The 69,264-nt window shown below is 43.1% G+C and overlaps 6 protein-coding genes across 10 annotated transcripts; all 6 read left to right on the top strand.

Annotated features, from left to right (window-relative positions):
• The first annotated feature begins 8,835 nt into the window (after positions 1-8,835).
• LOC306702015 (plastin-3-like) lies at positions 8,836-21,297 on the top strand. 3 transcript variants are annotated; one of them, XM_079167492.1, is made up of 16 exons: positions 8,836-8,922; positions 12,410-12,478; positions 14,130-14,281; positions 14,613-14,742; positions 14,857-14,989; positions 15,169-15,250; positions 15,533-15,698; positions 15,820-15,959; positions 16,480-16,575; positions 17,382-17,568; positions 17,710-17,788; positions 17,885-18,005; positions 18,208-18,341; positions 18,702-18,825; positions 19,109-19,233; positions 19,815-21,297. In XM_079167492.1, the coding sequence occupies exons 2-16, from the start codon at positions 12,418-12,420 to the stop codon at positions 19,945-19,947; spliced, it is 1,863 nt and encodes a 620-aa protein (XP_079023618.1). In that variant the 5' UTR covers positions 8,836-8,922; positions 12,410-12,417; the 3' UTR covers positions 19,948-21,297. The 3 variants fall into 3 exon arrangements, with proteins under 3 accessions (XP_079023618.1, XP_079023619.1, XP_079023620.1); XM_079167493.1 differs by lacking the exon at positions 8,836-8,922 and adding an exon at positions 9,659-9,677; XM_079167494.1 differs by lacking the exons at positions 8,836-8,922; positions 12,410-12,478 and having other exon boundaries at positions 14,159-14,285.
• Positions 21,298-23,894: 2,597 nt separating this feature from the next.
• On the top strand, positions 23,895-29,056 carry LOC306702016 (cyclic nucleotide-gated cation channel-like; the record flags this gene model as incomplete). The annotated part of the gene is made up of 10 exons (XM_079167495.1): positions 23,895-23,983; positions 25,299-25,409; positions 25,524-25,709; positions 25,819-25,929; positions 26,730-26,836; positions 27,114-27,601; positions 27,704-27,982; positions 28,154-28,252; positions 28,410-28,787; positions 28,883-29,056. The coding sequence occupies 10 exons, from the start codon at positions 23,895-23,897 to the stop codon at positions 29,054-29,056; spliced, it is 2,022 nt and encodes a 673-aa protein (XP_079023621.1).
• A 1,295-nt stretch (positions 29,057-30,351) lies between these two features.
• Positions 30,352-33,887, top strand: LOC306701854 (calmegin-like). 2 transcript variants are annotated; one of them, XM_079167277.1, is made up of 6 exons: positions 30,352-30,435; positions 30,814-30,897; positions 31,561-31,680; positions 31,826-31,928; positions 32,447-32,520; positions 33,238-33,887. In XM_079167277.1, exons 2-6 carry the CDS (start codon positions 30,829-30,831, stop codon positions 33,244-33,246), a joined length of 375 nt encoding a protein of 124 aa, XP_079023403.1. In that variant the 5' UTR covers positions 30,352-30,435; positions 30,814-30,828; the 3' UTR covers positions 33,247-33,887. The 2 variants fall into 2 exon arrangements, with proteins under 2 accessions (XP_079023403.1, XP_079023404.1); XM_079167278.1 differs by having other exon boundaries at positions 30,365-30,435; positions 30,827-30,897.
• A 956-nt stretch (positions 33,888-34,843) lies between these two features.
• Positions 34,844-38,252, top strand: LOC306701836 (fibrinogen-like protein 1). Its single transcript, XM_079167256.1, has 7 exons — positions 34,844-35,019; positions 35,872-36,040; positions 36,169-36,328; positions 36,406-36,494; positions 36,988-37,076; positions 37,493-37,680; positions 37,764-38,252. Exons 1-7 carry the CDS (start codon positions 34,960-34,962, stop codon positions 37,960-37,962), a joined length of 954 nt encoding a protein of 317 aa, XP_079023382.1. The 5' UTR covers positions 34,844-34,959; the 3' UTR covers positions 37,963-38,252.
• Positions 38,253-40,917: 2,665 nt separating this feature from the next.
• Positions 40,918-54,190, top strand: snx25 (sorting nexin 25). Its single transcript, XM_079167898.1, has 22 exons — positions 40,918-41,080; positions 41,347-42,097; positions 42,851-42,935; positions 45,237-45,453; positions 46,024-46,196; positions 47,037-47,223; positions 47,715-47,785; positions 48,279-48,469; positions 48,775-48,906; positions 49,031-49,180; positions 49,304-49,432; positions 49,533-49,697; positions 50,033-50,164; positions 50,571-50,711; positions 50,906-51,019; positions 51,559-51,636; positions 51,937-52,020; positions 52,109-52,226; positions 52,356-52,422; positions 52,767-52,948; positions 53,040-53,140; positions 53,251-54,190. Exons 2-22 carry the CDS (start codon positions 41,747-41,749, stop codon positions 53,314-53,316), a joined length of 2,934 nt encoding a protein of 977 aa, XP_079024024.1. The 5' UTR covers positions 40,918-41,080; positions 41,347-41,746; the 3' UTR covers positions 53,317-54,190.
• Positions 54,191-55,557: 1,367 nt separating this feature from the next.
• On the top strand, positions 55,558-68,542 carry LOC306702332 (centrosome and spindle pole-associated protein 1-like). Of its 2 annotated transcripts, none has more exons than XM_079167923.1 (28): positions 55,558-55,664; positions 56,595-56,693; positions 56,877-56,949; positions 57,035-57,138; positions 57,357-57,422; positions 58,223-58,587; positions 58,683-58,768; positions 58,965-59,061; positions 59,170-59,227; positions 59,447-59,718; positions 60,320-60,438; positions 60,575-60,704; positions 61,048-61,159; positions 62,737-62,884; positions 63,006-63,170; positions 63,469-63,581; positions 64,399-64,548; positions 64,668-64,814; positions 65,208-65,321; positions 65,443-65,509; positions 65,756-65,882; positions 66,074-66,213; positions 66,326-66,448; positions 67,116-67,156; positions 67,278-67,338; positions 67,614-67,723; positions 67,821-67,971; positions 68,355-68,542. In XM_079167923.1, exons 1-28 carry the CDS (start codon positions 55,662-55,664, stop codon positions 68,528-68,530), a joined length of 3,417 nt encoding a protein of 1,138 aa, XP_079024049.1. In that variant the 5' UTR covers positions 55,558-55,661; the 3' UTR covers positions 68,531-68,542. The 2 variants fall into 2 exon arrangements, with proteins under 2 accessions (XP_079024049.1, XP_079024048.1); XM_079167922.1 differs by having other exon boundaries at positions 55,590-55,664; positions 56,592-56,693.
• Positions 68,543-69,264: the final 722 nt, after the last annotated feature.

Below are 69,264 nucleotides of genomic sequence, written 5' to 3'. Positions count from 1 at the left end.
TGTTCGTCCATTTAGATCTCCAGTTAGGAGCACGTTTCCCTGGGCTTGGAAATACGCGATTTCTGAATGGAGAGTTTCAAAAATGTCTTCCTCAAAATAAGGAGAATCTACTGGGGGTATGTAAATAGCACAGAGATATAGATCCCGATCAGTTATTCCCAGGGTTTGATCTAACCTTAACCAAATGTGTGATTTACCCTGTTTTACGGTTGAGATCTTTTGGCAAAGGTCTCCTTTATACCACACCAAGATCCCCCCCCGATGTTCTGCCTTTGCGTATGTTTTTAAATTTGATAGAGGGCACCATGACTTCATTATATCCTGGAGGACAGTGAGTGAGCAGATCATTGTGACACCATGTTTCTGTTAACACAATTATATCAACATTTTTGATAGATTTCATGAATTCAGGGTTTCCACTCTTCAGTTCAAAAGTTGAGGAGTGGAGACCCTGAATATTCCAACAGCTTATATGAAATGAACGCATTTAAAAACAATCAAAATGAACCTGTATAGTGAGACAAATATAAAAAACACCTACAACTATCTATATATTTACAATACTGAATAATAATTTTGCTTAGCTGAGCAGAAGTCGGGTGCACAGGGTGCGCAGCATCTCTCTGATGTCTCCCAGCTCAGAGGTAGCAGGGGGAGGGACTGTGGTAGTAGGCTGGGCTACAACTGCAGCATAACTCCTCTGTTTTGGGTGGGGAGGTGGGTAAGGGGCAGGTGCTGCTATATGTCTCTGCTGATGTGGGTGGGGGGGTGGGTAAGGGGCAGGTGCTGTTGCATATCTCTGCTGATGTGGGTGGGGAGGGGGGCCGGGGGCAGCTATTGCTGCATATCTCTGCTGCTGATATTGTAAAAGGTGGGCAGGAGCCGAGGAGAGGGAAGGTAGCCTCCTCTGGTTCTGCTTCATACTTGGGTGGTGGTGGGGGGGAGGAGTTCTGGGAGGTCTGGGATGGTCTCTAAAGCTCGTAGTAACGGAGGGGGTGGAAGGATTGTGTCCCAGGGCCGTGTCTTTGAGGGTCTTTGCAAATATTCCCATCCTTTCCTTGTGTAGATGGAGTCCATCATAGAGGTCCCAGGTGCCGATGGTTGGGTGGAGGGCCAGGTGGACATTAGGTAAGGGGGCACATCCTCTTCTGATCTCCATATTAATGTCATGGATGACATGGGGAGGGGTGTCCGTCCTAGGCAGCAGGGTGGAGATCACAATGCGGGTGTCAGGGAATTCTTTACTGGCCTGCTCTGCCATCTTCCTCACTGCCTCAGCAGTGTTCTTACGGAGGCTGTGCAGGTCATTTGTTCCTGTGTGGATCACCATGTATTCAGGGCTCCTGAAAGTCTCCTTTTTTAACAGCTTCATTGCCTGGCCTGTGGTGCTGCAGCGTTTAGAAAGCACTTTTTTACCAGGAAAAAGCTTGTTTGTGTCCAGGAATTTCCCATTAGAGTCAGTCAACAGGACCACTTGTGGGGCTTGGTCTTCAGGTTGAGTGGAGGAAAGCTGGGATGGGCAGAGCTGGCTGTTGGTAGCTGGCTGTGTGGATGTATCAGGAGGTGCCAGGGTGCTGTTGGGCTGGGTGTAGAGCAGAAGGGGTGGGACAGAGACAGGGCAGGGGTTTGGGACACTGGCAGGGAGAGTTTGTGTCTCTGTACTTCTCATTGTTGGGACGGATGAGAGTTGGTCTGTCAGGCGTTGGACTTGTCTGGTGAAGCTCCTTTCTCTATTCTCAGCATCCTCCTTCACTTTGGCTAACTGAGTACGGAGCACACTGTTCTCCTGTTTGAGTGCCTCTACACTTCCTCTGAGGTCAGATGCCAAGGCCTGGTTGTCTCTCTTGAGCTGCTGGAGCTCCTCTTTAAGCTGTTGTAGAGTGTTGTCTGGGGGGTCAGACAGTCCCCTCAGACTCAGGTCAGACTGTGTCTCTGTCTGTGTATCTGTCTGTGTCTCTGTCTGTCTCTCTGTCTGTGTCTCTGTCTGTGTCTCTGTCTGTGTCTCTGTCTGTGTCTCTGTCTGTGTCTCTGTCTGTGTCTCTGTTTGTGTCTCTCTCTCTGTCTGTGTCTCTGTCTGTCTCTCTGTCTGTGTCTCTGTCTGTGTCTCTGTCTGTCTCTCTGTCTGTGTCTCTGTCTGTGTCTCTGTCTGTCTCTCTGTCTGTGTCTCTGTCTGTGTCTCTGTCTGTGTCTCTGTCTGTGTCTCTGTCTGTGTCTCTCTGTCTGTGTCTCTGTCTGTGTCTCTCTCTCTGTCTGTCTCTATGTGTCTCTCTGTCTGTCTCTCTGTCTGTGTCTCTGTCTGTGTCTCTGTCTGTCTCTCTGTCTGTGTCTCTGTCTGTGTCTCTGTCTGTGTCTCTGTCTGTCTCTCTGTCTGTGTCTCTGTCTGTGTCTCTGTCTCTCTCTCTGTCTGTGTCTCTGTCTGTCTCTCTGTCTGTGTCTCTGTCTGTGTCTCTGTCTGTGTCTCTCTGTCTGTCTCTCTCTCTGTCTGTGTCTCTGTCTGTGTCTCTCTCTCTGTCTGTCTCTCTGTCTGTCTCTCTGTCTGTCTCTCTGTCTGTGTCTCTGTCTGTCTCTCTGTCTGTGTCTCTGTCTGTGTCTCTGTCTCTCTCTCTGTCTGTGTCTCTGTCTGTGTCTCTGTCTGTCTCTCTGTCTGTGTCTCTGTCTGTCTCTGTGTCTCTGTCTGTCTCTCTGTCTGTGTCTCTGTCTGTGTCTCTGTCTGTGTCTCTGTCTGTGTCTCTGTCTGTCTCTCTGTCTGTCTCTCTCTCTGTCTGTGTCTCTGTCTGTGTCTCTGTCTGTCTCTCTGTCTGTCTCTCTCTCTGTCTGTGTCTCTGTCTGTGTCTCTCTGTCTGTCTCTCTCTCTGTCTGTGTCTCTCTCTCTGTCTGTCTCTCTGTCTGTGTCTCTCTGTCTGTCTGTCTCTCTGTCTGTGTCTCTCTGTCTGTGTCTCTGTCTGTCTGTCTCTCTGTCTGTGGCTCTCTGCTATGCAGGTCTGTCTCTCACACATAGCTGAGGGGCAGAGGAGCCGCCAACAAGTGAATTGGCCGACAGTGTTTTTTTGGGCTTGTTGACATACTAGTGTTATCACATGAGCCACTTATCAGCTCCCAGCTCCGGTTAAGCACCGGCAGACCCGATCCAAAGTCCTTCAAATTATCGACTGTGGTCTCTGTGTCAATTTCTCAATTTGTTACATTCCATGAGTCATGTATGTGTTTTTAAACACAGGCCTATAAGTACTGTGAAAGTATTGAATCCATGGAGGAATGCACACAGCCCGTACTGTCTTTTGGTCTCTATTACTGGAGCACTGGTTTCCATTCCTCCTGATGCAGGGAGCAGGAATGCATAACTGTTTCAGTTTTGTTGTCTGTCATCTTTTTCTTGTGTAGAAAATGAGCTCCAAATGCATTTTGTTGACAATAAATAAACCGTGAATCAGAAGCTGAGCCTTTAAACGAGTCGTCAGGATTTCCATACGGACGTGATGTCACAACTATATAATGTATGGACCATTTCAGTTTTGGACCTAAAGCGTTCTAAATGTCTCCCAGTTTACTTCCTGTTGGAGTTCATGTGAATGAGATCAGCTGACAGGAAGTAAACAAGGATCCACTGAAATGAGCTAAAACAGAGATTTTTAGACAGAGGGTGAATACAGGTATATTTAAACGGACAGCTCTCCTCCTTCTCCTCTCTGGGGCAGTTTGGTGGCGTTTGGTCCGGCTGGTCCGGCTGGTTGGTCGGCTGTGGGCGGTGATCTAATCAAAGTCTGCTGCACTTAATCCCATCCCTGCGCTTCCTTTTCAGATGTTGATGATGAATATATTTACTCTTTGTCATTCAGTGACACAAAAAAACCACCACCGTGGGAAAACAGAAAAATCAAGGCCCGATCTGGAAAGATCTTCCTGGGAGTCGGCCTCGGGAATTTACTCTGACAAGCTTCAGCACATCACTCCAGAAGCAGAGAGATGTGAGCGGTGAAGGAAGAGACGAAGGGGGAGGGATAGGAAGGAAAGGTATGAGGAGAGTAGGAATGAAATGAGGAGGAGGAGGAATTCCTGCGTGTACAGACTGGTAGCAGCAGCGGAGCTCTGACACTCCACAAAGTTACACTCACTGATAAAGTAAGTTTGTAAGAATGAGCAATCAGTCATCTGCAGCAGATCACTATTTGAACACAACCTAAGAAACCTTGCCCAGTGGTGATGCATCTTAAATTGACATGATGTGTTCAAGTACTTAGTGCAAAGAAGGGCTAACATGTGCTGGTCATGTAAATATACGACAGTGGCATGTATGATTACACAGCGTGTTACAGGCTCGAGCTGAACATCCTGTGAGTCAAAGATGTGTTCCATTGCTGCTGCTGGGAGTCCTGACAGCTCTTTAGCAGTGTACCAACCTGGAGCTCATGCTTTGAAAGTGATGAAGATGGTAGAAATGCTTGATTTTGTTGTGTAGTCAGAGATAATTATAGTCATCATAGAGTTTTTCCTGCAACAGAAAAATCAAAGAAGTTTGTTTCCCAATTTGGTGGATTGTTGTTGTTAATTCATCAGGGACACGTGTTTATACTTCTTCTGAATATATACTACATTTGATCTTCCTTCCACTATCTTCGCCTAGTCCATCTTTGTCAGCTCGATCTGGGCTGTTTGAATAAATCGAAGGAAGATGATTCGACCCAAACATAAATAATACGAGGAAACAATCTTTTGCTTTCTCGTGAACCATTGTAACAAAACAATGGTTTAGGGCTTGACCGGGGTGTGATTCTTGTTTCAGCATCCAGATTGAGCAACCGTTCTAAGAGGTGTACGAATGCCATCCTGTCTCTGTACATAACGTAGTCATCTTCCTCTGAGTAGAGGTCTATTGCTTCCTCCAAATTTCCGACAGATGGCAAACACTTGTCATTACGTCGTATGTTAATTCTCCATTGAAGAGGTTCCGGCCAAAAAACAGGAATGCCACGACACATCCAAGTCCCCACATGTCGATGGCTTCAGATATGTGAAGGTCAAAGGTCACCTCTGGAGCTCTGTGTGCACAAGGTTGCATAATCATTCTTTCTCTTACTTTGGAGGCTGGAATGGCCAAACCAAAGTCAATTCATTTCACCCTGAAGGGTTGACGAGCCTGACGTTGTCAGGTTTCAGGTCTGTGTGAAGGATGCCGATACCCTTCAGGGCTTCAAATACTACAAGTAGCTGACGTGTTATGGGGCGGATTTCATTAAGGGTCAGTGGTGCCTGTCTCTGCACCACCAAATCCCAAATGTCCAGCATCTCGAAGGTGAGGCAAGACGTGTCTTTGATTGTAAAACTGTCTATGAATCTCACCAAGTGGTTTTTCTCTGGGTCAAGGGTCCTGAGTTGTTCCAGCATTTTCACTTCTGTGATGTGATGTTTAACATCTTTGTGGCCGTAGTCGCGGATGTTTTTAAATTGACACACTGTGGCTACTTTGCCAAAAACATCTTGACTTTGACTTGCTTGACTTTCATCATGTAGTCTGTGTCATCCTCACAGATCTCAATCACTCGCCATGTGTGCAGGCACACAGCAGGCAGCACCTATATGAGCATGAGACAAACTACGATCACCCCATAACAACGACTTCAACTAGCGCAGGTTGCAACAGTTGTAACCGGAACCGTTTATTGCAACCAAGCTTGCAATGGAATACTGCAAATCTGTTGCTCTAAGGGGAACGAGTGAGAGCGTGTAGTAGCATGGAGTGCAGCAGGGATGATGTGTTTTTGTAGGCCAACCTGAAAGTTGGCATCGCACTGGTTCCCTATAGGCAAAAAGTCAAAGGGATTTTTCTATTGGATTATTGCAGAAAATAAGCTCTGTGGTAAACTTTGACGTTTTGTTAAACCAGATAATCTTCCCAAATGAACACCACTGTTGTGATTTTTTATGCGTGAATGCAGTCGTAGTAGAAGTAAAAAATAATAACGTTAAGCTAAAAACAAACTACTACTAGTCAGCCGGATGACGTTTAGTAGTCGCTTCAAAAATCATAAAAGTGTTGTTTATTTGTGAAGATTATCTTGTTAGTCTACAAAAATATGTCATTCCTGCACCGCTCTATTTCCTCCAATTTGGCCCAAACATCCGCTGGCACTCATGGTTGAACTGATTCGAATTTGGTGGTCATAGGTCACTGTGACTTTTGGCAATTCATTTTCATATGCTTATGTCACACAAATAGGATCATATGATGAGCTGATGACATTTTGGACAGACATAGATGTAAACTGCAGCTCGTCAGTTTGGCGGAGGCATACAACCGTCAGGCAGTAATTCTAGCTTTAACTGTTAACCCCTTAAAATGCATTGAATGTTGCTCCACCTCACATGTTTCACTTTCTTATGAAAATACACACACAAAAACAATCTGTGTTTTTCACATGTCTACTTCTCACTTCCACAAATCCCCACACACACAGCACAGGGTGCAGAGAGTTTACACAGTACACATAGCAGACACACACACACACACACACCACCATTTCTAGGGTAATGCGTCACTCTGTCCAACTGGAGGGGGAAATATGACTGTTATTGACTGTACACACACACACACACACACACACACACACTATGAAATAATTTATTGCAGGCAGGCTGGGGAGTCAGATGGTAGTGATCCTGGAGACACAAGGAAACAGGGGAAGCTCAAATAGCGCAGAGAAATAAAGGCCAAGCGCACCAAACTACCATTACGGCTGCAACAACGATCTGGAGAGGAGTGAGCCTAGAGCCGGGGTTCATATACTGCAGGGTGATGCGCTTAATGGAAGGCAGGTGTGGGTAATCACAAGTACAGCCACAGACAGGGGGCAGGGGGAGGGAAAACCCCGAGTCACAGCTGTGACAGGTTCATCCTATTCATGAAAGTGTTTATCACATAAAAAATACATATGGATCAAATAACTAATCTGTTGTCTAAAAATGGTGGCGTGTAGTGAAGAACTTGAGTTATCACCTGACTGTCCCTCTGTGTCTTTCAGCTCTTTGCTTTGGGTGCTGGCTGAGGCTGAGGACGGGGAAGACTAATGTTTGACCAACTATTTGACCAATGATAAGGGCTAATATCTAGTTGGAATGCATGTTACTAAATGGTTAGCGTTTTAGTGTACCCTAATGCAGCAACAGAGGTGGAGGCTATTTCTTTTGGAGGCTAAACGCCAACAAATATGAAGATGATTGAAGAAGAATATTTCAATAGAATCTGTCTTCTTTTCAACACACTTCAGGTGCAAACTGTTATATGGAAGCTATGTGTTATGGAGTCCAGAACAAATTTCCCTACCTGGACATTAGAAGCATATTTACATCTTATCTTATCTAATCTTATCTAATACAATGTGACTTATGGGCTGACTGAGACAGAGAGAGCGATAGAGATGGGGAAGGTGGACCGTACCCAGTGTTCCTGTAATGCTGTGATCGTACTATGAGCAGCACGGTGACAGTCTACAGCTCCTTAGGCTCGTCGGAGTTGAACTGCTTCTCCCCTGGAAAGTGGACGAGATCTGGGGGCAGCAGCAGGGGGCGGGGCCAAAAAGCGGTGGTCAAGTCAGTCCAGCGGCCTTCAAAGAATATATAGAAATTGTCACATCCTGTTAAAATATACCAGGACGTCGTTCTGCATCCGGTCGCATTTTTCAGTATGCAAGACAGCATGCTTTCCTGGCCCACAATCCTTTGCGCAGCAGATACATGAGCAGGGTCAAAGTTCAATGGTGGCATGTTTTGATGATCAGTAAGTCCCAATTGAGTGCATACTGCATGCAACAGTATGTACTTTGTCAGGACAGCTGCAGCACGTATAAGTGAAAAGAAAAAGTAAGCGATTTGGAACTCAGCTCTGGTCTTTGTTTAGTGCTCAAATGACGCAGTGAAGCGTCAACCAATTCATTTTGTGTGGATATCTTTCATCCTGTTCCATTCCATAAAAAAAAAATTGTGATTAGCCAGTTGCCAGTGCTGTTTAACGGCACATCACGTTTAACATTATATCAGAGAGTGCTTGCTGACAGTGTAGCTGGCCACGCTCGGCTGTTGTGTTGTTGCTCGTGAGCTTTCTGCGCCGTTAGCTTGGTGCCATCTTGGCTACGGTGCTACTATCTTAAAGCTCATTGGTTTTTGTGGGGAAACGTAGACAAACCAACAAAAAACACACAGATAAACAAAAATAATACAAAATTCAGATGTTTTGGGGGGTTTATGCTTTAGTGTTTCTTTCCCTCGAAATGTATTAACACACATAATCAAAAACTTATGTTTTCCTAAACACTGTGAGTAGCTAAAGAAAACAAATATTCCTGCTCGCAAGCGGGAGGCTTATTCATATCAGTACACAATGTTATCATTAATAGAAGTGGAAACACATTTGTTGGTTAAACAATGTCATACTCTTTTACTTATAATACTGTATGTGAATATATGTAACTTTTACCTGTAAAGAAACCATGTGTCCACCTTTCTAACCTATTATTATCACATTATTCTACATAGCCATTTGGCTAATCAAGCTAGCGCTTGAGTGTTTCTGCATTAAAATAGGTTAGCATTAGCATAACAATCAGCTATAGAGTGAGCAATTTTAGAAAACTGTTTTTATATATTTTTTCCATTTTAGGAGTATTAATGTTTCAGGTAAAGTGTTGTTCTCCACTATAGCTGTTTAGGTTTTCCTGCTAAGCGGTGGGACATGACTGCTGATGCCAGGAAGGCGGAGGAGGGCTCGGTTAGGGGAGGGGTGAGGCGGCAGGGGCGACGCGGCAGGGGCGGAGCGGTTCTCCTCACCGGGCGGTGTCAGTGGGAGGAAACGGGACAGAGGAGCGGTGAGAGGCCGACGCGGGGATTCATTTACCACGGGTGATTGTACTGGATTGCACGAGCGGACTTCAGGTAAGAGGAAGGAGCTGTTTAGGGCGTTTTCTCACGCTCAGGAGGGGGAAGTCTGGCGTTAGGTTTACTAAGGAGCAGTGAAGTGGATTTATAACTCACTGCAGCACAGCAGATTATATACATTTCACACAGTGTACCTGAGGATATGGGATGAGATGTGAATAAAAAGAATGTATTTGTGAGTCATGTAGCAGAGGACAAAAACTGGGTTGGACACTGGAAAGATCATTTTCTCAGCACACAAAACAATTGTGAATGTAATTTAGTCACGTGTGCAAATGCATGCTTTATTTATTCTTTATTACAATTTTATGAATATATATAAATATTTTATACATATTATGTATAATAAACAGTATGCAGTAGCCGATTTATTGTAGAGCACGTTAGCCAGCAAATGGATTCCAAAATAAAATTGAATTGTATAAAGGCAACGCTTTTCCTGCAGTTTTCTATAATAAAATATAATATTCTTAGTGAATAATACTGGAGTGTGAGTGGCAGCAGCCATGCGCCAGGAGGATTATGGTGATTTGAACTGCACCATCACTTCTTATATACAATCAATGCTCTATACATAGACGTGTGTGTGTGTGTGTGTGTGTGTGTGTGTGTGTGTGTGTGTGTGTGTGTGTGTGTGTGAGAGAGGATTCCTGCAGACACTCCTTCAGTCATGAGCATCGAAATATCATCCAGAGCATCCAGTGCCATGGGCTCATTGTAGAGCCCCCAGCAGTGATTGGCTTTTAGCTACGGTGGTCTATGATGTGTTTTTTATTTATTTTGTATGAGTACATTATGTTGCTGTAAATGTGTTTAAGACTTCATTGTTTTTTTTAACTTTATTAGCTGGGCATTTTCCCACCTGGTAGACACAGAGTTTTGATCAATAGCCCCCCCCCCAAAAAAAACCCAATCACGCTATGTATGATCACGTCATTTTTATTTAATAACAGGATTTTCTGATTAATATCGCCCTACACATGCCTCTCTAATCTACCTCTACTTTAATGAACCTACCCAGAAAACACAGCAAACCTTACAAGCAATGTCGGTTCCTTGTGAAGCAGTGACATCTTGTGGCATTAAGAATGGTTTTCTTTCTTTCTTTCTGTAATCCAACAATTGGGACGAGCTTGAGTTATTTCACTCTGGAAAAGTTATGATGATGATGATGATATATTGCACAAAAAAAAGACCAAGCAATCAAGCAATCTATTTACTGCATTTACTATTCAGCTTTTCAAATGCCCCCACGCTGTAAATCAGAAACATTGTTTTAAGGTCTTCAGTGTCTATTGCCGTGAGGAGGATGCTGTCTGTATTGTGTATACAGGCCTGTTTTTGCATCAAGCAGAATGCATCCCCATTCTTTATTCAAATAACTTTGGCAATAGATAACTGACATAAAGCAGTGTGTCTCCAGACCACAGTCTCTTTGGAGACGTTAGAGGCCCTGTGATTGCCTGCCTGTGCGTGACTATGCATTGATACCACCGTCTTTGCATGTTCGTGCTGAAGCATAGCCCATTTGTTTATTTGCTAATGCTGTAACAAGATTGTGGAGATTTTTTTTAAAGGCATCCAAAGAAGGAGTCTGGATTAAACCGGAACTTGATTTGAACTAAAACAAAAGGTCAAAAGCAACAATGTGAGAGAACCTTTCGAGCCAACGTCTGGCTAATGTCTCTTCAAAGTCACCGGTGGAAGTGGGAGGAAGCGCATCATTCATCTCTTTAAATCGGATCATCAAATCAGATCTTAGATGCCATTTATATCTCAGGCTAACAATGCTTAATTTGTCCTGATTGCTTTGGCTTTCTAGGCTTGCATTGATTGTCAATACATCAAGGAGCCTTATCGTCTCGTCTCAGCTAGTCGGGCTCTGCTCTCTGCAGCAGAAAGCTCTCTCTCATACTAAATCATGTACAGTACAGTCTAATCTCATTATCCCTTATTACTGAGACTCTATATCTAGGCCAATGTTTTTTATAAAATTATCTGATATAGTGTGTAATACATTTACGCTGCATTGCTCCAACAGAGCCTTGCTACTGAAAGCATCATCCTCGCCTAAGATCAGATCAGATTTTTTCTGTCACTGAAGGGATCTGCATCCAAAAAATGGATATAATGACCTACCTCAATTCATTAGACTGTTTGGTGGTATTAAAGGGTCACATCGCCCCAGATTACAAAATCATTTTCTCATACATCACACCGCAAATAACCCCACTACAGATGAGGTGAACGAAGTATGGACAGAGATATATTATGCTTTGGCAGAATCTGTTCACAGTGGTGGTGGGTGGCTCAGGTTCAGTACACATTTGGGTGAACTAATCCATTAACCTCTCAGACAGTAGATGTAAATGTGCTGGCCTACTCTCTGCTGTAATATAGACGCTATAATAAAAACTACACCCTCCATTACAGAATCACATTACACCTAAGGCAATCTACATGAATCTGTTAGATGTCATAAGGGTTTGATGTAGCTGTAATGCTAAATGGCTCTTTGTATAATTGATCAAGCTACTGGGGGAGTTAACAGAGCCGTATGGCTCCAGTCTGACATGTAACAGCAAATGAAACTATTAGAGCCTCATCTAATTTAACAAACCTCTGTCTGTTGTCCTTTAAGATGCCCAAGTCATAAATCAGCAATATGTTGAGCTTCACTATGTTTCGCTACGTGCTGAATCGTCAAGATTCAAGATTCGTACAAAATGAAAACTCCAACTCATAAGCATGTAAAACACTGTTTCACTCACTTCAACAAACTCGGGGGTTTTGTTGTTGAAGTCGCCCTCAGTCCGGTATGACTAGTAGCGCACGGTGGCTAATGTTAGCAAATTCTTGTGCTACCACCACGCTAAGTTTTAGCATTTCTAATAATCTCTCGTGGCCACAGTGGCTGCTGCTCAGCATAAGTTACATATATAGGGGCACTTTAAAGGGGACTTTTTATGGTCATTTCCCATGGTTCATACTTCTACTTCATAGTTCTACTAGAACATGTTTACATTTTTTTCTTTTTTCTTTTAAAATATATAAATTTGTCTCTGCATTTGACCCATCCCTGTATATAGGGAGCAGTGGGCGGCCCATGACAGGGTTCAGTGTCTTGCTCAGGGACACTTCGACACAGGACACGTCCCATCGACCTTACGGTTACCAGCTCTTTAGGGAAATGCTCCTCCGCAACAATATTATATGAATATGAAAAGCACAAACGTAGTCGGCTAAACACCCACATTCCAATCATAATCAATCATCAATACACAGGAACTCATAACATCAAACCATCTCATCCTGATCCAGCTTAAGAGAAAGCCGTCGAAAGATGAGGAATGCCGACTCATTTCTTTGAGAAACACACACTATAACTTTAGCATGTGATCGTTACGCGTTATTATCATCATGTGTATAATGTGGAAAGAGTTCAAATTGTATCACAGTACTTAAACACTGTGTTATTTTATAGGTGTCAACATGTCAGCAAGTCTCAGCGCTGAGGAGATGGAGGAGATCAGGGAGGGCTTCCAGCAAGTGGGTGAGTAGACATGTGTGTGCGGATATTGCAGTAACCCATCAGACAATGACGAATGAGTCAGCCATGTTTGAAGTTGGGTAAGGCAGCTGAACAAATGCATGTCCTTGTCCACTGTGTGTGCGTCATCTGACGGTCAGATGTTTATCTTGGGATAAATGGAAGGAAATGAAACCTTTGATGCACCCACATTAGATGCACCCACATTAGTTAACTTAGCTTAGCATAAAGACTAGAAACAGCTACCCCGGCTCTGTCCAACGGAAAACAAAAATCCACCTCACCGCCTGACATTTGTTCACTTTGGTTTTTGTACATTTTCAACGAGGAGTGTTGATTAGTGAGTTTTAGAGGTGCTAGTTTGTTTCCTTTGACAGAACCAGGCTAGCTGTTATGGGGTCAGATCAGTCTCAATAATTGCAAATGCACACAGAAAGACTCACAAATGCACACAGAAAGACTCACAAATGCAAACAGAAAGATTCACAAATGCACACAGATAGACTCACAAATGCAAACAGAAAGATTCACAAATGCGCACAGAACAATTCACAAATATATTCGATTTACAAATGCACGCAGAACAATTCACAAATACATTCCAATGCACAAATAAATAAATTACGATTTATATAAATGTAAAAAAAAATCACAAATATATTTCTGCATTTGTATGTATTTGTTTGTGGATTTGTATGTATTTGTTTGTGGATTTGTATGTATTTATTTTGTGGATCGCACTGCATTTCTTTGTGGATTGCTACACATTTGTTTGTGGGTATTTTGAGACTGCTCTGCCGCCGCTGGATTCGCAAATGCATTTTTTTCAACGTGAACCTATCTGTAGCCAATCAGATGTCAGCCTCATTTTCAACCAATCACATGAGCGCAGCTCCCCCCTCCCCTCCCCACGAGACTGTCAGCTTTGTTGAATCAGGAAATAAATATTGTAGCTGTCTGTGTTCACCCAGAGCTCTACGATACCTCATATCAGTAGAGACCGGACCGAATAAGCCACCCAAAATCTGTCTGGATAGTACATCCCTCTTTTGTATCTATATACAAAAGAGCTCTGTACACAACATGCTGTAAGTCGAGATACTGTTGTTCTCCTCTAAATGCACTACTCTTGTCAGATTTCCTTGACGGTGCTGCAGAGCTTCATTTGAATCAATGCGTCGCTAAAGGGATACTGCAGCATTTTAGCATTGCGCTTACATGTAAAGTCCGGGAACTTGAGACAGAGTAAACAAAAACAGCAGTGGTAGAGATTTCTTGACCTTTAGTCCCTGGGTCAAATTCAAAAAATCTGCAATGTTTCCCACAATGCAACGTCTTTAAAACTCCGTGCCAACATCGAAGTCTCCAAGCCCAAACTGAGATAATCCTGATGACAACACGTGTCATTTCTTCAGACTCGACAAAGCTCCTCCAGAGCCACAGAGGACGTTATACAGTGTTTTCTTCACATGCTGAGGAGCACTCCTTAATGAACTGCCTGACTTTTGTGTGTAAAATCTGTGTGATTTTAACTAAGAATAGTTATTCCTCTATTGCACAGTCCTGATATTGTCGCATCGATCGGGAGAGATTTAGCAGCATGGGCTCCAACTAAAATATTGCTTGCTACTTTTCCCTCCCTCCCCTCCCCTAGATGTGGATGGTAATGGGTACATCTGTGCCTCGGAACTCGGTGACCTCTTCCAGAAGGTGGGGTGTGCCATGCCCGGGTACCAGGTCAGAGAACTCCTCCAGAAGCTGGACCGAGACAACGACAGCCGCATCAACCTTGAAGAGTTCACGGCTGTAGGTAACACTAACTGCACTAACTAAACCGATTCACAACCATTTCTAACAGTTAACCAACTAACTATCAATGACATGTTGACGAAATAAAAGTCCCAATGCAATGACTGACTGATATTCAGCTGACGAGATGAGTGACTGACTAACTACGTATATCCGCCAGTATCTTAACAGATAAAGCCACAACACAGCAGACATGCCCTTCTAGGGCCCCGTGTGGGGCCACAGCGGGTAGACAATTGTGCCCCGTGTGGGCAGCCCACACACATACTTCCAATAAACTTGATTGACTCTAAGCCTCGGGCGGGCCTTTTTTTGTGTACACATTCAGATTTTCAAGGACATGAAGGACGACCGCATGTCCCAGAGTTTCAGGAAAGCTCTGAACAAGAAAGAAGGGATCTTAGCCATTGGGGGAACCAGCACGATCTCTAGTGAAGGAACTCAGCATTCGATCTCTGGTTAGTAACACTATTACCTATAGAATGGTACCTAAAGGGTCCAAATGTCATCAAGCCAAGACTTATTATATCAGGACAGACGGGCACCTGATATTTGACTCCACTGTATTTCAGAGCAGGAGCGCTTCGCCTTTGCCAACTACATCAACTCTTCTCTGGAGAAGGATCCGGACTGTAAACACGTCCTGCCCATCAACCCCGAAACCGAAGCTCTGTTTAAAGCAGTGGCAGACGGCATCATACTTTGGTAACATACTTTGGAATTATCTGTACTTATCTATCCGTAACTTTCATTTTGACCTTCATCAGTACCCTTTAATGTTACCATCAACCCTCCACAGGTCCTCACCTGTTAACTTTGAACTGTCTAGAGGCCTCGTTTCAGTTCAGTGTGCTCATGTGTTTTTGTTTTCTTCTCACATGCAGTAAACTCATCAACCTCTCCGTCGCTGACACCATTGATGAGAGAACCATCAATAAGAAGAAACTCACACCTTTCACCACACAGGTTAGTTAGTTAGTGTCTGAGCTAGTTAATCAGCTGTATATGTTGTGTTTAGTGATTTAACTTCAACGCATAAATCATTAAAATAAACACATCAAATTAAGTTAGTTATAAAGAGGGGCTTTTGGAAGACACACATACTTGAAAGCCATGTTTTTTAGGTTTGCTTCTGTTCGACGTCGCCTTCATATCTAAAACTGCATCCCTGGTTATACATATGTACATTATGTTGCATGGATCTGACCTCTGTTTTGGCCCTCCGTCACCCAACTTCAACTCCAACAGGAGAATCTGAACTTGGCTCTGAATTCCGCCTCGGCCATCGGCTGCCAAGTCGTCAACATCGGCGCCCAAGATCTGAAGGAGGGCAAACCTCACCTGGTGCTCGGGCTCCTCTGGCAGATCATCAAGATTGGACTGTTCGCCGACATAGAGCTGAGCCGAAACGAAGGTGCGAACGAACGCGCACGCGCTTGTCTGCCCACACGGACAAACTTTAAAACACAGATTGTAAATTGGGGTTGAAAACGTGAAAAGGAAAGAAGTATCAGCTTGTGTCTTCTTGTTTACAGCTATAGCAGCGCTGCTGGAGGAAGGGGAGACTCTGGAGGAGCTGATGAAGCTCAGTCCCGAGGAGCTGCTGCTGCGCTGGGCCAATTTCCACTTGAAGAAAGTCGGCATGTCCATATCAAACTTTTCTGGAGACATTAAGGTGAGGAAATGTCAGTGTGATAGCCAAACTTCTCACTGAAAACCTCAGTTTCAGGGTTTTTACCTGTGTCAGACACCTTAGATCTGCAATTGTTTATTCTACAGTAGTGAGCTGCCACCTGCTTGTATTCAATATGTGTCATAGACAGTTATTTTGCAGAAAGGTGACGGATTGTACAGTAGGGCTGGGCGATGTGGAGAAAATCAAGTATCACAATATTCTTGTCCAAATAGCTCGATATCGATAAGACGATATTGTAGTGTGGACCAGTCACTAAATGTTCACACCATGAGACAAATAATAGCACGGTTTAGGGTGCAGTCTTTAAACTCAGGCCATGTTACGATATCCAAAAAGAAGATATCTAGTCTCATATCAGGATATCGATACAATACCGATACATTGCCCAGCACCGTTTGACTCCAACTTAAAAACCCATCACAATGCTAGTGAAGTCGATCCACACCGAGCATAAATATTTTGTGGTCCGGAGTAACTTTCTGTGTCTGTGTCTGTGCAGGACTCCAAGGCGTACTTCCACCTGCTCGAGCAGATCGCTCCAGACGGCAGCAAGGAGGACGTCCCACGGATCGAGGTGGACATGACTGGTCTTTATGTGAGTCCGTGAGGCAAGAGTGTCATGCAACCTTTTTTTGTCTTAAGACAGCAGAGTGTAATGCTGTATGTGTGTTCTTCACCTTTTATATTCTATTTATTTCGGTGTTATTTGAGTCATTACGGCTGGAATCAGTAATGCGTTTGGGTCTCAAGGGATCGACAGAATCCCCACTGAGAATACACATGACCAAACAAATACACACACACACACACACACACACACACACGTGCTGTGTTATTGAAACTAAGGACCGTTCAGTTAAAACTGGTTTTCATTTGGCTGTAAGGGGCTAAATGAAATCTGACTTCCTGTTGACCTTCCTTCTGCTTCCTGTAGGACTATATTAGGATCTATCATTCTTACTTTTTATTGTAAGCAGGGTTTGAATCTCTTTTTCCCCCTCTGACATGTTTCACATAATGGACAAAAGTGACATGGCTTTGTCTTTACAACACTACAGAATAATCTCTCTGGTTATCAAGTGTCCGTTTCACGAAATGTCTTTATGTTACATGTGAGAACCATCATCTCAATCCCTGCCAAATGTCAGCGTTGTCTATGAGGACATTAAGCCTGTTTATTACAGTACCATCCTTGTGAAACTCAGCCAATCACATGCCAAATATTGTGTTTTCTAATACGACACATATTTGGTTTGTATTTGAATTCCATTGCTGCCGACTGCTGCATGGCAATTGTTGTGCATATGACAATAAACTAACATGGTTTAGTGCGTGTAAAAGATGTTCTGTAACCCCCATGACGGCAAGATGTAAATGTGTGTTTGCATGTGTGTCACCCAGGAGAAGGATCTCATGAAGAGGGCGGAGTGTATGCTCAAACAGGCCGACCGCCTCGGCTGCCGGCAGTTTGTGACCGCCACCGATGTCGTGGGTGGGAACGCGAAGCTCAACTTGGCCTTCGTGGCCACGCTCTTCAACAAACACCCGGCGCTCACCAAACCGGAGAACCAAGACTGGTTTTTGGAGAGTAAGTGTGGATGAATAATCCCTCTCTCACATATACTGTCATCTTGTAAACTAACCTCCTGTGTAGTTCTGCGTCTGTGAGGCTTACCCCCCCCCCTCTCTCTCTCTCTCTCTCTGTCTCTCTCTCTCTCTCTCTCTCAAGGTGAGACCAGAGAGGAGAGGACGTTCAGGAACTGGATGAACTCTCTGGGAGTCAGTCCTTATGTTCACCATATCTACGGGTCAGCATCCCTCCGTCTGAAATAACTTGCTATGCCGACTGTGTATTTCCACACTGATTAAATAAGCCTGTGCGCTGTGCACTTGTGTTGATGCAGCGATCTGCAGGATGCCATGGTGATTCTCCAGCTCTATGAAAGGATCAAGGTGCCAGTGGACTGGGACAGCAGAGTCAACCACCCTCCATTCAAGGGAATAGGAGGAGCGCATTTAAAAAAGGTGAATATACATACTACTTTCCAAACGTTGGGGTTTGAGATAATAAGGGGACATTTATATATATATATATATGCGTCTCAACGGTTGTGGCGCTCTCACAAAAATCTGTCTGCACATGGACAGAAACATCAACACCTGAAAAATATAATTATGTATTAACTTTGTGCGTCTGTGTGTATGTGTGTGTGTGTGTGTGTAACAGATGGAAAACTGTAACTACGCTGTGGAGCTGGGTAAGAAAGAAGCTGGTTTCTCCCTGGTGGGGATCGGCGGACTGGACCTCTACGATGGCAATCAAACACTAACTCTGGCAGTGGTGTGGCAGCTGATGAGGAGGTGATTTACTCTTTATGGTGAAACCTAACGTCATTACCTGGTAATTCTGACAGGTCAAGAAAATAACCCATAAACTAGCAAAAACACCAACGAGAAGTTGCTACACAGCCGGAAACAGGCAGAGGGCGCTGCTCTGTCAGAGCACAGTTTCTGTCAATGTCACACAGTGGAATGAGTGAAGATCTAAAGAGCACGAACAACATTATTATTCATTTTATTCATAGAGAACACAGGCACACAAGGGAAGGAGAGTTGAGAAGAATTACCCCTCTTTGTGACTGAAAACAACGGGGTTCATGGGAAATGTAGTATTGTATAAATGTTGGCATTCTTACATGTGGTCTTACGATCTGTACGCAGGTACACGTTAAATGTTCTTGAGGACCTCGGAGACGGAGAAGTCGCAGGAGATGATTTGATAGTTTCATGGGTCAACAAGACTTTGGCTGACGCCGGCAAGAGTTCCTCTATCAAAAGCTTTAAGGTGAGCTTTACTTTAGTTGTGTTTTTAGTTTAATAGTATGCACATATATATATATATATATATATATATATGTATATATATATATATATATATATGTATGTTATATCATTGTTGTAAGAAAAAAGCATGTATTTCGACCCTCCACTTGAAAAGAAGTTAAGCTCTGGGCTTTGGTTTTACTGTACGTTTCATATAATGTGCATACATGTGTTGTGATATGTCTGTCTGTGTGTGTGTGTGTGTGTGTGTGTGTGTGTGTGTGTGTGTGTCTCCCGCCGTTCAGGACAAGACGATCGGTACCAGTATGCCAGTTCTGGACCTGATCGATGCCATTCAGCCACAGAGTGTGAACTTTGAGCTGGTTCAGACAGGAAGTCTGTCAGACGAAGACAAACTGAACAATGCAAAGTAATTCCCCGCCTGCTGTTCTCTGCGTTTCTTCGTAGCTGCTGGGTTTTAAGCATTATAAAGCATTAGATTTGTGACTCAAAGTCTGAGCGCGCAACAGGACAGAAAAAGATGTTGAGTGTACAGGAATTATATTTCGTAGAGGAATTATTGTCATTCAAAGACAATTGTCATTATTTGAGCCACATACTCTACACGCTCTTAGGTTGACTTTTACATTGTTACAATGTGCCACGATTCCAGCCAGAATTAATGTAGGTCAATTTCTGATTGGCTGTTTTTGTCTCCAATCCGATTCATTCACTAGAGAAGCTCTAGGAGAATGATAGCTGGATATTATGGATGTTGTGCACTGAAGCCCAATTCATACAGTACTCGTATTATCAGGGAATCTCATGGGATTTAGTTGTCGGCCTATATAATACACACAAAGACCTCTTGGTCCGGCATGAGTGGGTCTCCATGCTGCGTAGCAAGATGAACCTCCTGAATGATGATAAAAGAAAGTGTCGAACCGAAATACAATGACAGATCTGATACGTTGCCATAGTGATCCTAGCTGTGACCCTTTCCTGCACCAGGTTTGCCATCTCCATGGCGAGGAAGATTGGGGCCAAAGTCTACGCCCTGCCTGAGGACCTGGTGGAGATCAACCAGAAAATGGTGATGACCATCTTTGCCTGCCTGATGGGGAGAGGCATGAAGAAGGCATAAAGGAGACGCACACACACACACACACACACACACACACACACACACACACACACACACACACACACACACACACACACACACACACACACACACACACACAGTCTAGAGATACAGTATAAAGAGAGTGAACATAGCTCTATTGTCTTCTTTAAATGTAAAGGCGGTGATACACGGGAACATTTAACGATCTTTGCTGAAAGCAACAACATCGAGGTGATAGTTCTTCCTCAGCATTTCAGGGTTTCAACACTTTTGACTGCAGTCTGCTCCTCTTGCTTGCTGCATTGCCTCAAAGTTTCCCATGTGTCACTGCCTCATGATATGTGGACTCAGTTCTGATGCATCTTCCAACGTGCCAGCAGATTCACAGTTTGAGCATTTATTGCACCTAAGCCATAATACGATATTCTGTACTGAACACCTTTTGGCCTTTTTAAGAAAAGATAATATCTCTGACCAAAGCCGTGCTAGACTATCGGCTATTTATGTCACTAGAAACTGTCAAACATTGAAGTCCGTGTACTAACTCATTAAAACAGATGTGAGTAAAGCTGTTTTAAGTGGATAATTGTTAAATAGATTAAGGGATGCAATGTATTTGTATGAGGCATACGTTTAGGTATGATTAATGGATCATCTTTAAGGGGTAAAACCACAAACTGACTAAATAACATGAATGCCATATCTTTATATAAGTCTTAACAAGGGTCTTGATTCTTTAATCATGGTGACAGTTTCATGCTATTTGGTTATTAGTAAACTTGCAGATAATCCATTAAAACCCTATTGATATGTAATACATTAATACATTTATCAATGAATTGAACCAAAATAAATGTATCCAGAAAAAACATAAAAAATCCCATTAATGTGTCGATTATATATTATATTAAATCTGACGGTATTAAAAACCTGAATGCTGCTGCATAAGAATCCCCGAAAATATTTCTGACCCATAACGTTAATCAAACCACAACATTGAAGCTCCCATTTTAGAGAAATACGAGTTCACCAATGCAGCGGTTAAAATGAATAATTATGAATAAACAGCCATGATTGAAATATGACTTCAGTTCTGAGACTGATGTACGTTCCTGAATTAGTCTAAAATATTCACATTTCTTTGTCTAAATGCTGCAGCTGAATACGTGGATGTGTTTAAACATGTTCCAGGTCTGTTGCTGCTGATGTTAACGTTCCACTGTTTTGTTGTTTTCTTTTATCCCGAGTGTGTATCTATATCGGCCCTGAATTTAAGTGGGCAAAATGATTGCTTTACATGATGGCAATACTTCCAAAACTCAAGTGTAAAATCAAATCAATAATGTTCAATAAAAGCATTTTTCCATGCATTGCTTGATTGTTTTTCTAGTTATCTTTGTTCTTTTGTTTCTGTCCCATGTGGAGTAGTTCAAGATGTTGTGAGTATTTAATCAGAATCTGTCAATTGACTGGAATTGAGTTGGGAAATGAATGAATGAATTTGAAAACTATAGCTAATGAAGTCATTAAATCTGCACTTCAATTATGTTTTAAATGTTTTTCTGTCTGTCTTTAAAGTGAACACAGTAAAAAGAGTGCTGCTGCAAACATAGTTACCTATAAACAGCTTGTGTGCATCGGTCGTACCGCCCTGAACACAGTACTTGAGAGGCAGTACTTGGTAAGGAGACCGTCTGGGAATAATATTAAAATCTATTCAGCTTGTGTTAACCACAGACCTTCTTTCAGGCATCAAACCAAAAAAACATTCAATAACACCCATTGAATTTAAGACAAATGTATGTATGTGAACCTTACTGTAAAGCCGGTTAGATATAGTATGTCGGGAAAAAGCATTAAATAGTCATAGCATAGTATGTCAAAAAAACTCATAACATAGATTGTAAAAAAAAGAAATTCATGAAAAATGTCATAGTACATTATGTGGAAAAAGTCACCAAAAGCAATAGTGTAGTACACAATATTCAAATCATTGAACACATAAAAAGGTATGATCTAAAATACCCTGTTGCCCCAAAGCTTAACGAGTGTTTGGCTTGTTGGAAGTGTCAGGCAGTGGATTACTACACATCTGGTGCATTAATATTCGAGTAACTTTGCTGTTTGGTCTACTTATTGTTATCGGAAAAGTTGGGATAAAAAGCCAGCCTTAAATGCTATCCATTTTTAAAAAGGCTTTTGATTTTAGATGATGTACGACAGTGTTTGCCTCTTTTTCCATTTGTTTTATGTTTATCTTTGTCTTAACAGTCTTTTCCAGTCTTTTATATTAATATATAAACATTGTTAAACATTGTTGTTAAACAGCTGACAAATCAATTGCATAAAAAAACCTTAGTTCATTATAATTAAACACTGAATTATTTTTGATGGCACACTCTAGACTCCATAGACCTGCAGATGGATGTCATGGTTTTCAATCTACTAAAACCCTAATGTCAAGGTTAAAGAAATAGTTCAACATTTTGAGAATACTCTCACCTTCTTAATGACATTGTGTACCGAAAACAAACAAACTACAGCGTGTTAAAGAGCTTTAGAGTCGCTGGCACGTGTCATTTTTATGCCTTTGCATCGGCGACAGACCATTATCTTTTCAGGTTGTCCGTCCGTCTGTCTGGTCTATTTTCGTGGAGGAAATTTCTTCAAATTTGGCACAAATGTCCACCTGGACTCTATAAACTGATTAGAAATTTAGTAGACAAAGGACGCTGTGGCCTTACGTCCGTCCCATTCTCGTGAACGCATTATTACAGGAACAGCTCATTTCTTCACATTTGGCTCAAACTTCCACTTGCGTTGATGAACTGTTTAGAGTGATGTGGTCAAAAAAACATGACATGACATGTAATTGTAGTTCACTCTAGTCTAGAGCCAAAATAGATTAGCCTAGATTAGATTAGATGAGCATATTCTGTCATGTTATATAATATCATTTTGTATTTTTATTTTAAATGGTCATTGTTCCCCCGTCTTTTCATCTACGTTTTGGAAGGAAACCAAAGAAGCAGGTTTTCCCAAATATTGAACAAGTCCTTTAGCAGACCATCACTACAAGATTATAATTCTGAGTACATGTTTAAAAACCCAGTCTCTCAAATGTTATACCCGTATAATTGGAATCCTTAAACCTAAATGAACAGATCTTTTAAATGTAAGATCGATATTCCAATTCCAATACCTCAATTCTCGTGTGCAGGTGTGTGCATACATAAAAACACTTCTCTTTCAGTAATCAGGGGGATATACGCACACGAAGACACACTTTCAGCTCAGAGGCCACTTCAAACAAGGCTCTTGAATACAGATGAGCTCGCTGGTGAAAAGGAACACACATGCACACACCATTTGCAATTTAAAATATGCTTTTAGGGTGCCATGTGACCATTCCTTTGATCAATCAGTGGCTGATTTGTTCACTCCATCCACCCATCCATCTCATTTGTCTGCCCTTCGTGATGACTGTCTTGTGAATCCAACTAAACAGATAGAGATAGGATGCCGCTGAACTCAGGACGGGAATTGAACTGACGGATTGATGGGCTGACGTTTGGATATCTGGAAAATCTATCAGGTCAGTTGAGTTTAAACATCTTTCTGTCTCCCCCTCTTCTGATCTGTTGTCATAACTATACAGCTTGTTGCTATGCCACCTGGTATCCGTGGTGATGCCTGATACAGGTGACCTCGTACTGGATGACCTTCCTTTTTTCTGACTGTGGGTACATTGTTGCGTGTGTGTGTGTGTGTGCTGGTTAGTGAGTTGTTGTTACGTTTGTCAGTCTGCGTGAGCCTCTTTTAATGTCAGTGTGTGGCGTAGCTTGCATTTTATAGTGTTGTGTCTGTGTGTTTCTATTAGTGTGTGTATCTTCAGTTGGGTATGTTGGAGATGATGAAAATGAACTGAGTCTTGCTGTGGTGTGTGTTTGTGTGTAGTTTGCAGTATGACCGGTCCAGTGCAGGATTCACATAGGCTGTCTGTGAAAACGTGGACCGAGGATGAGAGTGACCGAGCTGACAGCACACCTAGCAGGTAGGCTACAGACACACACACACACACACACACACACACACACACACACACACACACACACAATCACAATCACACACACACGCACACACACACACACACACACACACACACACACACACAATCACAATCACACACACACACACGCACACACACACACACACACACACACACACACACACACACACACACACACACACACACACACACACACACACACACACACACACACACACACACACACACACACTTTCATGATCGTATGTATGATGCTGGTGTCTGCCACTATAAGAATACAAGTAATTTTGCAATTGTGTAAAATATGAACATCTTTTGAAAATTAAAGATTTATAATACACAAATAAAAAGGAATCATGAACTATTTGACAACATTCACGATGAGTGCTTTGATGACTCGGTCATTCAGTCGCAGTAAAACTTTGAGTGGTATTGGATTGAGGCTGGCAGCAGTTTGATCTTTTTGGTTTTGCATTGCATTCCAGCTTAGGTTTACAGATTTGTGTATTTTATTAACAGCTATATCATTTAATAATATCTACATTTTGCGTTTAAAGCTGCACCAATCAATATTTTTGTATTAAAAAAATGGCTGTGTAATTTGAGAGATGCTACTGACAGTGCCAAACCTATAGAAATGTCACCCAACTCTGCAGTTGCCCTCAGCTCTACAGAACGTTTCAACTTCTTTTAGCTGAGTGGTTTCGCTTAATGGCCTGCAGCTTCGATGTTTTGATCAGTCTCACAGCTCTCCAACCCAGCATCAGCCGGAAGCTGATTTCAGCTAAACAAAAGCTCAAATAAACCCAGGTATGTTACCTGCTCAGCACCAAATGGCAGAATAAGTTAGCCTCCTGCTAATGATCAAAGCATAGCATTTAGCATACAGTCAAAGATAGTTTGACTCAGGAGTTTCGTGGAGACCCAAAAAGAGCTCGAAGGAGAGTGAATATTGGAATTAAATTACCAGGTGGCCTGAAACACGACTTAAAATGAATGCTAATATTGCTCCATGGATATGGAAAACGGTTATGCAACTCTTTGCTAACACGACATTTACTTTATAAAACAATAAATTACACATTTCTTTGTTTTTAACTTCAGAATTGCAGTTGTCTTGATCATTGTCCTACCGTCAGTCTTTGTGACAACTCTGTCAAATCCAAGTTTTACTCCATTTACTCGAACGGAGAATTGTTCTTGCCTTCCTGTGTGAGGGAGAAGGAGATACATACTAGTCACTGAATTATTCCATTTATGTATTTGTGGTGTGTGTGTGTGTTGGGGTACGTGTGTGCAGAGCACAGTCGATGTGTGATGACACTTCCTCAGAGCTTCAGAGGATGGCGGCCATTGACAGAAGAGATATTAATTCCCAGAATTCCTTGCATGGGCGAGGTGCTCTGTCCAGGTATGACAGCTGATAAATAACTAATCTACATGTTGACTGTTAACTCTTTGACTATTCAAAAAGACCTGATTATCGGTGCCCTTTCTTTACATTTGTCTGTCTACCTGTCTTCAGGATAGTTAGTATGGTGATGACTCTGAGAGAATGGGCGCAGAAGAGTTTGGCCGAGGAGACGGAGAGACCGGATTCCTTCTTGGAACGTTTCAGAGGCCCCGCCAACACGGACATACACGCCCCGCCCAGCAGGTTCAGCCACAGCGGCTCTGATACAGAGCATGAAATTAGACGCTCTAGACGCACGTAAGATAAAAAAAATAAATAAAAAAAAAGACAAAATGCGTACACATTAAAACATCAACTGGCTTGCATATGAATCTCTGCCTTTCTGTTTTCTTTCCCTCTTTGTCAGAAAGAGGAAGTGTAATGTCGAGGTCTTATCACCATCTGATGATGCATACTACTACTGGCTGATGGTGATCGGTGCTGCTGTATTTTATAACTGGACCCTGCTAGTTGTCAGGTTGGGAAACATTTTTGGGCCTGTACAGCAATAATAGTGGCAATTATTCTTCTTGTGCTACAGTGAAACGTATGTCTTAGGCACGCCACTGACTAAAGTCCCTTTCACACATCCATTCTATCCCAGAAAGGCTCAGAAACATTTCCCGCTTGGGGTCATAGCTCATGTGTGAACGGGAACAGACATTGATAGTCAGGGAATTCTGTATATTCTGTTGAATATTTAATATTTAATATTAATCAAATAATTTACAGGAACATAGGCACCACTTGCAATGACACAAACAGATAGTCGCCCGCCATGGTCCTGAAAATAAAAAGAGACATCTTCCACCGCACATATACATCTGACCTTAACCCCCCATCTTCTTCTTCTTCTTCTGTTGAGTTTTATGGCAGTTGGCATCCATAAGTGTTGCATTACGGTCATCTGCTGGACTGTCCCTTGCCCCATTCATTACGGTATTTCCATGTCATGTGTGAAAAAGGCGCAAGACAGAAATATTCCCAACTGTAACTATATGTGAAAGAGGCTTAGAACTACGACAATTCCTTCTACAGCTCCATTTGTTTAAGTCGTACCACTCATATCCACCGTACACAACCTGCCCATCACTAAACAGTAGGCAGACAAGGGTAGCAATTAGCAGGAACTAGTCGAGCATTTAGGGGCTAAAGATCCAGACTTTTCCCTCAGGGGTTGGTAGAGACCAAACCCAGAGCTAAAAGAAGAGTGAATATTGTACTTGCTGCTGATGCTTTATTCCATTGGCTAGTGTCCCAGTGTATGTGCTTCTGTAGGGCCTGTTTCGATGAGCTCCAGATGAGGAATGTGTTGGTGTGGCTGGTACTGGACTACATCTGTGATGGAGTCTATATCCTGGATATAGCTGTTCGTCTCCACACAGGTACTGAAAAAACTGCTGGCATAATTACTACTTGAAAATGTTTGATAAAAAACTTTGGTATTAACCATAGACTCCATATAGGAAGAGGACATATTCACTGTGACGTCACTCATTGGTTTGCCCCCTGCTGGCCATTAGAAAGAATGCAAGTTCAAAGCACTTCCATTGGCTTCAAACCCGGAGGTTGCCGCCAGGTTTTAACTAATATGTTTGTAATGTGAGAGACTCCCACATTCATTCATTGATTTATTTATCTATGTTGATCATCTATGTGAAGGTTTCCTCGATCAAGGATTGATGGTGAAAGACATGCGGCGTCTGAGAGAAGCCTACGTTCGAACCTTGCAGTGTAAAAGTGACATCTGCTCCATCCTCCCAACCGACCTCCTGTACCTGGCCGTCGGAATCAGCTACACACCTCTTCTTCGATTCAACCGACTGCTCCGTCTGTCACGCCTGTTTGAGTGGTTTGAACGCACGGAGACACGGACGGGCTACCCCAACGCTTTCCGCATCTGTAAACTGGTTCTGTACATCCTGGTGATCATCCACTGGAACGCCTGTGTATACTACAGCTTCTCCAAGGTCCTCGGACTGGGCTCTGATTCTTGGGTTTATCCCAATGCATCAAATCCTGAGTTTGGCTCCTTGACCAGAAGCTACATATACTGTCTGTACTGGTCCACTCTGACGCTGACCACCATTGGAGAGACGCCTCCTCCTGTTAGAGATGAGGAATACTTGTTCCTGATATTTGACTTTCTGGTAAGTCTATAGCAAAGGTGTACTTACGCTAATATTATCTTACCTTGACTGATACACAGGGTCCCAATCTTTACAATACTAACACTGGTACTTCTGTCATAGGTTGGTGTTCTGATTTTTGCCTCCATCGTGGGCAATGTTGGATCCATGATCTCCAATATGAATGCCACACGAGCAGGCTTTCAGAGCCGCGTAGACACACTGAAACACTACATGCAATTCAGGCATGTGAGCAAGGTGCTAGAGCAGCGCGTCATCCGCTGGTTTGACTACCTCTGGACCAATCAGAAGACGATAGATGAACAGGAAGTGCTAAGGAGCCTGCCCAATAAATTGAGAGCAGAGATTGCTATTAATGTTCACCTGGACACACTGAAGAAGGTAGAGACACATGTAGACCATGTGACCCAAAATCAATTTACATCTCAAGCCTTTTTTCTGCATCACTGGAAAGCATTATGTCATCATCAAAAGGTTGAATTCTGCTAAAACACACACAGGACCTGAACGTTTCATTTGTATCTTTGTCTGTTTGTGTGTGTGGACATATAGGTGCGTATCTTCCAGGACTGCGAGGCAGGCCTCCTTGTAGAATTGGTATTAAAACTTCGACCGCAGGTTTTCAGTCCTGGAGACTACATCTGTAGAAAGGTTAGTATTCATTTTACTGGTACTGTTGGAGGACTTATCATCATAACGTCACAGGGTACTTTTAATTCTTACCAGGTATTTTAATAATTGATTGCAGTACATATACTACTGTGTATAACGCTGATGTATATTCTATGTCTGTTTGTTTTTTTACAAGGGAGATGTGGGTAAGGAGATGTACATAATCAAAGATGGCCAGCTGGCAGTGGTGGGGGAGGACGGAGTCACCCAATTTGCTGTTTTGACTTCGGGAAGCTGCTTTGGAGAAATCAGCATCCTGAACATCAGCGGCAGCAAGATGGGGAACCGGCGCACGGCTAACATTCGCAGTCTGGGATACTCAGACCTGTTCTGCCTTTCCAAACAAGACCTGATGGATGCGCTTCAGGAGTTCCCCCACGCCAGGGCCCAGCTGGAGCAGAGGGGGCGGGACATCCTGCGGAAAGAGGGGCTTCTGGATGAAGGGAATGTGTCCGCAGGGGAGGAGCTCGAGGAGAAGGTGGAGAGGCTGGAAACCAGTCTGGATCGGCTACAGGTCAGTGCTGCTAGTCCACTACTGCAGCTGCTGCTGGTACTGTTGCCATGCCTCCAAACAAGAATGGTAATAACTACTGATCACCTTGTTTGCAGACGTGTTTGGCCCGTCTGCAGAGTGAATTCAACTCCTCCCAGCTTCGACTGAAACAGCGAATCACAACCCTCGAACACAACGTCACCACGGTGGCCACTGGCAGCGGCTTCCTGTCGGACGAGAGTGTTTTTGGTGGTGACGGTGTGCGCAGTGAAATCAACATCCGGCTTTAAACGATGTAAATACACCATAAACCTCTCATCTGTTTAAACAAATGGTTTGTACTTTATTGTAAAGCTGTCTTAATGTCTTTGTTTCTTCACTCCTTCAAACTTTCTGCCTCTTACAATTTTACACACTTTTTAAAGGAGGATGTGAACATATTTGGCGGTCATTAGATTCATTATAATGTGTGCAGCAACTTATGCCCCGATCAGACACTAGAAACGTGCCTGTGGAACGGGCTGTAAGATTGCATTGTAAAATAACATACTGGCTACGACAGAACTAACCAGTACACTACTATGGAACATTAAAAAGTACAGTGTCCACTTGTGTCTTCTGTTATGTCATTGAGCGACTGTGGCTAAGAGTGGGGCCGTCCTTCAATCAGAGGATCGGTGGTTCGATCCCCGGCTCCGCTGGTCACATGTCGATGTGTCCTTGAGCAAGACACTTGACCCAAAAATTGCTCCCGTAGCTGTGTCTACGGTGTGAATGTGATATAATCTGATTTGTAAGTGGCTTTGGATAAAAGTGTCTGCTAAATGACTGTAATGTAATGTAGTGACCAGTAGGTTGAGGTAAATCTCCATAAATGCTTGTGATTACTGTCCGGTTATGACAGCTGAATATGGCACAGATGCATCATCTTAAACTTCATTAACACAAGTCCAGTGGATTGTTGAATTGGTCGAAACGTCTCATTCTCCCTGGATAAAATAAAGTGCTCAAGTAGAACGTATTTCAGTAGAAGGAATGTCAAACTATCCCTCTCAGCACATTTTCTGTTACAGGTGTAGTGTTGTCTATAAAGGTTATTCGTAAGTCGCTTGAAGCCTTTTTTTCACAATTATAATTTGAAAATAAAAATGTATATGATTTTTTTTATGGTGGCCAGAGCAACGACTGATTATTTGTTTTATGTCCTAAATGAATGCATATGAAACAACACAAGCAATTTGATTATATTATGCTTATATTGTTCTTCAATAACGTGAACTTTCCATAAATTAAAATGGAAACATTTTCTTCTTCTTCTGAAAAACCTTCCTTGCTTTTCTGTCTCATAGATGTTTTAAATGCTGTTTACTCTTGTTGAAACCAATCCTTCACTATTTATCAGCAGCTTTAGTATTAATTAAAATACTGTTAAATACTACCCTTACACTGACCATTTATTTTGAGCATGATACATGACATACACTGAACACAGCTACTCATAACCATGAAAGGCCGTTCATGTTAATACTCCTCTAATGTGGCCACTGCACGCTCGGCAGACTTGTCAGCAAGTGACTTGGGATCAAAGTCCAACGTAACATGACTGCAAGATTTCAGGAAGTCCCGTTAAAGGAACTTGTGAACCGTGTGAGAAATCGCTGTTAAAAAGGTAGAAACGTGCTGTTTGGTCCTCTGTAGCTTCCTCTGTGCTTCTCTTCCTTTTACTTTCACCTCTTTCCCTTTTTAATCTTCTGTTTTTCGTCCCTCTCGGCTTGCTCTCGGACTCTTCCCCTTGTGCATATGTCTTTGCTCTATCAGCAGTGTGTGTCTATAATCTTCTTTCTTTCTTTCGTTCTTGCTTGCTTGCTTATCTTTCTGTCTTTGTAGTCCTGGATCGAGATAGTTCTTTACTCCTCATTCAGAGTCTGTGCGTGTGTGTTGGTTTCACGTTGTGTGTGCACATGCAGTGTATTTACCGTTACTGTGTGTACTGTATGTGGACAGGTCTCATACATCTTATATGTGTATGAATGTGTGTTACATGGAGGTGTGTGTTTCAGACATGGAGATGAGCTGTGTGTGCCTGTGTATGCTGGTAGCCAGCGTGACACCTGTGTCTGCTGCAGCACAGGTACGTTTTATCGCAATTCTATCTATTAATCACTATTAGGAAAAAAAGAGAATTATTTTTCTTTGCAAAATATGTATTGATGACAACACACGTACACATACTGTAGACGCACAAATGATATTATAAATATAATTATTTAATATTGTTAATAATTACCATTATAAATCATTAACAAACAATACGAAAATTGTTTATTATTTCGACTATATTTTGGACACTCTTATGAATAATAAATAGTGTCGAAGTCCGCCATCAAAGTGAAAAAACGTGTTAAGATATTACACTGTTACTATGTGCTTCCCAAAGCGGCAACACCTGTCTCAGGTTTTAATCAGATTCATACACCACCTGGTGCTTGGATATATAACTGCATATACATAAGTATGCTACAGTCAGCATATTTCCTGTATGTAGCTTTTATGGTCTCCCTCCTAAATTATGTTCTTTTCCTTTTTAAATCCAAAACATTCTCTCATTCGAATCCTTTCCTAATTTTGTACTTTCACATGATCATTTTGTGGTCATAGTGTTATTATCGAGGTATTGCCGTTTTTGTTTTGTTGCTTGTTAACAATTATGTATGCTGCACCCGTAGGTTGGATATACTGTAGACATTATCAAATAACAGGCGACATATTCTGTAACAGTGGATGTGTATTGCAGCCCGGTATCATAGAGAGCCTCCTAACGGCCACCGTCCAGCGTCCCTGGCTCTGGGGGGTCTACGTCTTCACCGTTGGACTTCCTGCCATTCTCTTCATTAGCTTCATGTGGCCTGACAAGGTAGAATATGCCCGTTTGTGCATGTGGATTTGAGTGTGTTGTTATCCAGCATTAGAACTTTATGCAGCATGATTTGTGTTTGGTCCTCTCGAAAAACAGTTTAGCTATACAAGCAGTCAAAGCATGTGCATGTGTTTCTATGTAGAGATTTGGTCCCCCTGATCAACAGTATTACTACAAGAAGTCTGATGATGCTCTACCGGATGATCCTCAGTTCTCACAGCAGACAGAGGCAGCGCATATCAAAGGTAATGTTTTGTTTTTATTATTGCAAGTACAGGTAGTAGAGGTGGTCTCAGGCTGTCTGAGGGGAAGCATTGTTTTTTGCATGCGTTTCATTCACTGGAAGGTCTCCCTAGAGGGCACTGCATGTTTTCTCACCAGGAAGTGAACTTTATGAGACACTTTATGATGTTTTCTTCACTGGAAGGGCACCCCAGAAGGAACTGCATCATGTTTTCTCAACTCAAAGAGCCCCCTCCAGGGCACTTTATCATGTTTTCTCTACTGGAAGGGCATTCTAAAGAGAATTGCATCACGTTTCACCACAGAAGGGCACCCTAGGGGGCACTGCATCACATTTTCTCTCCTGGAGAGGTACCCTAGAGGCCAATGCATCATGTTTTCTTCACTGGAAGGGCACCCTTGAGGGTGCATCACGTTTTGGGCTTCCAAGGGGGCACTTGTGCACTTTTCTTTCATCATTGGGGCATGTTAGGAGTCCAGATGTTAGTGGTAATGATAGTGTCTTCTCTTCTATGTGTAGGAAAGGCTGACAGAGCTGGAACGAGGAGGAGAGACACTCATGGTAAACAGAGGAAGTGTGACTTAGACCTGAAGGTAAGATTCAACAGACACTATGGAGTTGATAATGACTGATACTGTCATGATACTGTGATAATGTTGATTCTAAAGGTGCAAACGCACAGTTGAAAGCTGACATCCATCCATCAAAGTAGATTTAATTTGTATGATAATACGTGGATCAGCTGGTCTTGTGATCATAAGGTGCTCAATAATACAGAGTATGTATAACTGTGGTGAGCGGGTTTAAAAAAGGGCAGTTCATTTGATGAATAACCCATGACCACAGTTTGGGGAATGTTCTGGCACTGTGCTATCGACAAAAAACAACATCAGAACACAGAGGACAGCTCCAACCCAAATGTCTGGTAAAGAGGTCATACATCATCTTGAAGAATACTGGAATGCTAATAACAATGATTATGCTCTGTTTGGGTAGAGCTTGAGTTTCCTTTTTGGCATTTTAGCTGAAATCCCTGGCAACACCAGTCCTTCAACTATTACCCCTTTAAGTTTCTAGATATTATGTTAGAGGCCATAACAATGTATGTGCATTTTACCTGTTGCTTTGCCAAATTAGCATATTTTTTCTCCTGGAACCACGAAGACCTTTTATCACAGTGATGATTTTATTACCAGAACTCTTTAATGGATTTTGAACATCAAGGATCTATTTAATCTGTAATTTACAGTCTTGTCGCTGACACTGTATAAAGACTAATTGTGTGTGTGTGTGTGTGTGTATTTGTGAAGGATCAATGATCATTAACGCAACGACCCCAGGAGAGGAGAGCACCACCAACACACAAGAGGATGCTGAGCGATCACATCTTTGGCCGTATTGATGAGTGGATAAAACCAGCGCCGTAAATCACAGGTTTCATCGCGATGCATTATATCAATTCTTTAAACAACGATCCAAGATTCACTTTGTTATCACAAAGTCCACCTGATTACAATTTTGATTCGATTCGGCTCAGGGGCCTGCGATCGACACTTCAATTTCAGACAATTTAATTACTGTTAATATTTAATTACTATCAATAGGCAAGTTTCTGAGGTGCACGTGGATGGAAACATTGACAGATGTGCCATGGGAATTTCAAAGTAAAGGTGTAAAGATGATGATATGTATCAATGTTTTCAGTTTTCATCGATGTTATTGAATCTCTGATCATTAAATCAATATATTAATCCAGATCGATGGATCGTTACACCCCTAGAACCACACAGTGTGAATGTGTGAGGACTTACTGACTGTATTATAGTTTTGATTCATTTTCAAATGAATTGATGTAAGAGTAGTAGTTGTAATTATTTATTCATGTGACGTATAAATTGTATTAGTAATGTATTATGATTATTATTGTTGTTGATATTATTGAAATAAATAAAAAAAAATATATATATATTGTTTTATTTTTTATTATGAATATATTACTTTTATTGCACACACAATGGCAAAAATCTATCTGAGAGTATTACATTTGAAGAACTCTTCTTTTTCTCTCGGTGTAGATAGTAAGAAGTTGATTAATACATAACACGGTCTCATCATCTCAGGTCTGTCTTTTGGTTGTGTATGAAACTAGCGCCACTACCTGGTGGCTATTGAAGGCAGATGTCAACATTAACGTCAGCCATTGATGGCAGATAAAAACCTCCCTGTGACACGAACTGGTCTTGTTTTTTCATTAATACAGTTTTCAGGATCTGACAGTGACCTCCACAGCTGCAGCTGTGCACAGCTTCAGCAGGATTCTCTAGATTCCTTTGTGGTTCTCTTAGATGAAATGTCTCCTTCTGGCTCTGCCGCTTCCCGCCTTGTTCACAGCTGACCCTCAGTGGCATTTAGCTGCTCGCAACGTTTATTTGAAATGGCACCATGCTGCTCATCAACAAAATGACTACTCGAGTCTTTCAATGACACTCACAGAGCTGGATAAGTGGCCATGGAGGAGCAGGGAAATCACAGAGCTGGCCGGAGGAGAGCAGAAGAGAGCAATGAAGGAAATGGAGAGGACAGATGGTGGACCACAGACAAAAGGAGAGGGATTTGGGGGATGTTTATGATGCATTTTGGGCCTTGTTTCCTCTGATCAAATGCATATGCTTGTAGAGGAATGTGTTGATATATTTTTTTTCACATTGCCTTCTATTAAATAACAATGGCACACATCTCTTCTCTGCTCTTTTTTTCTATTACATAATAGAACAAAAAGAGATTTTCCCCACATTTATTTTACCTTTGGCAAGTGATCATCTGTTCTCTAGACACTCCCTGCATATTTCTTCTAGTTTATGACTGTAGAGAATCAGGCATTTCGGCAGTTTCTTCTCCTCCTCGCACACAGTTTTGTTTGGCTCCAGATGTGTGGGGAACAATAAAAAAAAAATACTAAACTCTGACAACTAGAAGTCTCCTTTTGTCTTGACTTCTTATCTTTTAGTTTTGCCATCGAGACAAGAAGAGGAATGGGAGGCTCGCGGCTGCTGCTCACAGGACTGATGGTCATCGCAGCTTGCTCTCTATGTGTGAGTACTCTGCCAACAAGCCGTCAGGCTGCAGAAATATTTCAATTCTTAGCCATAGATGTTCTCCCTGACATCATTATGTGTGCTTATGCGAATGTGCTCATATCATATATTTTCATATCTGGATATGTATTATTGTTCATGGTCTTGCTGTATCTACATACAACTTAAAATGTAGTCTTTTCAAGTTGCGGGACTAATCGCAGTGAAAGTGACAAACAGCCTCATGTTACTTTTTCACACTACCACTATCAAAATACTCGCCCTGTTTTAACAGCAATGGGCATCGTTAACCATATCCTGGCAATGGTAGTTGTGATATCTTTGTTGTTGTCAGAGTATTCTTGTATTTATGTACCTGTCGACACCACGTTGCAAATAAGGAAACACTTAAAAAGCGAGGTCATTTTGTCTGGTTGTGTTCTCTTAAAATGAACAGTTAAAACATTTTGGCAAACACGCTTATTCGCTTCCTTGCTGGGAGTTAAGAGGACAAAGTTGACACCACTCTCACATCTGTACAATAAACATGAAGCTTGAACCAGCAGCTGGTTAGCTTAGCTTAGCATAAAGACTGGAAACAGGGGGAAAGAGCTGGCCTGGTTGTGTCCGAAAGTGGAAAAAGCTCACTAATTAACATGTTATATCTTGTTTGTTTGTGTCGTCACTGTGAGATAGTCACTGCAAAGAAATAGTCTTGGTGCATAATCCCCATCAAACCTCAGCCTCCCATATTAACATACTGTTTTTTTTAAACAATAGATATTTACTCCGTGCATATTCAATCTCAGAGTTGTGGAATGAATATTAGTGAAGATCCTCACACATACAGTAATCCAAATGTGTGCGTAGGCGTCAGGCAGTTGCAGTGAGGAGGTGGCTCGTCTGCGGGAACAGGAGACACTTCTGAAGGGCCAGCTTCAGAAACAAGAGGTCCTCCTACACAGACTGCAACTGCTGAGCCAACCGGGCATCGAGGACAAAGCCAGAACCGACCAGAGCCAGGACAACGAGTCCACAGGTCAGGGCCACGGCCTTTAGGACTGCAAAACAGCGTTTGAGAGCTTAAAATATCTTGTTTCAGGTCTCACATTGCAGAAATGGGAGCCAGATGATGCACCAAATACAGACAGTGTGTTTGTGTTTCAGACTGCTCCCAGCTCTTCAGTTCTGGCTCCAAATCCAGTGGTTTCTACACAATCAAACCCCACGGCAGCCCTCACCCAGTCAGAGTCTACTGTGATATGAGTGATGGAGGTGGTTGGATCGTCATTCAGAGACGGATCAATGGGACGGAGAGGTTTAACAGGTGTGTCTGTGACATCTGATATCTAGTGTATAATACTGAAATGAAAAGCATCTTATCTATCTATCTGTACCTGTCAGGTCGTGGGCAGAGTATAAAGATGGTTTTGGAGACATGGCTGCTGAGTTTTGGCTCGGAAATGACAACCTGCACTACATCACCACACAAGGTTGATACCACTGCAAAAAAACATATTTAAATTGTGAAATTTAAAGCTGCTCTAATCAATGAATTATTACTTGTAATGTGAAAAGTAGCATCACAGCGACAGACCTGCTGAGAATTATCACCCGACTCTGCAGATCCCCTCAGCTCTACGGAGCATTTTAGCATCTTTCAGCTCATTGTTTTGGTTTTCAAACCCCTATCTTCACTGTTTTGTGTCACGCTCACCGTTGTTACCAACCGTCTTTCTCTCAGGAGTTGGTGGAGACCAAAAATAGAGCTCGGAGAAAAGTGAATTTTGGACTTTCATCACGTACAGAAACATGATTCCAAATGAAAGCTAATGTTGCTCCATATCTGTTGGGTGTGTTAATAGTCAACCGTTTGCCAACATGATCAGTATTGTTCTGCTGCCCCCAAGCTGCCAGAACCTTCCAAAAAATGAATAATTCTTCTTTTTGTATTTTCAGAAGGCTTTTATTGTTTGTCTGTTACAGGGAACTATTCTCTGATGATTAACCTGGGAGACTTTGATGGTTACCAGGGCTATGCCGAGTACAAGAACTTCAAAGTGGCCAACAAAGAGGTGTTGAAACTGACTGACCACTAAAATGTAGAGACAATGCTTGACAATGCTTAGGAAAGGAACAATACATCTCAGATATAGTTACTTGGTGCATCTAACCATCTTGTAAACATGTGTTTATATAATCTTCCCTCTTTAACCTTATGTACAGGCTTGAAGGAATCGTCAACATTCTGGGAAATGATTGGCTTTCTTGCTGAGAATGAGATCAAATATGTAGTTTTATGTCTATAGATCTACTCTGAATATGAACCTATAAAGCAAGCAGCTGGTTAGCTTAGCTTAGCATAAAGACTGGAAACAATTAACCCGGTGTTGTCCAGCTTTAAGAATTTTACGTATTCTCCAAAAATATCAAACTATTGCTTTTATTTGAAGCAAGTTGAGCAGCTCTGCTCATATCACCCTCTCTACAGGATCACTACCGACTTACCTTTGGAACCTATCGAGGTACAGTTGGAGATGCTCTGTCTGGAAGCTATAGGGTTGGTGTGTCAGAGTGGGCCAGTCACCAGGGCGTCCGATTCAGCACCTACGACCAGGACAACGACAATTACAAAGGAAACTGCGCACAGGAAGACAAAGGAGGCTGGTGGTTCAACAAGTACGAGTTCCATTAAATATATTCGCATGCAGCTAAATGCTCACATTTTTTCATGAAAAAAAAAAAATTCTATCATTCCTTAGGTGTCATTCAGCCCATCTTAATGGCATGTACTACCCCAATGGGTACTACAATGCGATGACGGATGATGGTGTGGTTTGGTACCCTTGGAGAGGATGGTGGTACTCCCTGAAGACAAGCGTCATGAAGCTGCGACCGACTGACTTCAAGCTCGATCCCATTGACGACCCCAACGCTGTTCCTCGTAGACCAGCTTCCTAGATCTGACATGAGGGATATCAAGTCTTCTTGGCTCCACTATTTTGGTCTGAAACAGCTGGGCAAACTACAAAATTTCGCATTTGCACATTTTCTAAACCTAATAGGGAGTATGATATTTTTCCCTGCATTTTTGGCCTTTTCCAGGTGCAACCTTCTCTGGAATTGATCAGATCCAAATCTTAAGACCGTTGTGATTAAAATGTATTAAAAGCTTTATGTTTTATGGAATGGCGTAACCGTGGCGTGCCGGCCATTTTCACGTGATTTGCCATTAAAAACAAGCTGATGTAACTCCACTGGACTTGCTCAAATCTGTCCCAAACATGGCATGCTTGATGAAAGTATTGGCCTGAGGATGTGAACAAACCAATAGTCATGGTGCCATTGCTACTGGCAACAGGAAGTCAGCTAGTCAGCTAGTTATGCGGCAAACAGAATCCACTTTACGGGACATTTTCATGATGTGTTCTACACTTGATATTGAGCAACGTAATGCATTCTCGCGCATGTTCGTTAGCGCCTCATAGTGGATAAAAGAAGTGGTGGAATATTTGCAACACATAATTTCCAGCGTCAAAAACTTCTAACTCTTGAGGTATCTGATGGTCACAGAGATTCACGGCTGCGTCAACTGCTGTCTCGCCAATATACCGCTGATCATTGCTGCTTGTAGCTTTAATAATTGTTGTGGAATCATATTTCAAATAAAAAAAAACACACTGAAACATAAATCTCACTTCTCAGAAATGCTGCAGATTGAATATGGATGGAGCAAAGTAGCAGTACCTGAGTAAATATAGCCAAGACAAACCAAAGATTCAATTGTCCACATTTCTGAAGTGGAATGAAGCTGTACATTTTAACAATATAGTGAAATCTTTAAAGACTTAAGCAACTTACATATACTTGCTAGAGGACTTGTGAAACCTTTTGCCTGGTTTCGATACATGCATATTGTAAGGGGAAGTAACTTGCACACACAGCTGTCTGTTTTGGTGGAGAAAAGGGAAATCTGATGTCATCATGTGTGTGTCAGACACAGACAGAAAGATTGGACTGATAATTGAAAATGGCTGTAATAAGAACTGGAAAGTGTTCTTTTTATACAATAATACACGAGCAGCTGAGCTCAGCACTGGGAGTTTGCGCAGATTTAATGAAGATTAATATAAATTGTATCACAAACATTTGATATAAAAGAATTACATAAATACAATGAAAAAGAATGGTGCGCAACGATAGAGTTATTTCTTTGGTAAGTTGTTACAAGTGACATAATGTAAGAAAAACACAAATATAAAGGATTCCTTTCAGGGTTTTAGTATTCTCTGTGTTACAGCCTGGCTCAAAGAATGCAAGAAAACATGGGAGACCAGACAAGTTAACAGTAATAAATAAGCACATTTATGTACAAAGTAAGAGCAAATGTGGAAAATTAGTAATCAATAATGTAAGCATGTGTGGGTGTGTGAAAATGTCTGACTCAACCAAAAACAGAATGGATGCTGTGTCAGCCGAGGAAGAGAAATATAAATCAAGGTGGTGAGCTTTTATAACCACACCAGGCTCAGGTGTGGCTCATCAGCTGATGATCATCATCCTGTCGGACAAAGAACAGTAATAAATACGCACATTTATGTACAAAGTGGATTAGAGGGGTCGTCACATCTGTACTTCATAACCACGATTCAAAGAATAAAACAAGGAATCACTTCCCTTTGTCCATTGAGTCATTTCATATTCTTGCACAGTTATATATGGTGTATTCAATATTACACAGTCAAGGATGCCTTAAAGGGGCAGCTCACCCCAATATGAAAAATTCATATTTTTCCTCTTACCTGTATAGTGTTTTTTTTTTATCAATCTAGATTGTTTTGGTGTGAGTTGCCTAGCTGTGGACATATCAGACATAAATATGTCTGCCTTCTTTCCAATATGATGGGACTATTCAAAAGCAGAGGAAAAATATTTAGATTTTGGGGTGAACTGTCCCTTTAACGTTAACCATAACCTTTTGCACACTTTACTGATCATGTGTTAGCATCTCTGAAAGCTTGGATAGAGGCTGGTTATAATGCTCATATCCTTTCGGATTCTCTCTGTATCATACACAATTTGTTTATTGATAGATCAGGGTTACTGTAAAAATAAGAGTCCCATTTCCCACATATTGTGAAGGGGTGATTTATGCCACAAAGGCAATGTTTGGTTGGATTCAAAGGTTGGATTTATCATAGGCAAGTGAAAATACTTGCACAAGCGTTGTAATCACAACTGGACTTATGATTGTTGTGCAAAAAGCAAATCCATGCATGCCAGTATAGCCCAAAATGAACATAAATCAACAAATATCTAATGTATCTGTAATATTGTTTGAGCCACTGATGAAAAGTGATCTGCTGCCATTAATGTATTGATTATAAATCCTTATATTAAAATTGCTTAATGACTGTGACCCTATTACTCTGAGCGTGTTTGTTGTTGTTAAAATGTAGTTTCCTTTCTGAATATCAAGCCTTTAGGAATTAATAATAGCCCTTAATTGTAGCCTATAAACTATCTGGATTGAATATGGCTGAAATGTAAGTTGACACTGTGTAAAATGTGAAAAATAAAAACATTAGTTTGTATTTGTACTTTAAGACACCTCTGTAACGTTAGCACAAAGCCGAAAACAGTCAGACAGCAATTTAAACCATATACGAGAAAATAAAACAATCGTCAGAGAGGCATGATCCTTTATCTCGTGGTACGCTTGATTACCACCCGTAGCCTCCCAGCTGGTTCGTCTTTTCCCCAGTGCACCCACAACAACGTTCAAACAAAACACCCCCGTCCATTCGGGCTGTTCTGATACATAAAACAGGCGCACCGTCCGCGGTTAACACGAGCGCTGATTGGCTGACAGCCTTTACGTTCACAGAGATTGTCAGTCAGCTGGAGCTCGGGGAGAATAACAGTAGCTTGTTTTGATCTGTTGGGCATTCTGGACTTGATTTATTCTGTCGTTGCGTTTATAATACGTTTAATTCATTCGCAAAGTCCCCGATACATTACTCCACCCAGAGGAAAGCGAGAATGTAGCGCTGTTGTCGCTCACCCTTCATAACGACAGGTAAGTAAGCTAACGTTAGCTGATGTGAAATTGGTTGCTTAGCAAACAAGCTAGTCGGCTAGCTGTCAGTATTGCAGTTTGCGTAGTAGTCAAACTACACCGCAGTTCGCGGTTATTTGCTGGCTCTTGCTTGTATTTGATGTATTTTGTAGTTTTAAAGCAGCTAAACCGTAACTTATATTGGCTACTTAGCTAGTCCAGCTTCCTGCTAGCCCCGGTGGTTAGCAACAGTCACTAAGCTACCCTTCCACCTATTTGTCTCCAAGGTGACGGTGGATGGTGCTCCGGAGCTACATCTCTCCCATCGCTCCCCGGGTCTCCGCTCTCTGAGCGACCGGCAGCTCCTGTCTCCGATTCCAAGTCAACCCCGGTGCCCCCGGTCTGTCGTCTGGAGGACCGTGCCGTGGATGACTGAGCTGACGGGGCTCCGTGCCGACTGTGGTGGCCGCCGGGGGCGGGTCGATGCTAGGAGCGCGGACACTATAGCGGTGTGGGTCGGAGGGGAGATGTCAGAGCCGGGATGCCTCGTCTTGGAGACAGCGCTGTAGTCGAGGGTACACACGAGTGCACACAGTATACCTACCAGTCGGACTTGGCGTATAGACTAGCGGACCACATTTCCAGCCTAACTAGTAGTGGCACATATATGGATGGTGGGGTCGCAGCATGCCCACCCCCTCAACCACCACACCACCTCTGGCTGGAAGGAGTAGCAGCGCCGGCGGAGAAGAGGGGCCCATGTCTGCCACCTCCACCTCTGCCCTCGGCTCCTCTTTCCGGTTCGTCCCGGCTTTCTGCCTGGGCGTGGTGGCAGCAGTAGTGTTTCAGCTGGCGTGGGGAGGCCTGACCCTCACCTCGTTCTTCTTGAAGCTCTTCATCTATGTGTCGTTCGCCCTGCTGTGTTTCCTGGCTGGGAGCTTTGTTCTGCTGGTCCGGAAGAGTCCTCTCAAAGTCAGCTGCTTTGACAGGAACAGGAGGCAGTCAGCTGTGCGGCAGGAGTTCTTCAACAAGCTTATGGTAAGATTCTGGTATTATTATTATTAATCACACACTGTCGGCAATGCACACACTCTCTACCAGCACACTATGATATTGCATCTGCATTACACCATGAATCAGAACCAACTGCTGGAATCCATTGATAGAGAGGAAACTGACAAAGTCTAAGGGCACTTCTCTTCAACAGGAACAACATGTTGAACACACACATCTGTGTTCCATATTGTTTTCTCACTCTCCTCTCCTTTTGCCCCCCCCTCAATTATTTCCCGCCCCTTTCCCATCTTTCCACTCTCTCTCATTCTCTCATCTTCCTGGATTCCTGGCTGTGTTGCTCTATAATAGATGAGGTGGAGTCATGGTGCTGGATTTAGACACACACACACACACACACACACACACACACACACACACACACACACACACACACACACACACACACAGATACTGGGTGATTTATTCCGCAAGCAAAGTAAATTATGTCACTGCAACCGGCTGGTGGTTTCGCCTCTAATGGCCAGCCACAACCCAGTGGCTGCCTTTCAGCAGTGTTTGTGTGTGTGTGTGTGTGTGTGCTGCTGTGCACTGATGGAGGAGTATTGTCACAAACATTTGTCTGGTCGACATGCTGTATGAGCTTTGACAAATTTGGGCTGCCTTTTAGAATTTGAGTCTTATTAAACGCTCCGCTCTCGGTCTTTTCCCTCTCGTCCTGTTTTTTGCCTCCACCATCTGTGATGGGACGTGATCTCTGATTCTCTTGTTTTTCAGGCCCGTTTTTTGGTGCCCGCTCAGGAGTCAAGCCAGAGCAGGAGGGTGGTGGTGTCGCACAATGTGGACAAAGCTCTGAAGGAAGGTAATGGACCGCCGCCGCCGCCGCCGCCGCTTCAGAGATCTTCTGAGGCGTTCTTCTTGTGTCCATGTTCGTCTCGTGTAAACGTTAGCTGTGGACATGACAGTGCGAAGAACAAAGTGCACCAAGTCATGATTCTTGATATGAGATCGCTCGAGCATCAAATGTGATATTTGTGTTTTAAAGCTTCACGTTTACTGCTCACACTACAACAACAGAATGTATGGGACGAAAAGGAAAGCAAGCTTTTAGGTTTGAATTCATCTCTAAATCCACCTCTCTCATGAGTTCCTTTCTCATGGTATTACAAGGTGTTTTCAGTACTGTGCACTGTCCAACAGCTGTAGCACAAGTTGGCTTTCAGCTTTGCTTGTTGCAGCTGTAATCTTCCAATATAATATTAAATAGCATGTTTATATCCCAATTTTATCACATTAATAACGATACCAGATACTACTTTTTGCTAAAAATCCCACAATGCTGTACGCCAATTCCACAGTGTTTAAAAAATAAACTCAAAATAGAGTTTTACACGTCCCTCAAAAATCAATCCGCCTCCATTTCAAAGAGTGTCACTTAAATGTTTCTGACACTGTTGGAAACACTTTCAGCTTCTGCTTTTTCAAAAAACAAACCAAAAAAACAGCTGACTGAGGCACCATGTCCCCTCAGTGATCCCTCCCACTCATAGTGGATTACAACAGTACAACGTCCTGGTCACACACACACACACACACACACAGACAGAGGCAAAGTACGTCTGGCTGCCAAGTAACAGATGGCTCCAGGATTTACACTAAGGGTGTGTATTTGCATTTGCTCCAGTGTGTGTTGTGAAAAGCTTTTCTTTTGGGCCGTAGTGCGGTCCGAGTTTATGAGGACGTTATTAGTGTCACAGTCGAGTCCTGCTGTGTCACTCATTCAGATAAACGGAGTTTGTGTATCGGTTTTATGTTGCTCAATTCTTGGATTTAAACCAAGCAGCCAATTCAAGGCGTTAGCTTCCGGAGGAGCTGAGATTATTAGTTAGCTTTTTTATGATTGGTAGGAACAGCACGCAAGAAAATGTATTACAACTTAGTTATTATGACACTTTCCCCTGCTGTAACAATGGCCTCCAAAGCAAAAGAAGATGGTGCTCGATAGTGTTCTAATTTGCTACGCGGTATTTCAAACACATTTAGGATTATTGGGACTGAAATGGAGGTGATCTAATGTGCACTTGGACTACATTTAAAGCAGTAGCCTTTCCGTCCATCCATCTTATTTCCAAACCACTGATCCTTCTCAGGGTCCCGGGTATCTGGAGGACACGTCACAAGTGTAATTCATACAGACGGATAAATTCATTCTCACCTACAGGCATCAGAGTCACCAGTCCACCTAACCTGCATGTCTTTGGACTCTGGGAGGAGGGACAAAAACCTACGCAGAACATGCAGAACCTGTTTGTATGGTCGATGTAAAAAAAAAAAAAAGCCCCAACATTCCAATGTGTATTCAAACAGGTCTTGGCTCAGATCAGATTAATGTATCGTGTCATTGAAACTCCCTGGACTTGCTGTAAGTGTAGCGTCGCATGCGATACCACGTCCGCTCTTTGGCTCTCCATGTTAAGATGTTAAGGTCCCTTTATAGTTGAAAGACAAAAATAAAAATTCCTTTACTTAACAGATAAAAAAACCCGGAAAGATTTGATTTGATTCACATATTTTATGGAGTTTCAGAGGAGGAAGAACCACACTCCTTCAAAGCAGAATTCGTTGCATCAATGTGCAGTTATTACCGCGTTAAAGTTGATTTTCATGTTGAAATTCCTCTTTAATGCATAATACTGTGTAGAATGCTCTAGTTGCAACCTCTTTTTTCAGTGATTGTGCAGCATATATGTTAAAGCTGCTGTCACTTATGGCTTTAAAGTAACATCTACATGCAGCCGGGGAAAACCACAGTAGCATGATAAGCAGCGTGTATAAAAAAAAAATAGATGGACGGATGATACTTCTCCGCCGTTCAAATGCTGCACCAGCGGGACATGAAACTAGTGCAGTGGGTGATTCAGGGGTCCTGGGAGATTAGAGCATTCGCAAGGAAAACCGAGCCGAGACAGCTCCTCTTGTTTACAAAGCTTGAAATCTCAGCAGCCATATGGTTCGTGCACGAAATGGTATCGGTAGAATATCACTGACTGCATCTTTTAAACGTTGAAAAAGTCTATTTCTCTTTCCTCAACGGATTCACATTTGCACGTAGAGAGAACTGCCTGTCTGACTCTTCTCTCTCTGTCTCCCTGTCTGTCCCCAGTGTTTGACTACGCCTACAGGGACTACATCCTGTCCTGGTACATCCCGCTGAGTCATGACGAGGGCCAGTTGTACTCCATGCTGTCGGAGGACTGGTGGCAGATGATCGGGCAGCTGCGATCCCGGCTCGCCGACATCGACCTCGTCAACGTGGTGTGTTACGACACCATCCGAATCCTACACACACACTTCACCGACCTCAAGGCTGCATCTGCAAGGTACACACACACACACACGCACACACACACGCACATGCACATGCACACAGACACGATTGTGAATAGTTTACTTTAGCTTATGAAGTTCTGCGTTTGTCACTTCTCAGGGCTGACTCACAGTTGTTTAACAGCCAGTGTTCATACACTGTTGTTTTGTGCGCGCAGATGAGGTGAAATTGTTGCAATAAATACCATTAAAATCCTCTGCACTCGCTTCCTCCCTCTCCAGTCAGCGTCTACCAGCTACACTTCCAGACAGAGCGATGACTCACATCTCTCACATCTCTCTCATCTGGTTTCATTATCCCAGCAAGTCGGGCGAGACCTGTGATTTGATCGCACTACAGAGACGTCCGGCCTCCCTCGTCTTCAGTACTTTAGGAACAGTGTAGCAGCAGCAGCAGCGCGTCTCGTTCAGTCACGTTAGAGGCAAAGACCTCGATATGAAGAACGAATAACAATGGCAGCGTTCGCTCTGTTGACCAAATGGGATCTGACATCTCTCTCTGTGTCTTTGCGTTTATGTCTGGAGTTTAATCCGTGTCCCCTTTCGTACGTGTGTGTTTGCAGACTAGAGGAGTGTACTCGGCCGTTTCCTCTCCATCCCTGTTTGATCAGTCCGGACTCCGAGCTGGCCTTCCTCCGCTGTGTAGCCAGAATACTGCTGCTATGTCTGCTGCCACAAAAGGATGCCAAGTCACATACACTACGCTGCTGCCTCACAGAAGTCATCACTACTAAAGGTACAAGTACTGCGTCTGGCACTACATGTATATTTGGGTCAGCTAGTGAACACGTCCTCTAAAGTCAGAAATCCCGCATTACAAGTAAATTAGCTTTCTTTTCACGGTAGACATTTTGATATGACTGCAGGAAAGGCACAGGTGTATAATTTATAACAATGAATGATGGCTGCATTCCATTCAGGTGTTCCGGTTACACGGTCCTGGTGTTGTGCATGCTTTGCCTTCTGGCCCGGCTTCTGTGGAAACTCAAATGGAAGTTAATGTTATTAGTGGCACCTGCTAGGACAAGTGAACATGTCTGCTGTGAAGGATGATCAAGCAGACAGAGAAAACATCAGCACGCTTTCAGTCACATCAGGGATGTTGTGATGAAGGTTTTTCTATAATAATAAGTGTATTTCACATTTCATACTTTTATCAGACACTGATGTCTGTTAGGTTTCTTTCTTCTTTCTACTGTCACTGTTTGTGTCTGAGCTTCCTGCTGTATTGTGTCAGCTACATCAGTAATTGTTTTATTGACATGTCCCAATAAACCACGTCAGCGAGCCAACAGGCAAAACACCAGGGCTGTGGAACTGGAAACCCTACATGGAATGTAACCACCATTATTGGTGTCATTGATTACACCCGCTCTTTGCCTGCTGTGGATAGCAATAGGGACAGTATTTATGTAGTTAAGTAGAGTGCAGATCTCTGTGTATATTATGACTGCATGAATACAACCAGTGCTGTAAAGTGTCGTCAAAACAAGACTTCATTCAAACGGCAAAGCAAGTGCAGAATTGGGTCGATCCTTCCATTCACCTACAGCTGTTCTCTCTTTGCGTGCTGCAGTGTTGAAACCTTTGGTGGAAGTGCTGAGCGATCCAGACTCCATAAACCGGATGCTGCTGTCCCAGCTGGAGCAGAGGGAGCAGCAGGCTGAGCAGCAGAAGAAAGCCTACACCTACGCTGCCTCCTACGAAGACTTCGTCAAACTGATATCAAGTTCTGCCGATGTCAATTTCCTCAAACAACTCAGGCATGACGCACACGGCACACACACGCAGACTTGCCTTATTAAACCGTGTGTCCCGTACGGACGTAGACTCCTTTTTTAAAAGAACCATACTGTGTGTGTGCTTAAATATACATAAACATTTAAGCAGACAGTGTTGACCACCAGTCTGTTTTCTGCTGTGGAGTTACCATGGGAACAGACAGTGTCTCTTATACTAGATCTAAATGCGGACTGGACGTGGTACTGCTCTACTGTCTTGTTAGTTTGAGAATGAATGGCTCGATACTGAATTGTTGCTAATATATTTATATACTGTACATCTCAAATCTGTAGACATAGACTGATTGACCTCCATGTTTACACACTGTACGATATTGTTCCACATCAGACCGTATATATATATATATATGTCTTGTTTACTCCAGTAGTATTCAGTTTATTCATCCCAAGACAATTGTATCAGTTGATTCCAACAAGTGATTGACGTTTTGCATCTGTCTCTCTCTTTGTAGGTATCAGATAGTGGTCGAGATTATTCATGCCACCACCATCAGCAGCCTCCCTCAGCTCAAGAAGCAGAAAGGTACAGAAACGCTTCATCGTATGACAGACAGGTCACAAAACCAAAAAGAAATGTGGAAATTTAAAGCTGGGTTGTGCAGTTCTTTGGTTGTGATTATGATCCCGATTATGAGCCGTTATTTAGCGTCAATTCTGTGAGAGTCACCGTCCTGTTTTCCTCACAAAACTGTGGCACTGTAAAGTCCTTTTGAGATAACAATGCTGGAATAGCAATCGATTTTTCTCCATTGAATCAAGCTCTCACAATCTGAAGGGACGTGCGCTCGTATTTGCATTTGTAGAACGGTCAACAAGAACTCTCTCTCTCTCTCTTAAATGAGCAGTGACCAGTGCCATGTATGACACTTTGTTCTCATCAGCAACTACGCTTTCCCTAAAGAACCTGTTTGTCACATGAAGTTAGTGACGTCTCGCAACTTTCTCTTGATGGTTCAGTGGCTCCTCACCAGGGAACTGCATGTCAACTGTGTGACTCACACTGTTCCCTCTCTTAGAGCGAAAAGGTAAAGAGTCAGCAGCCATGAAGGCAGACCTGCTGAGGGCCAGAGATATGAAACGATACATCAATCAGCTGACTGTTGCTAAGAAACAATGTGAGAAAAGAATCCGCCTCCTCGGCGGACCAAACTACGAGAACAACGAGGAAGGTGGGGCCGATGACGGGGAAGAGCCTCAGAGTCAGAAGGTAGGACTCGGCTACAGCTGGTGTGGTCTCGGTTGAAAACAAGTTGCTGAATAATTTAAAATGAGAATGTTGTAGCAGATATTAAGAACGTTTTGAATGATATATTTCGGCAACTCGCAACCATAACCATCTAGATTGAAGTGATAGCACTTCCGGTACTGTAAGAGGACGATGGTATGTATTTTTGAGTTTGGGGTGAACTGTCCCTTTAGCTGCGTGTCTTTGCTGGAGGACTTGTGCTTTGGGTCAAAGTGTGCTCCACGTGGCTGATGTTCTGTCATCTTCTCTCTCCTCCCCACATCCAGATTCTCCAGTTCGATGACATCCTGTGTAATCCAGGTTACCGGGAGCATTTCCGAGTTTACATGGAGAGAGTTGATAAGAGAGCTCTGATTAGCTTCTGGGAACTGGTGGAAACACTGAAAACCGCCAACAAGGTGATTGCAGTGGGGTTTAGCCTAATGCTGCTAATAGTGCATGGTATTGCTGATCTAGTAAAACCCATTAGTAAAACCCATTAATATGATGAGTAGCTGCTTATGTGTTTGTTTACGTGTGCAGAACGAAGTGCCCCAAATCGTCGGGGAGATCTACCAGAAGTTCTTTGTGGAGAGCAGGGAGATTCCAGTGGAGAAGTTTCTCCTGAAGGAGATCCAACAGAGCCTGGTGGGGAACAGAGGAACACAAGTCTTTGTCAGACTACAAGAACAGGTCACTGCTGCTTTTGTACTCACCAACTGTTAACTCATGGCTCTCCTTATTAAAAGGTCCACCGTGTCAAAATGCTCTACACTGACAATCAAGCATTCCCCGTTGCTCTCTTACATCCTCCAGGTGGCCGAGACGATGAGAGAGCGTTACTACCCCTCCTTCCTGGTTTCCGACCACTACGATGGGCTGATCAGAAGAGACGAGCAGGGTAGCCAATCACAGTGCAGCACGGAGGAAAAGGAGGAAGAAGGGGTCAGACATGCATCATTTTGTCGAAGGGTCAAACTGTTAAGATACTCAAATGTATACCTCTGCTACTACACATCGTAACAAATGTACATGTATGCTGTAGTGCCAGGGTCTAGATGCAGGAGAGGAGGTGGGGGATGAAGGCAGTAAAAGAATCAATGAGCAGGCCAGCTACGCCGCTACCAAACTCCGCCAACTCTACGACAAGCTGGAGTACAAGCGACAGGCCCTGGGCTCCATCCAGAACGCACCCAAACCAGACAAAAAGGTAACCAAACAAAATGCAGAATTCACTCCATAAGTTCCTAGCAGAACAGCATTAAAGACACCCAAACACAGGAATAATGTTGCTGAATGTGCACATCCAGTGTCAGACAGATGTTCACTGGTTGAGCTGAAGAAAATCTTCTAATAAATCTGATTTGCTTCAAAGCCTATGGACCTGCTCTTGGGCATTTTGTATACTTAAAGTGTTTGAATGTGAGTAACTTGACAGAATATCCACAACACTCTCATTCTGACGAGGGTTAAAGATGTCTTCATGTCACTTTCAGTCACTGGTTTGCATGCCGGTTCAAATTTGCACCTCCTGTACGTCTGTAGATTGTGAGCAAACTAAAAGAGGAGATCGGAGCCATGGAGAAAGAACACGGCGAACTCCAGCAGCACATCACCAGGACTGACTGGTGGTGTGAAAACCTGGGCCACTGGAGGGCTACGATCACTACTGCTGAGGTACTTTCTTTGTGCTTTTATTGTCTTTTACAAACAACAGATGGCTGAAGAAACAAGCAAGCTGCTACGTTCAGACTACAAGCAAAAGTGGCCCAAATTAGATTTCTTTTTTGTTGCATATGTCCACTACGTATGAACTTGTAAATAAAACCGTAAACGTGGACTTCAATGGCCTCCTTGTTTCCTTTGGGCGTGCAGGTCAGTTCAGTTCACACTGGAATCTGATATTGGCCACATTTAATGAACATCAAAATAATAAAGAGAGACAAATCTGAGCAAAGAAAGTGAGTTGAGCAGTTTGAAATGTAGTCTAACTGGCTGATTTCCACTTTACATCAACGTGCTTTTTGATAGAGCAGAAATCTGTTCTTGTATGTGGATCATATTGAGACATTTCTGTGTCCAGGCTACCGAGGAGGGTGGAGAGACGGTAGCGTGTTACAGTGTGTGTGTAAGCCTGGCAGAAGGAGAGGAGACGGCCAGCAGTCGCTGGAGTGTCCAAAGGAAACTCACTGAATTCCAGATGTTGCACCGCAAACTCACAGAGGTAACACAGCACATATATATATATATATATATATATATATATATATATATATATATATATATATATATATATATATATATATATATATATATATATAAATAATCGACTACATTTACCATCAACACTGATTAGTAACCCACATAAAAGGTGGCGAATTTCCCCTTTTTAATGCTTGGTGCCTTCTTCTTCCGCAGTGTTTCCCATCGTTGAAGAAACTCCAGTTACCATCGCTCAGCAAACTTCCCTTCAAATCCATCGACCAGAAATTCTTAGACAAGAGCAAAACTCAGCTCAATGCCTTTCTCCAGGTAAACCAGCTAACAGCACGTACTGTCATTTTACGACTGACTTGACAAGACGAACACTTTGGTGCTTGGTGTCTGCCGTAATAGACAAAAAAACTCTTTTATACTAACAAATCAATGCTTAACTTCAACATAACGCACACATATTTAGATACACTAGAGCAGATATTTAAGGGTACTTGTACTTCTGCAGTTGCCAAGAGGTACACGGACTGTGGAATAGAAATGACAGTTTGTTTAAAGCGATACATATCGGGGCAGCTGAGCACCGCGTGTTTCTTTCAAGAGCTCATGAAAACCAAGCGAGCAGAGAAGTAGAAACTGGTTAGACATAAAGGTTTGGAACCACCGCCCTGGAGAACACCACCCAGCTCACACTGCCTCTTTGTAGTGCATGACACCAGCTAAATGATGTTGATGATGACACTGTGTGTGTGTGTGTGTGTGTGTGTGTGTGTGTGTGTGTGTGTGTGTGTGTGTGTGTGTGTGTGTGTGTGTGTGTGTGTGTGTGTGTGTGTGTGTGTGTGTGTGTGTGTGTGTAGCGTCTGCTGACAGATGAGCGATTGTGCCAGTCAGAGGCTCTCTATGCGTTCCTCAGCCCGTCCCCAGAGTACCTCAAGGTAACCAATTTCTCATTCTTACGTTTTCAAACAAGTCAGGGCACGAATGCATTCCAGTTAATTAAAAATGCCTGCATGTGAAGCAGCAGCCAATATGTACACAGTCCTATTAGTTATTGAGCTGCTGTTAACTCGATACACGATGACACAAAAGTGATGATTTGTTCCCTTTCTTGATTATTACGTGTCCGGTTCGTTTGTCCTCACCTGGACGAATCCTGTTATTGGTTATGATTCCATGCGGTGATGATGATTCTACACATGGTGTAGTGATGATATCTTGTTCCATTGCTTTTGAAGGTGATGTCAATCCAGAAGAAATCGTCTTTCTCTCTGGCCTCCTTCCTGGAGAGGCTACCTGGAGACTTCTTCTCCCACACCGAGGTACTCCCATCACATTCACGACCGCTAGAGGAACGGTAACTCGAGGACTGTCCTCACTGAGATATTGTGTGTGTGTGCAAATGTCTAGGAGGAGGCTGACGACGACAGCGACTTGTCCGACTACGGCGACGAGACGGACGGGAGGAGAGACGCGCTGGCCGAGCCCTGCTTCATGCTCATAGGAGAGATCTTTGAACTCAGAGGAAGTGAGTGGTGCACTGTTTTAATATCCATATAGAAATAAAAAAAGGTTTTTGTTGGAGGTGCAGTTAGTGATTTCTGACAGTGGATTTATCCAATCTGTGTCCTTCTCTCATTGTCTACCCCCCCCCCAGTGTTTAAGTGGGTGAGGAAGACACTAATTGCACTAGTCCAGGTGACATTTGGACGAACCATCAACAAGTAAGTTCTTACAAGTTGGCATTTTGATAAACTATGCCTAGGCTGTCAATCATAAAGTACGTTGCAGGATTGACTTTGTTCCATTTATTCCCACTGTCTCTGACACCTTATTTGGCAAACTAGCAGGCAAATTCACATCTGTTGTACTGCAGGGAACCGTTTTTAACAACAAACTACCAGTCACGGTACATGAGAATCTTTCTAGTTTTATTGACAGATTCTGGATGTCGCTGTGTTTTATTAACCTGCTCTGCGGTGCGAGAGGTTGCACTGTGATCACTCGTATGTTTTCTATGTTTTCCTAGATCAGCCACGAGGCTAACATCTTCTATTCTTTATTCTAGACAGATCCGGGACACGGTGAACTGGATCTTCTGTGAGCAGATGTCGGTGTGTTACATCAATGTGTTCAAGGACACCTTCTGGCCCAACGGGAAGTTGGCACCTCACGTCAAGGTCCGAACTGACTCCGAACGCATCGAGACTAGGGACCGGGCTCAACAGAAACTACTCGACAATATCCCAGGTAGCTGCAGAACACGCACTGACCTGTGGGTGTTAAAAGCATGAACACGTCTGATCTCTTCACCTTGTTTCAATATGATCCTTTCTGTCAGATGCACTAGCAAATCTAGTCGGCCAGCAGAATGCCCGCTATGGAATCATCAAGATCTTCAATGTCCTGCAGGAGGCTAGTGCCAACAAACATCTTCTCTATGTAAGAGTGATGCATATGTCAATCTAAAAACCTTTAACTGATATATATGTATTATACTGTATGCAAGTACAGCTGCAAAACAAATCATTTTGTCTCGCTGTCTCCGCTAGGTGTTGATGGAAATGTTACTCAAGGAAGTGTGCCCTGAACTCAGCGCAGAGGTGGACAACATCTGAACACACACTCACACACACACTCGCACACACACTCACACACACGAGTAACACAAACAGAGTCTTTGGATCTAAGGCCTTTCTGTAGCTGGCCAATCATAAACTGCCAAGCCAGACAGGGAGATGGCCTTTTGGTTCATCCTCAGACAGAACGCAGCTGTGTCGGTCAGAGCTGAGACCCGTGCTGATTTGTGGAAGTAGAACGCTGCTGTGAAACGATGACACAGCTGGGCCGACACCGGTCACTGCGAGGGGCTGATGTTTTGACTTTGTTGTGGCACAGATCTGAACTTGTCTGTCTGAACCAGGGAGAAACCAAATGGAGCCCGACTTCTTCCTGTTTAAGCGGCCGTCTAAACTAGACTGATCACATTTGCACCTGGAAGTCCACATTCACGCAAGAACAAAGTGTATTTTTGACATTTAAGTGAGCCACGTCTGCGTTTTTCTTTTTTTTGATAGCACTGAAACGTCAGATCTGTACCACAACAAATGCATTGTTCCTGTGTAAATCATGGCGGTCACTAGACTACAAAGAAGAGTCACAGTTTGTGATAGTAAACAGCACGATTGTCTGGTCATCAGCTGTTTGACCTCTGGTTAAACGCATCAAAGACAGTTGAAGTTCCGATTTTCCGTCGCCCTCTGAAGGCAACCAAGTGCGTCTTTGCCCACGGACCTCTGAACATTCCTCCTACACACAACCTGAGCAACACTTGTGTTCTGTGATTCTTGTTAAGGCTTATAATTGTGCAATATAATGTCATGTAAAAGTCATTGTGATGATTTTATTTATGATTATTATTGATAGATTTTATTTTTACCAAAAATTGTTTAGAGAGCGTTTATATAAGCAATAAATTGCAAACAAAAAGTGGATGTGGCGTTTTTGATTTTCTCTAAATGTGTTTTTGTTACTGAATTGAATAATATCCATAAATATAAAGTATAAATATTACTAGTATTGACACACATTGTCAGATGAACCAGCGTGTGTAAGCAGGAAACACTGAATAGCGTAAAATCAAATCCAGATGTACAAAAATTGTCCCCAGCATTATTCATATTTTAATTGAACCATTCCTTGACTTGTCTATTATGTTTAACTATTTATTTTTTGTGATGATTGAAATAAAATATAAATCTTCAATGAGAAAAGGTTAAAGGCCCTGCCTTGCTCTTCCAAAGCATTTAGTTTGCCTACTTTCAGCAAAAACCAAGTTCATCAAATAAATAATTTGAATGCAGTCCACAATTAAAATGTTTTGTACTGATATTGGGAAAGTATATAAAAGTAATGTTAAATATTTTTATTGTAACCATTTTAATGCACAAGATGAGTAAAGTGAGCTGCAGTGAAGACATTATTGCCTTTTTAGCTATTACATTATTTTTAGTAGTATTCCGCTGCATTCACATAACATGGCACAACACTTGGTGTTTAAATTTAAATGATTTAAAACAAGTAGTCGTTGCTAAAACTCTTCAACTGCTTGTGGATGAGATCCTACGTTTTAACACTGCAACTGAAAGTGGTCGAAGCACTTGAAAATCTAAAAACCGAATAGTGTACTTGTCTAAACAGTTTTTTTTCCAAGGACCTGAATGCAACATGTGTTCCCCCAAAAGGGGATGGAGTGTTACCACCTCTCAGTAATGAGCTGAGCCACGACACGTCAAGCTAGAGTCATAAGACAGGTACAGTAGCACTTTGCCTTCAAAGTAAGAGCATACAATGTGTCGTGTACAGGAGAAAGATTGAGATGTACAATACATTTCTATAAAGAAAAAAACAATTAGAATTAACATCATTACATCAATCAACTTTAGATCTGCGCCTGATTGTTTCTAACTTTCAAATAATAGTGTAATGTTGTTGTCTCACACCTTGTCCATGTGACTTATTTCTGGTTTGCAATTCCACCAGGTAGGATATTGCAATCGCATGAGTCAAGTGTATCGTTGGTAAAATGCTGTAGAATGGAAAGCCCCGATGAAAATCATAAATATTAAGGTCCTACTTTAAGAAAAGCCTGAAATAATGTTCCTGATATCCAGACGTGGATGAACAGAGATGAAAACAGTGGACCGTGCCTAATGTCTGAGCCTTTCTAACGCTCACAGAATATTGTATAACCAGCAGAGATATACAACAATGTAACAATGGCGTGCATCCAGGTTTTCTCACATGGGCTTTTATTTTGACACTTAAACCCGGTTGTAGTGCAGTACTATTATGATTTATAAACTTGCTAGTGATGCTGAAATTGGACGACCAAGGCACCACTAATATTTGCAGGCTAGCAAACATTGCCTTATCCGGTAACACCATATGTTGACATCGCTCAATGGTAGGTCCTGTTTACAGTAAACGAGTATAATAGGCTATTGGTAGTTATCTTAGAACGCTAACTCTAGCTGGACGAGGAGCTAGTATTTAGTTAGCTAATGTTAGCTTTCCTCATTTCTGTGTCGTTTGGCTTTACTTTGGGTTTGCCTTTCCTTAAGTTGAAGCTAACAAGCTAACTTAAGTAAGCTATATATTCCTTTAAACTGACTAAACAATCATCATCCCATACAACGTGTTTAACGTATTATTTTGATATCAACAATACTTGTTATGATAGCCGCTAAGCTAATACTGTTTAGCGGGTTAATGCTATCGGTAGGCGAAAGTGACGCTATCTTGTTCATTGTGGTTGCCTGACAACGGGAAATTAAAGAAACAGTAACGTCACCGACTTCACTTGACCGACTCGTCCGGCCTTTCACAGCGGTGAGGTCGAAGGCTTGTAGTTCATATCCTATTTCAGATCATCGAAGCATATGACCATTATTTTGATCACTTAAAAAAAAAAAATATATATATATTTAATGGCACCCAAGACACGTGGACTGACCTTTCTTGGATTCATCATAAAATGCACCCCTAAAGTAAACTGCAAAGTGCCTCAAAAGTACAAAATGATTCATTTTCATTCCAGCTTTGTGGTGATTGAATTGATTAGCAGTGGCTTATCAGAGAGAGGCGGAACACATTTGTCACCTGTAGTCTTTGGTTTGTTTACATTTGTCCCTGCTTGGCACACAGTTGAAACCCTTTTCTCAAATGTCCTATTAATATTAGTTATTAACTACCCAATTCAAAGTTTAAAATGTGTAGCCTTGAGTCTTTTACCATTTTACACTTTTTTAAATTTCTTGTCAAATTTTGCTCTTAAATTATGCCAAGCAGGACATTTAGTGTTCTCAGTTGTGTTTTCTGACTTTGGCCCGAGGAGATGGATGACGAGCTGGAGAACTTCATCAGGGAGCGGAAGGCGAGAATGGCCGAGGATAAAGCCCGTTTGGAACGCGACCCTCCGTACATGGAAATAAAGGTGTGTTGGAATGATGGCTGTCTGCTTATAAGCATGTGAACTGGTTCAGGACCAGGTCGGGGTTCCAGATTGATAACCACTTCTTATACATACATTCATTTAGTCAAATTCTGCTGCATGACCTTTTGTTTAACAATGTTGTGGGTTTCTTTTAACGTATGATGTTCTGTTTTTGACTGATAGGCAAAACCCCACAGAGCCTATGAGTCCACTGCTAAGGAGAACATCCCTCCCAAGTCCACAGCACAGGAGAAAGGTACAGTTCCCCCTCTAAACTCTTGATGATTCTTATCATTAACACTACCTCATGATGTGTCCTGTCCATGCATGTGTCTCGTCAGAGAAGAGTTACACCGTGGTTCTACCACTCGGTGTGGAGTACGAGCGGAAGAAGCAGAAGCTGCAGCATGAACTCCGTATGGACTACAGGCGCTACATGGCTCAGGTGACGGTCACAGACTTGGCTGTTTACTCGTGTGTTTGGCCGTAGCAGGCGAGCTTGAAGCTCAGCTCAGGCTTTGTTTAGTTCTAGTTTTACATTGGGCTTGATTGTCCGCAAGAAACGTGAGTCGTATGAGAGAGGATACACAGACATAAGCTGTGATCCAGGGAAGTGTAAAAGTCACAATGTTGGAATCATGTTGGCAACATTTTATGTTCCAGAAAAACCACTTTGGCCATGCAGAGCCTGGACCGTTAATTCGCCTCAATAATAGGAGATCCATCAAGGTAAATGTCTCTTAACGACTTGATGTCAGTTGATTGCCAGATCATATCTTTAGACCGAACAGGGTAATTATGATTTTACAAAACTGAGTGAGTTGCTGACATATCACACATTTAATTAAGAACCTTTTACTGTTTTTATCAGCCAGCTTTTTGAACGAAGGAAAATAGTTCCTCATTATTACTAATCTATCAGAGAGCAGGAATGAGCGATACAGAAACCTTGTGCTAACTCCCCCTCATTCTTTATGGATAAAGATTTAATAAAAGATTGTTTCCAAAAATATACAAAATGCATGTGAGATACTATGTAAACATTGTTGATTCCCGACCAGGGAAATAGAAAAAAATAAAATTACAAAAAATAGAAATTACAATTTGATTACAAAAATACATTCGTCAGCTGTAACAACCATAACACTTAAGTCACAGAGTGACAACTAGCTACATAGCAAGCAGAGAAGTTCAAATAGTTAGCTAAAATAATGCATGAATATCTGAAATAATAGCGACAAATAATGCATGAATGGCTGAAATGGCGAAAGATAATGCAAAAATAGCTAAAAGAATGTATGATTAGCTGAAATAATAGCTAAAGATAATGTAGAAATGGCTAAAGATAATGCATACGTGGCTAAAAGCAATGCATAAATAGTGTAAATATTAGTCCAAAGTTAAACAAACTAAATAAGTCTTGATGACCCAACCTGACATTTATGCTTTAAATGGTTGCTGTGGACCTGATCTAGTCCCTCACAGTATTTTTAAACAAACATTCCCTTTTACAATCATGTTTCCATCAGCAACACCTGCTTGAAAGCCAGACGGGTGTTCTCCCCAAACAGCGAGCGCCCTCCCGGAGGGACGCAGCCACTCTCACAGAGGACAGCAGGGGGCTGCACAGGGCTTTGCGTCTCGCTGAGCTTAGGACCCTCTGTCCTGAGGCGGACGGGGAGCAGGCCTCAGTACTTCCCAGGCACTGTGACAGGCTGGGGAAGCCTCTGGACCGGGACTCCGAGGAGGAGGAGGAGGAGGAGGAAGAGGAGGAGGAGGAGGAAGAAGAGGAGGAATACTTTAAGGAGCTGGAACTGGTGGAAGGAAGAAGGCGCAGGCATATAGGGGTCGAGGCCAGTTATGAGAAGAGACGATCCAATAAGACTGTTGGCAGGTACGTATGTTCATGTATGTTAAGAGCGTGATACAATATAGCACACACTTGTTTGTCCTTATCGTGTTTTTCTGTTTTTGTTTTGCTTTTCCCAGGGAGAAGAGGGAGGATCTAGTAGGCAGGGGATCGAGAGCACTGACCAACCATGTGGATGTGGAGTTTGCCACTGGCCTCAAAATAGGTTAAAGGACTTCTTTTTGTGTTTTGCAACTCTTATTCATTTACAAATGACTCTGCTAAAAGTCAATTTGAACATGTGTTGTTCTGATAGGACAGCTCCTATCAGAGTTATTGTTTAGTGGAGAATGTTTTTGATGAGTTAAACTGCTATTTCATTATTATTTAAAAAAAAACAAATTGGTATTCTGTGTTTTCAGGAGCAGCCGATGCAGAGGACGCCTTACAGAGGAGGAAGGAGCGCTACAGACGGGAGCTGCAGGAGCAGATAGCTGAACAGCATAGGAACAAGAAGAGGTGTGTGGTTATTGATCCATGTCCATATATATATATATATATATATACTCAAAGTGTTCCTGAGGAGAGCCCCAGACCTCTGCTTGCTCATGCTTGTCTTTGTTGCAGGGAGAAAGATTTGGAGATGAAAGTCGCTGCAACGGGAGCAAACGATCCTGAGAAACGGGTCAGTAGGCCTCACGACAACCCGCTCTCATGTAGCCTGTGTAAAGAGGATTGTTGGTCACTTCTTGTTCTGTAAGAACATAGTCTGTGAATGATGGTTGTGTCTCAGTTCATAGCAAACAAAAAAAAAAGAGCTCACACTGAAAATACGACTAAAAGGGGAATATGAATACATGCCGTCTACATCAATCTCTCAATTCTGTCTAATTCCACAAATCAGCCGTACCGAGTCAGACAGTTCGGTCTGTGCCGAAGAGAAACTCATCAGCTCCTGGAGCCTTCAGCAACAGGAGGGAGTGAGACCTCATCCAGAGGCTTCTTCCCTAATAACGTGAAGATGGGTGTGCGAGTCAGAGAGACTCCTCTTCCTCCTCCCGAGCAGCCCCATGTGGCCTTCCAGTCCCCTCTGCTGGAGTACAGCTCCGCCCTGAGCCTGTCGCCCAACAGCCAGCCTGCTGGCCCCTCCTTCCCCAGGACCACGGACACTCCCAGGTACCCCTTGAATTTCAACTTCACGTGAGCTGAAATTCTCAAGATTTCAGTCGGCGATAACCTCGGTGATAATAGCGCATGGCGTTTCCTGTGACTGTGTCACAATAAAAGCCACCTGGTGTTTCCTCAAATTTAACACTGGACAGAGGGTGAATTCTGAACAGTGAGGGTGAAATCAATTCGATAAAATTGGACACGGTAACGCAAGATTGCATGAATATATCATTTACTTTGAGTCTCCTGTGCGTGTGAATTCAGCACGTAAATGGCGGACTCCGCCACCAACAATGGCAAATCCTACAAACGGTGTTTCCTAAAACATCTAAAGAGGATAACTTGAAACTCTCGTCATGTTTGAAAAAAAATCAACATTTTTTAAGTTGCTGGCAAGTCCATTCAACATGTTCTTTTTGTTTTTTTTCTATTGTGAAAGATAAACACATACTTTGGCTTTGTTAGTTCACCTCATATCATAAAACATAATCTAGAACACCAGATACAGCCAGAAAAGTAAGACCTCCGGAACGTTTCAGCATCTACAAATGAGATACTGTGTTGTACAACTTCATTGATTGTTTCATATTCTGCTTTGAATCTCCAGAATCCCCTTCTTTCCTCCTCATCCTCCTTCAGCCCTCGGTGAAGCCTACAGGATTCCGTATGGAGAGCCCCATCACTACTACGGCACCAGAAACCTGCTCGAGCCCAACATGGCCTACTGTAAGCACTGGTCTCCTCTGCTAAACGTAGGGAGTGAAACAACCTTCACTCCTAGTGAACACATTGGTGGAAGTCTAAACAGATGCTACGTTCAGCGCTATCGTCCACATTTGAATGTTTTCATTTCATTGTCCAGATGGTCCCTTGTCTGTTCCTCCCGTGTCCTACTGGAACGTACCAGCAGGAGGAGCTCCGCCCAGCCACTATGGAAACCACAGCCCTCACAGCCAGCACAGCGGCAGCAGCTTCCCTGAGCCTCCAACACAGTAAATATCTCCCCCTCACTCTCTAGCTCTTTGACCTGGAAAGCAGGGTCAGATGGTGTTCAGCAGCTATCCATGACTGTATCTGCTTTACCAACTCCCAGGCATCTTATGGTCCCGTCAACTCATTTAAATTCAACCAATTGTTCTGAAGAATATGAGCCAAAAACAACCGAGGACCATTGTGCAGCCTCTTGTAATCAGCCGTTTCTAATTTCTAACAGAATGGAGGCTTTTTGTCCCGTTACATAACCATAATAGAATTGCTTGTGTCTAGTCCCATTTTAGTGAGATGCAATAATACAAAACGACAACAAAATAAGTGATTCTGCAACTCTCCTGACAGGCCTAGCAGTGAGGCGGCCCCTGTGGAGTCGCACGTCAGGGTTTTCCCCTCCGACAGATCCAGATCAACCCCGGAGAAGGTTCTGAGCTACAGGGAGGCTTTGAAACAACAGGTAGGTAAACCTTCCTACTGCCGTCCTGCATTGGAATCATCATGTTCCTCTGAACCATAAGGAGCTCAGTGCGGATGTGTAGATCTAATGGTTGCATTATAATTACAGCATCCAAGGACACGGATGAAGTTTCCACCTCGTGCCTCTGGTTTTATGATGGTAGTGAGGCGCCCGCTGCCTGCTCATGCTCGCTGCTCTCCATGCATGAACGTCACAAATAGCTCACACATAAAAGCACTATTAATGAGTTTACAAAAGATGGCAAATTAGTTTTTAAATGCTTTAGAAAGAGGAACTTGATTACATGTTCAGCCAGCCAAATGGAATGGTTTACAGGATATTGAACCTTTTTTGTTTTATGATTATTATACATTTCATTCTTGACTCTACGGCGTTTTTCCAGTTTGCGCTCATTGGCGTCTCGCTTCTTCGCGGTACGGTTTGTTTGTCCGCCCTCTGGTGTTTTCGGAGAATAATGTAAATAAACGGCGCGTTGAGCATAGACACCTACTGTGTGAGCTCGGAGCTCCAGCTCCGGCTGTGGAGGGTCGGCTACGGTTGCGAGTATGTTGATGGATGTAGATTTAATCTAAGCTGGTTAAAGCAAAGCAGCACCTGTTTTAGAATACCGGATACAAACCTTTCTGTTGTGTCCTAACATGTTCAGAGGATAATGTTCATTTAAATGAATGATGGTAAAGTACATTCATTTGTACTTCATTATGGGTTAAACCCACAATAAATGTGCTGTGTATGAACAGCATCGGCTCGGCTCCTCTTTACACTGCGGTCACAGGTGTCTTTGAACTCTCACTGCATCCTAGTCTGTGATATGTTGGCAGGAAGCTTCCAGCGGAGGGAGCAGCGAGCTTTACAACAAGGTAAAACTAAAAAGATATAGTGAAAGTGGATCCTCATTCATTCGTAGATAGTCCACCGTAGACGTGTTGTGAGATCTCCTCCCTACTCGGCTGGTACTTTACATCCCAGTGCCCCCCTCAATCCCACGAGTCCTTCCTTCCTTCTCCGCTCTACTTTGTCCCCTAGGCTTGCATTCCTTGTGCCACATGTGGTTAAAAACATCCCAGAGTGCATTATCATACTGATACCGACACATGTGCCTTTTAATTCTGCCTCTCTATTATAGAGGTCTAAGTACCAATTCCTGTTGCGCTGTGCATTGTGGGAAACATGCAGAAGTTGTGTCCTGTTGGCTCATAAGTTGCACTTGCAACATGACAACATGTGATTATTCAAGCTGAAATGTGAAAATGAACTAAACCTCAAAATGTATACATGTTTCTGGGGCATCAGGATTATACTGTCATGGAAATGTCTCCTATCGTTATGTTTGACTGTTGGCTGGAGTTTTTCTATATTTGATGTGTTTGTCTGAGAGTAATGTGACTCACTAAAGAGCCACGTAGTGATTTAGATCACACAGGTCTCCCTGCTTCAGTTGGAGATGATTGTCCTCTTACAAAGCAGGAGAAGATGCTGCTGATGAATCCTGTTTCTTAGTGTTTAGAGAATAACGATGTCATTTGAGGATTTTGATAGAAAATGCTGTACTACAGATCCAGCAGCAGCAGGAACAGAGGCGCGTGGAGAGGGAGGATGAGGAGCGCTACGACGCCCGGCTGGAGGCGGACATGAAGAAGCACCAGCCGTGGGGTCGAGGTGGAGGAGGAGCCCCGCTCAGAGACAGCACTGGAAACCTGATCGGTAGGTCCCACAGCTTAGTGTCTGATTCTTAGAATACCGTGAAAGGTTCTCAATCATAAATAAACTCCTTTTGTCCATGAATGATACGTTCTCTCCTCCTCCTCTTCTTCTTGTGGACCAGCTGACCTCCACCAGATGCACAAACTGAATGAGGAGGCCTACATCAACCCGGAGCAGTGGCAGAGGAGAGCCACGGCCCGCCGAGCGGAGCTCCCCGACCCCAACGAGAGGGCCTCCGGTACTGTAGCAGAGTGCAGTAGCCACGACACTAGCGACAGGCTCTCTGGTACCGTAACCGCCTTTCTTCTCTTTGTGTTGTAGCCGTGACCGTTAGCACGTTGTTAGCATTGCAGCCTGCACTTTCCACACAGCACTGTAACAACACAAAGAAAACTAAACCTCTATGAATGCCTAGAGCTCATTCAGGTCTATGTGCAGAAACGTACGCCAGCACTACGACATGACTGTGGAGGTTTGTTCCATCTCACACCAATGTACTGGAGTCCTGGGCTACTGCTCTGTCAGATTCTATTTGAAAAGAAGGTTCTTTGGTCCGACTCAAGTAGAATTTCTGTCTTTTGTAGGTTTCAGCCATGCCCAAACCCCCCAGTTCGCCAGAGGCAGTGTGTTTTCCAACCAGCCCACCCAGCAACAGCTCCACGAGCAGGACAAGTACAAAGCCTACCTCCAGCAGCAGGTACCGCGTTCATCCACTGGTGGTACTTCCACTGCCTGTGGCTCATGGGAGGCTCGTCGAGCCTTCTTCTCACTTCTGCTGGCAGCTTTCACATTCTGTTTCATGCCTCGATAGAAAAGAAAAGAAATAATAACTCTGAATTAAAGTTAATGAAAGTTCTTTTAACTGGTTATGAAACGGTCTTAATTTAATCCTGATGCCCGCATGTGACCAACATTAGCAAACTAGACCATCAACTAGAAGACTGTTTCTACAGACGGTAGTTATTCTGAATGCCAAAAAGTCCGATTTAAAGGATTTACGGCACACAGACCGTGATGTTTACGCGTCCACGGGCAGTGGGTGGTATGTTAGCCAGTTAAAGGAAAGCAGGAGGACTTTGTCTGTAGAGAACCTTATTTTTGACGTTATTATATTTTGTGATCACGGCTGATCCTCGGACGACATCAGCAAATAGAAAAAGGAAAGAATTGACTGATGGAGCACGAGCAACAACAAGAACTATCCTCGGTTGGTCGTTCAACGTTTATTTGATTTCTGAAGCACCTTGCGAGAAGTGGTTTAAACAAAAGTGGATGAATTTATGTTGGTGGCTAAATCAAAGCTAGCAAACACTTTGGCTGAGGTTGAATGTGGCTAACGTTAGCTGTTTGTGGTCATTGTATGCCTTTTTAAGTGAAAGTGGAGAGAGACAGGAAATGTGGGGAAAAGTCCAAATCGACAAGAAAAGTAAAGTTCTGTGTAGTTTTATGTCAAAGTGGTTTGTGGGTTTTGTTTACGTACTTCATGTTTGTCTTTAATCTGCATTCGCTTACAGATTGATGAGAAAATGCTGAAAAAGGCGGAGGAGAGGGAACGGACCAGACTGGAGGAGGAGAAAGAGGAGAGGAGGCTGGCGGAGCAGAGGGCTCGCATCCAGAGGGAGTTTGATGAAGAGCAAGAGAGGAAGAAACGGAAGGAAATGGAGGTGAGGCGCTAAAATAAAAAAACTAAAAAGTCACAGGGTAGGGTTTACACTTGTATTGAATCATTTCCAACTCTCTCCCCTTTGCCTCCATCTCCCCCCCTCTGTTCTCCGTCTCTCAGCAAAAGGCCAAGAACGAGGAGCTGATTCAACTGGCCGAGCGGAGGAAGAAGGAGCTGGAGAGGGAGAAGAAGGAAGCGGAGGAGGAGGAGGAGAGGGCAGCACTGAGGAGGCAGTACGAGAGGGAGCGGCAGGCTCGGGTGGAGGAGGTTAGTTCACCGGCTGCTGCGATCTAGAGGCATTCAAAGAGACCACGAGCGTCAAATGGGAAGCTTTAGAGGACGTTAGTCTGGACGACCAGACGTTTAAACTGAAAAGTGTTTTCGACAACTTCAGTTTTGAAAAAAAAGAGGACGGGAGAGCCAGTCTACAAACCAATCAGTGAAGTACATTAGATCATGTTTTTATAGTTGAGGATGTGCTATTAAGGTAAAATCACGTGTGTCGCCAGTATATAAATATTTGATGAATGACTTTATAGTCACTCTATAATAGCCGTGTTTCCATTCTCGTATTTGAATGCACATTTTCAAGTGTCTGATATGTACAGTAGTATATTTGAAGCTTTAATGCAGCGAGTGGGTGGGCTGTGTGTTCTTTAGGTGTGCAGGGAGCCCTCACCACCGATCCCCACCCTGCAGAAGAGACCTGGGCTACACCAGTACACCCCCAGACCGCCCACTGTTGACAGCCAGCATTCAACTGCCCTCCTGTCTGTGAGTCACACACACACACACACACACACACACACACACAACTTTGCCTCTGTATAACAGAGGATGTGTTCTCTTTCCCTTTTGGGTGTCTCTGTTCTCAAATCTTTCATGTCTCTTTCAGGAGCGCTCTTTGTCTGGTCTCCAGTCCCCTCCTGTCCCGGCTCGTAGGAACCAGCTCCGAGCTGCAGGTACTGCATCAGCCAGCGGGTTATAGACAATGTCACCTGAAGCACAGAAGCGGTCTAAACCGAACGCTGAGACACTGCAGATTTGGCAGCGAGTTCAAACGGGCAGTGCAGTCATTTACTGAACGTGTCGTATTTGTGATATTCTTTGCTAGTTTGAAGCTCAGTACTGAGAACCGGCGTAAGAAAGGAAACCACTGTTTCAGGTGTTGCCTGTGTGTGTGTGTGTGTGTGTGTGTGTGTTTCCAGGTGACCAGCGCGACGTGTTCAGCGAGCTGTCGGCGCTGCGTCGGCATCTTCGCAGCGAAGAGAAGCGGCTGGAGGGTCGTCTGCAGCAGGTCGACTGGGACGAGTTCGACTCTCCTCTGAGTGACAGGTCTGACCCAGCATCACGATCACTAAGTAGCACGCTCAAACAGTTCAAGTAGATACTGAAAGTGATGGATAACTGGTAGAAATGAATGACTTTCTGTTTAATATTGTGCCAGGATTCTGCTGTGCCATGTGAGTGGCTGATACCAATTCAGTTTGTACTCATTTGAGTGTTTTCTGTCTCTCTTTGTGCAGACATGGCGAGCGTCGCCAGGTGGATGTGTTCGACATGGCCAGGCTGCGGCTCCAGGCTCCGGTCCGACGGCCGAACTCCAGAAACACGGAGCCCAGCAACCTGCTGCGAATCCACGACTCCCTTCAGCTCAAATACTCAGGTAATACACAAGTCCTACGGTGTTCACCGTGCTCTGCCGCAAACCAGCGCCTTTAGCTGACTGGTTTGTGTTTGTGTGTGTGTGTGTGTGTGTGTGTGTCTCCGCGAGTCAGATGGCGAGTCCAGGCTGGGCTTCAGGGAGGGTCCTAAGACGGAGGAAGTGGGTGTGGCCGGCAGGAGGAGGCGGGACTACAGGGATCCGCAGTTCAGCAGCCGGGGGTCTACAGTCCAGGACGGTCAGAGCCATGTCCTACTTATCACTTTGCAGTAGTTTCACTTAAGACGGTTATCTGTGGTTATCTCTTCACCATCATCATGCTATAGGTTGTTGGTCTGATTTTGACACCAATTAAAATCAAGTTTCCAATGTCGATGTTGAGGATGAATGTAGCTTCTACGTGTTCCCATTTACACTTGATATTGACACGTGATCTGTTACTGGATAATGAAATCTAATCCATTGGTTTTCGTATTCACACCTGGTATTAATACGCAGTCTTGTTTTCTCAGTTCGGCCCGTATTGTGATTGGATCTCAATATGCACATTAGTCAGGCTTGGCTGGCCGACTCGTCAACAAACGAAGGGAGTCACGAGTTCAGAGAAGCAATGACATCGTTCATGTTTAATTCTCATTATGCACGGGAAGGCTTGTTAGCTCAGTTACTATGGCAACTATGTTGAATTTGCTTGATGGGAAGATGAGTCGGACTAAAGGAGATACGCCCGGCTCATCTGGTGAACTGGCCCCTGGAGGTGGTCCGGTTCACCAAACATTGTGCTCCTTATTCAGATGGGATATGCAGATCACATGTTAATACCAGTTTGAAACGAGGTCTATGGTTTTTAATATTTCTCTGGTAATAAAAATAAACCCATCAGATTGTGAATCCTTGTGTTGCAGATTACTGTGACCTGTCCCCGCCCCGGCAAAATGATTATCTGGTGAGTTGAAAAGAAAGAACAGCAGCTGTAATTCAGCTCCAAACATTGTCTCTCAAAGATGTACCGTCACTGACTTGTAAGCGTTGGAGTGGTTTGTTCAAACGAGTTGTCTGCGTTCCAGAGGAGTGTGATGGGGAGGTCTGCCAGAGGTTCCCTGCTGGACTCAGAGAGTGCTTTCATTGGTAAGACATTTGTAATGCTATAGGTGCAGACACTTGACTTAATTGGCGTATCCTGCCGAAGAAATGCACGGCTCCTCTAGCAGGAGAGCTCAGCCTTCTGGGTCAGTTTTGCGCACACTGAGGAATATATATATATATATATATATATATATATATATATAAGTCTGATTGGACTTCCACATAAATGCTCTCAAGTTTGTGTTCTTGAGATTCCAGGTGCTAATCTTGCTGTTGGCCTTGTGTGTGTGTGTGTGTGTGTGTGTGTGTGTGTTCAGACCCCCTAGGCGAGGCCTTTCCAGTGCGGCGCACCCCGGAGCTCGAAGAAGCCCCCATGCTGTCAGCCAGGGAGAGGAGGAGGCTGTCCAAACGGCCACAGCACCCTCAGGTGTGTGTAGCTGAAAACCATAACCGTGTGGACTGTGAGCTCCAGCTGTAAAGGTGTCTCTTTAAGTCCTGTGTTCGTGTCCTCGGCTTGTTCTCAGGATGGAGCAGCCTCCAGCCGGCCCTTTGGCCAGCAGGACGACTACTCCGCCCTCACAGGTGACAGACGGGAAGCGGAGCCCGGCGGAGAGAGGAGGAGCCGGGACGGGTCGGGACGCCCGATGTCCCTCAGTCGCCGTAGCAACGCAGCCGGTACAACTTGAGAGATTGAGTTCAGCTGGTTACTTTATGTCATTATTCCAGTTTTGTACGCAAATCTCAGCAAAGCAGTTTTGTTTTCCCAGGAATTCACTGGAGTATTTTATATAGATGTCTGAGTTAAAACTGTACATGAGGGCTTTAATGGCTTTCAGCAGCCCAGGGGTCATTACACTCAGCCAGTGTTCAAAATATTCAAAAGGGAAGTGCTGATTCTAGTTGGATAGAGAAAAGCATCGCCGTTGCAAATAACCTGTTTTAGATATTAAGCACAGTGAGTGCTGCAGCGTGACGCTTTCCTGCAGACGGCTGGTTTTAAGACGAGGGGGGGGGGGGGGGCAGGTTTTGGTATTAACTGGCCGTCTTCCCTCCTCCAGGACCAGTGGATCTGTCCGACGACGGCGGCTCCTCCCCTCCACGCTATTCTCTTCACAGGCTTAACCACCGAGAATGTGTGGAAACGCTCTGCACGGATCCCTGGAGGCGGCCGGGAACGACGGACATACTGAAATGTTTGGACCGACCGTCGAGGAGGGAGCGGCTGACCACGTAGCGTTGTATTCTATTTTCTATCTATTTTCTATCGTTGTATTCTATTTTATTAACTAAATTATGTCTTATAATAAATATTTTAATTATATGAAGTGTGTTTTGATTCACATTTACACAACTTTATTCCGATCAAAGACATTACTTTTTTGATATTTTAGATCTTGTCAGACTTCTTGCAGGTGGAGTTTTATTTTAACATCGGGTCTAAGGATTTGCAGAACGTCTTCAGTGATTTAAAAACCCTCCGTTTGCATAGAGATCAGTGAATATATTGTATCTAGTCTGTCCGATCAATATGAAGCTATAGCCAGCAGGTTAGTTTAGCATTAAGGCTGGAACCTGCAGTATGTTACCCACCAGATCAGGGAGCTTTTCTGTGAAGGGTCATCACTGTGCTGCATCAACCTTAAGGTTAAAATGAAGTTTAATTATGAAGCAACAACAACATTTAAATCTTCCTCTGATCTGTACATTTATTCCATTATTATAGGCAACGTGCATAGTAACATTTAAAAAACAAAATAAAAAATTCTGCCGTATTCAGGACGTTGTAATGAAATGAGAGCACTTTATAGGAAAACATCCACATCTTGAGTTGAAATCAATAACCTAGCAACCTTCCACTAATCTTTATCAGCTGTGAAAGAGTGGAGGAGAGGGCACTGACTGCTCGGCTGCCATTGGTTAAGCTGCCTTTGGTTGCCTGCCCCCGCACTATAGATTATTTCACATTAT

The sequence above is a fragment of the Pholis gunnellus genome (genome assembly GCF_910591455.1).
Source record: "Pholis gunnellus genome assembly, chromosome: 10".
NCBI classification, from domain to species: domain Eukaryota; kingdom Metazoa; phylum Chordata; class Actinopteri; order Perciformes; family Pholidae; genus Pholis; species Pholis gunnellus.
Note: the sequence above shows the minus strand (reverse complement) of the source record. Positions and strands in the feature narration are given on the sequence as shown.

Bases quoted from the DNA above. Each gene is read 5' to 3' on its own strand.
- LOC306702015 (XM_079167492.1), top strand. From the start codon at position 12,418: ATGTCAGCAAGTCTCAGCGCTGAGGAGATGGAGGAGATCAGGGAGGGC. The intron at 16,576-17,381 runs GTGAGTCCGTGA...TGTGTCACCCAG, and splicing joins TGGACATGACTGGTCTTTAT to GAGAAGGATCTCATGAAGAG. The intron at 18,006-18,207 runs GTGAATATACAT...TGTGTGTAACAG, and splicing joins GAGGAGCGCATTTAAAAAAG to ATGGAAAACTGTAACTACGC.
- LOC306701854 (XM_079167277.1), top strand. From the start codon at position 30,829: ATGGAGATGAGCTGTGTGTGCCTGTGTATGCTGGTAGCCAGCGTGACA. The intron at 30,898-31,560 runs GTACGTTTTATC...TGTGTATTGCAG, and splicing joins CTGTGTCTGCTGCAGCACAG to CCCGGTATCATAGAGAGCCT. The intron at 31,681-31,825 runs GTAGAATATGCC...GTTTCTATGTAG, and splicing joins GCTTCATGTGGCCTGACAAG to AGATTTGGTCCCCCTGATCA.
- LOC306701836 (XM_079167256.1), top strand. From the start codon at position 34,960: ATGGGAGGCTCGCGGCTGCTGCTCACAGGACTGATGGTCATCGCAGCT. The intron at 36,329-36,405 runs GTGTGTCTGTGA...TGTACCTGTCAG, and splicing joins GGGACGGAGAGGTTTAACAG to GTCGTGGGCAGAGTATAAAG. The intron at 36,495-36,987 runs GTTGATACCACT...TGTCTGTTACAG, and splicing joins GCACTACATCACCACACAAG to GGAACTATTCTCTGATGATT.
- snx25 (XM_079167898.1), top strand. From the start codon at position 41,747: ATGCCCACCCCCTCAACCACCACACCACCTCTGGCTGGAAGGAGTAGC. The intron at 50,165-50,570 runs GTACTTTCTTTG...TTCTGTGTCCAG, and splicing joins CTACGATCACTACTGCTGAG to GCTACCGAGGAGGGTGGAGA. The intron at 52,423-52,766 runs GTAAGTTCTTAC...TCTTTATTCTAG, and splicing joins TTTGGACGAACCATCAACAA to ACAGATCCGGGACACGGTGA.
- LOC306702332 (XM_079167922.1), top strand. The intron at 58,769-58,964 runs GTTAAAGGACTT...CTGTGTTTTCAG, and splicing joins TGCCACTGGCCTCAAAATAG to GAGCAGCCGATGCAGAGGAC. The intron at 65,883-66,073 runs GTCTGACCCAGC...CTCTTTGTGCAG, and splicing joins GACTCTCCTCTGAGTGACAG to ACATGGCGAGCGTCGCCAGG.